Here is a 71,930-nt window from a genome sequence, read left to right on the forward strand (position 1 = left end):
CAACCCCGCCGACCCCCACCACCCCCCGCCGACCCCGACCCCCGCCGACCCCCCCACCCCCACCCCTGCCGCTGCCTTACCTCGGGGGAATAACGAAGCGGAGAACAAGGCCGTGGCGGCCCGGAACGAGGCCGAGGCGGCCGCAGCCACCCTGGCTGCCATCCCCACGCCGACCCGGACGCCGACCTGGACGCCGACCCCGACGCCGACCCCGCCCCCCGCCGACCCCGCCCCCCGCCGACCCCGCCCCCCGCCGACCCCGCCCCCCGCCGACCCCGACGCCGACCCCGACGCCGACCCGCCCCCCGCCGACCCCGCCCCCCGCCGACCCCGACGCCGACGCCGACCCCCACCCCACCAAGCCGACCACCCCCCCCCCGTGGCTTGGTGGATGGAGCCCAGGAATCATGGGCTAGGCGAGCGCTGACCCGCGCCCAGCCCCGTCCAAGTTCACGAGCATCCAGCACCTAGCACTTGCTCCTGACCACACTGCCCAGGGTCCTCGACACAGGAGCTGACCACTGTGTTGCTGTCGCTGATTTTTTTGCTTTTTCTTGGTCCTGGGATCCAGCCCAGGGCCGCGTGCACGGAGCCACGCCGGTCCCCATGCCCACTCCATCTGCTAGCCAGCCTCCTGCCCCAGGAGGGAGACCCAAGTTAACCAGCTGCAAGGACGAAGGCTAATTTGGGCTCACAGGTTCCTGGACTTGGTCCAGGGTCCCCAGGCCTCCTGTTTGAGCCTGCGGGACAGCACCATGGCAGAGCCCCCTTCTGTCACACCTCATGCTCCCGCCAGGGCCACTATGCCCTTTGAAAGCACATCCCCAAGGACAGTCCTCTCACTAGCACCAACTCCCAGTAGTGCCCCAGAACGGCCACCGAGCCCTTAGGACATGGGCCTCTGGGGGCTTCTAAGATCCATGCTGGCTGGGCACAGTGGTATGGCTTGTCATCCCAGCGGCTCTGGAGGCTGAGGCTGGAGGATCGCAAATTGGAGGCCAGCCTCAGCAACATCGAGGCCCTAAGCAACTCAGGGAGACCCTGTCTCTAAATAAAATCCAAAACAGGGCTGGGGATGGGACTCAGGGGTCGAGGGCCCCTGGGTTCAATTCAGACCCCGTTTTCCCGAGTCTCCGCAGCGCCTTCCTCGCTCTCAGTGAAGACTGAAACGCTCCTTTCGCTCAGTGACAGCGGCCTCCCGATGAGGCTGCTAATGAGTCCTCAGGGAAGCTGCGCGTGCTAATCACACACGGCATACAGCTTAGCGGGCGGGAGCCCGTCCCCAGCCCACGGCTGAAGCCTGGTCCCCCCCTTTCCCTCTCTCATTAACTAATAAACTGTTTGCTTTATCTGATGTCAAAACCGCCTCCTGAGAACCAGTCATTGGGAAAAACACTCAGAGACGTGTGCATCCAGCAGGCACAGCTGTGGACCTGCAGGGTCCGGAGGAGCAAGGACGGGGGGTTCACTCAGCCATGCCTTCCTGACCCTGGGCCTCAGTTTCCCCATCTATGCAATGGGAGGGTTGGACGGGGTCATGGAGTAGTAAAGTTTTACTTAGGGGGCTGGGGTGGAGGTCAGCAGTAGAGGCTCGCCTAGCACGTGTGAGGCCCTGGGTTCGATTCTCAGCACCGCGTGTAAATAAACAAGTAAGATAAAGGTTTGTGTCCATCGACAACTAAACATAAATTATTTAAAATAATTAGAATATATAAAGGCTCATCAGCAACTAACTCTATATAAAAACATCAAATAGTAGCCTCCATCAGTTTGCTCTGTGGGTGTAATAAGCTCCAGCACAGTCATGAGCAAACATGGTGCTCAATCATTGTCAAATCTTCTACCATCCTTTCCCAGAGGGGTCCAACACAGTCCACAAATCCATATCAATCAGGAGACGGGCATGTCGGCTCATGGCTGTCATCCCAGCAGCTCGGGAGGATGAGACAGGAGGATCAAAAGTTGGAGGCCAGCCTCAGCAACTGATTGAGGCCCTGAGCAACTCAGCGAGACCCTGTCTGTAAATAAAATGCAAAATAGGGCTGGGGACGGGGCTCCGTGGTCCAGGGCCCCTGAGTTCAATCCCTGGTGCCAATATATATATAAATCCATGAACCAGGAAGAGATGCCAACCCACGAGAGCCCTGACCTTGAGTCTTCACCCACCTTCAGCACCATCTACCTGTGACACTATAGCTCCTCACAGGTGGCCTCTGTCCCTCCAACCTTTGGTTCTGGATTCAGACGCATGGCTCCCATTGTCCAGTTGAATGAGGACAACATGCCCCTCCCGGCCTCACCCTCCAGAGGTGACCAGTGTTTCCACACATTCTCTGGCACCTTGGTCGTCACCATGGGAGACAGGAGGAGGAGGGACACATGGGCAAGGTGCTCTCAGCTGAAACTCGGCCTGAATGTCAGCTGACACCAGATATTGATTTGGGGGAGACATTTGTTACACGGCGATAGTTAACTGATACATCGAATGCTAAGCCGGGCACGTGAAGCTGTTTTAGATCTCTCTTTGGCTCTGACAAAGAAATAGCTTAAAAAAATAAACATTTGGATGGAGAGCAGATAGCGCTCAGAGGGAAACAGGAATGATCAATAAACAAATAAAAGCTTATCCTTTTTTGTACCATCAAGGAATTTAAATCACTCATAAAATTCTAATTTCCATCTACCAAACCAGTAAAGATAAACACACACATATGGTGATATTGTGTGTTGGCAAGAGTGGTAGAAACAAAATCTCGTCCCCAGCTGGTGGGTGTGCAGACTGATACAATGCTTTGCAAATGTGGTAGCATCTACCAAATTGGTAATGGGCATGTGCCATGACCCAGTAATTCTACTTCTAGAGAAACTCCCGCCTCTGCACCTCTATTAGTCAGCTTTGCATTACTGTAATGGATTACCTGAGAAAATTGACTTATAAAGAAAAAAGGTTTATTTGGGCCCATGGTTCTGGAGGGCCCAGGCCAAGATGGAATGGCTTCCTGGTTACATCATGAGTTCAAAAGCAAAGAGAGAGGATAGACAGGGTCCCACAGTCCCTTTTTAAAAAATTATTTTCTTTTAATTGTAGTTGGATGCAATACCTTTAATTAATTAATCTATTTTTATGTGGTGCTGAGGATTGAACCCAGGGCCTCACATGGGCTAGGCGAGCACTCTACCACTGAGCCCCAGCCCCAACCCTATAAAATAACTTTATGGGAAAATTCTCTTAGAAATTATTTTCTTGCTGGGCACGGGGGGTGCACACCTGTCACCCCAGCAACTCGGGAGGCTGAGGCAGGAGGATTGAAAGCTCAGCGACTTAGCGAGGCTCTGTCTCAAAATTGAAAAAAATAAATTAAAAGGGGCTGGGGAGGTGGCCGTGACGTGAGAGCATTTTTTCTTAGGAAAATAATTTTTCTTTTTCTTTTATTTCTTGGTACCAGGGATTGAACCCAGGGGTGCTTAAGCACGGAGCCCCATCCCCAGCCCTTTTTAGATTTTATTTAGAGACAGGGTCTCGCTGAGTTGCCTCAGCGCCTCACTAAGTGGCTGAGGCTGGCTTTGAACTTGGGATCCTCCTGCCTCAGCCTCCGGGCCACTGGGATGACAGGTGAGCGTCACCTGATGAAATATTTTTTTTCTTATAAAAACTTTGGGGCTGGGGCTGTGACTCAGAGGCAGAGTGCTTGCCTCACAGGTGTGAGGCACTTGGCCTGGCCTCGAGGCTGGGCTGCTGACCAGGCCTCCCTGCCTCCTCAGGCACGAGGCACGTCCTGGGCCGGCCCTGTGCCAGGTCACAGAGGGAACCTCCCGCCTGGAGGGGACGTGGGATGGCGAGTGCAGGCGGGTGGAGGGGCAGCCCTGCTGCCCAGGAGTCTGAGCGGGGCCCCTTCCCTGGGAGGCCCCTGTGACCCCAGCAGTTCCGCTCCCCACCCCCATCCGGGAGTGGGCAGGAGGCAGGGCTGGTCCCTCAGACCCTCCAGCCTGGCTGCTTGGCCTGGGCGCTTGCCCACTCTGACCCTCAGTCTTCTCCTCTGTGAAATGGGCCAGGGGAGGCGGTAGGGCAGCACTCAGCCCGGGGACAGACCCAGCCCAGGAGGAGGACGGTGGCACCCCAGCTGCTGTTCTGAAGGAGGCCGTGGGGAAGCCAGAGAGGGCTCCCGGGACTGGCTGCCAGGTGGGCGCCAGGTGAGGACACCATCTTTCCGCCAGATGTCCATGGTCACTTCTGCTCACCGTGACCACCACGTGGTCACCTGTTGACGTCTAGCGGCAAAGAGGGTGGGGAACCAGGTGGCCTGGGGATCTTGGCTCAGCTCCAAGGCAGGTGGAGCTCAGACCCTTGGGAAGAAATGGGGATGGACCTCAGGGACAGTGGGCAGCAGAGGCCCCTTGGCCAGGCGGGGAGCAGGAGGGCCCAGGAGCTGCCGAGGGTCGGGGGCGAGGAGGGCAGCGTGGCCGGGGGTGTCCAGGCCATGGAGATCAGCAGGGGCCAAGCAGGCAGGGGCCATGGCAAGGGGACATGCTCAGTTGACATTGGATGACGTGGTGGCAGAAGGGCAGGCCCGTCCCCCCGCACAGAGCCGCTGGCTCCTGTCCCCAGCTGGGTTCCCTAAGGAAGGGTACCCTGGCCACAGTGGCCTGGGCTCGCCTGGGCTCCGGCGACAGGACGCGGGCAGCCCCGCAGTGACCACAGCCCTCGTGAGAACAACCACAGAACTTTATTGACCACACCAGGAGCCGGGCTCCGCGACATCCAGGTCGTCAGTGTGAGCTCAAGTAACAGGCAAGGCACAAAGGTCTCCGTCCCCAGCTGCAGAGCAGTCAGTGCTGTTCCCAGCCCCACGGTGGGCCTCAGAGGCTGAGCACTCAGCAGACACGTGGCGTGCAGGTGTGGCTGGCTCCAGGCGCACGGTGCACAGCCTGGATCCAGGGCCTGCCCTCCCTGGCCCCAGACCTGGAGGGGGCACTGGGCACAGCAGGGTCTGAGCTGTCCTCTGGTGGAGTCCCCTCCTGGAGGGCAGGTCCTGGGTGGCCGCCCAGCCTCCTCGAGGCCAGGGTGGGCTCGGGGCCTCCAGGAGGCTGCCCGGCAGCAGTGCGGGGCAGGGGAGGGGATCTCAGGCAGGAGGGGACACCGTGGCGGGGGGACACTGCAGCTGGGGGACACTGCAGCTGGGGGACACCGCAGCTGTGTCTGGCTCGGGTGGGCCGAGGTATTGAGCGTGGCACAGGAGCGGCAGGGACGCTGGGTCTCTGTGCTAAAGGGACAGCAGAAGGCCCCATGGGGGCTCAAGGACACTCCAGGGACAGGCTCAGGCTGTCCTGGGGGGCAGAGGTCACGCGGAACCAGGAGTTTCTACAAAGACGCAGAGCCACTGTCACAGTGGCCCCCGGAGGGGACGGAGCCGCCCTGGGTGCTTGGCTCTGGGCTCAGGCGTCCAACTGGCTCGGCTCCTGGTCGTGGCTGGGGACAGTTCCTGAGGTAGGCGGGGCTGGCCCAGGACACTGCTGTCCCCGGCCTGTCGTAGCAGCAGCCACAGGGAGAGTCTTCACGGGGAGGAGACACACAGGCCAGGCGCCCCACAAGCCCCAGCGTCACCAGAGAGCCCTTCCCTGAGACCACGAGGGTGACACACGGGTGACTCGCCTTGCCACGGCCCAAGGTTCTGAGGACGCAGCGCTTTTTAGCGGCAAGGAATACAAACACGAGGGTGTACGGGCTCCTGGTGGCCGCACGGAGTGGGCCGCGGGGCTCGAAGGAGGAGGGACACAGCACACTGACCGCGGGCTCCTACCCACGGGGCGCTCAGGAGCTAGTGGGAGGCGTAGGCTGGGCTCCAGAGCCCCAAGCGGGGGCTGCCTCTGCGACCAGGAGGCAAGGCATGGAAGGAGGCCGGAGAGGAGGCCGCTGGATCTAGGGAGGAGGGAGAGAGAGAGTGAGCAAGGGACCCTCTGGGGGAGTAGACGTGTCTTCAACCCTCTTAAGCCAAAAGAAGCATTTATGAAGTGCCTGCTGCATGCCTAGGACACTTTCCTGATGAGGCCTGAGGCCTCCAGGAGGCAGCAAAGGGAGATCCTCAGGGGTATGATGTGGAGAGGGCGGTCATTGAGATTGTGCAGTGCCCAACCTGTGCAGCTGTGCAGGGTGCCCCTGTGTCTCCTGTTCCTACTCAGGGGGCTCACCCCCTGTAAAGGGAGCCCCTGGGTTATTTCCCCACTAACCCTCTGGGGTGTGGACAGGCTTCCAGGGGTCCCTGGGTTTTTGGAAGAGGATGTACTTCTGTAGACAGAAGCACTCTTCCAGGTGGGAAGAGGTGAGAGCCTACCGCAGGTATGGCTGTAAGGGAAGTGTGTCATCGAGAGCTCGGTGGCTCTCCTAGGTCCCGCGTCACAGGTGAGAGGCGTGGCAGGGCAGGGGCTGTGATTCCAGGGGCCAGGACATGTGTGGCATCTTACTTCCAAGGAAAATGCTTCTCTCTATGAAACTCTGCCCTCGTTCAAAAAGTCCAGTCCCCAGCCTCCACCCGCGGCTGCCCAGGGCCAAGCCTGGATGGGGGCCCCTGGGCGGCCAAGGGGAGCCTGGACCCAGAAAGGGGTGCCGTGAACAGCTGCACAGGATGGGCACTGCAACCCCGTTAGATGGTGCTCCCAAAAGGATGTGCCTCTGGAGGCCTGTGGGGTCACCAGGCCTGTAGGGCCACCAGGTCTCAGGTCCCTCGGAGACGGAGGGGTTTTCAAAGGAATAGGCTTTGCCCTTTCTCCCTCTGGGGGACCCCTCAGGACTGCCCGGACCCCCCGCCTGACTTGGGTCCCACGAGGCAGTCCCAGAGTGGACACCTGGGCCAGCATGGGCAGGAGCCCGGGGCTGTCCCCCCACACCCCCACAGCCCGGCCCCGGGGCTCAGGGACCCCCCAGTCTGCCCATGGCGGGGACTACTCACAGTGGGGACTGTGCCCAGGGCTGGCTCGGGGCGTGAGGACCACGGGGCCAGTGAGCTCCCGGGGCCCATAGACCGTGTGGTAGGCTGCGAGGGCAGGCGGGTCAGCGTGGTCAGTACGGTCAGCAAGGGTAGGGCAGGCGGCACCCCCGCGACACCCCACGGCACCCCCCGGCTCACCTATGACGGTGACGGCCGTCCCGGCCAGCAGGGTGAAGAGCGAGAAGAACAGGGCCTGGTAGGAGTCCAGGAGGTGCTGGAAGAGACCGGCCCCGTCTGCGCGGGGACACCGTCAGCAAGGCCAGGCCAGGGCCACCCCAGGCCCCCGCCAGCCCCGCCCATCTGGAGGGTGGCCTGCCAGTGTCTGCCGGCCCCAGGATGCCCAGCAGGGCCACCAGGGCAGGGGACCCGCTCAGAGTCCACCCTGCGTCCCCTCTAGGTGGGAGGTTTCCCGTGGTGACCTGGCCCAGGGCCGGCCCAGGACGCACCTCGTGGCTGAGGAGGCAGGGAGGCAAGGAGGCCAGGAGTCCAGCCTCGAGGCCCGGCCAGCTGGGGAGACCCGTGGGAAGCCGAGCCATCGTCACGCTGCCCATGACAGGCGGCTCTGGCAATGGTGTCCGGGGACAAGAGGGTCGAGGGGTTTGGGAGCCAGAAATGGCTCAGGAGGGCGGGTCCCAGGAGGGGAGGACGCTGGCCAGGGCCCCCCGGGAGGAGGATGCTGTGGCCGGAGTGGGGGCCGTGGGGGGTCACAGGTGGACAAGAAGCCAGGGCCTGTGGGGTCCCATGGCCACTGACCCCGACTCTGGATAAAACACTGGGGGGGGGGGGTCGCAGGGGCCGGAGTTCAGTCCTCGGTACCCAAAAAAGGTGACTGTCACCTCGAGGGACACCCTGCACTTAGGACCCTCCAAGTCTGCATCTGACCACAGGTTTCCACTGACCCCCGAGACCACGCTGGCCGTCCCTGCCCCTGCCCCCCAGGTCCCTCCCGTGACGTCCCGTCCCGACACTCACAAGGACCAGCCCCACAGCGATCCAGCACCAGGGCCACCGTCACCGGGATGGTGAGGGCCTGGTTAGTGGCAGGGCTGGAGAAGGTCAGGGCGGTGGACAGAGGGCCCTGGCTGCCCGCCCTGGGGTCCGAGACGCCGACCGTGTAGGTGATGAAACTGGGCAGCCCTGGTGGCACCGCACAGGACGGACTCCCAGGAGGGCCCTGGGCCAGGCTGGACAGTGGTGAGCCAGGCCATGACCACCGGGCAGCCCAAGGCGGTGGGCAGAGCCCCTCAGCCCTGGCTCACCCAGTGTGACGTCGAAGTCCGGCTCGGCCGAGAACACGTCTGTCACTGGGAGGTCGAAGACGTCTTGCTGGAACCGAAGATGGCAGCTGAGGAGGGCCTCGGGCCCCAGAGCCGGGATGGCCGCCCTCTGGGCCGCGGAGCACTCGCCTGCAGACGAGCGGAGTCAGGAGGCCTGGCCAGCGGCCACCACACCCGGCCACCCAAGGCCAGGGACAGGTGGGCCCCAGGGAGGCGAAGGTGTCGGCCAGGAGCAGAGTGTCCCCTGGGTGGGAACAGCTGGCCAGGCGCAGCTTGGAGGCAGAGCACCTGCCCAGCCGTGGGGTCCTAGGCTCTGGGTGGCCTCTGGGTTCAGGGACACTGGGAGCCACCTCCCCACGGCATGTACCTCTCAGGTTAGAGCTTCTGTCTCCCACGGTGACGGTCACTCTGGAGGCTGTGGCCTCCTGGAAGCTGGCCTGGGCCGTGTGGACACGCCGGGCCACGCTCCTCTGGGGGACACTGACCACGATCTGTGGAGGGCGAGGCAGCTGGTGAAGAGCCGCCCGCTGGCCATCCATGCTGGGCCCCCCGTGACCCCTCCTGAGCCTGCGGCCTGAGGACACCTGGCCCCAGGTGACAACAGGACCAAGGCCTGTCCACCCGGCCAGCACAGTGTACACTCAGTCCGCTGGACCTCATGACCCGGCCTGCGCCCCTCTCGACCTCATGGCACCTGTGACACCCAGATGACACACCAGTCAGGAGCTCCTGACCTGACCTCGCAGCCAAGAGGACCCACGTTAGTCTCCTGTCCTTTACTTGGAGTCATCAACCCCCACTGAAGGCCACAGGCAGAGGCCACACTGACCCCAGAGCCCAGGCACTGCCTCCTTCCAGGTCCCCAGGGGCCAGCTGGACAGGGCTGACCACCACAGCCCCGGACAGCACTCCTGGCCCTGGCTCCGCCCCAGTCCGTGTCCCACTTGATGCCTGTGGCTGGGCCTCGTCCCCAGCCCTGCGCCCAGCCCGTGCCCACCCACCCTCGGGGACACAGGAGGCCCCAGGTTTCCTGGCAGCCCCACATGGAGGTGCGACCCCACCTGGACCCCCTGTGACCCCCACTGTGGTGCCCACCCCCTGCCCCGGCTCCCCTCAGGAAGGGCCGTGGGCGCCTGGTCAGCCACGTGGACGGGGTCACCCCAGCCCTGCTCCCTGAGGCCACCTGCGCTCAGCCGCGGGACCAGATGCCCAGACCTCACACCTCCAGGATCTGACCAGAGACCGGCCAGGCCCAGGACGTGCAGCCCTCCTTCCAGCAGCCACCCAGGGCCCTGCGCCCCGGGACCTGCCTGCTGGGCCCTTCCAGGAGGCAGGACACGCCCAGTCCTTGGCCACCCAGGCGTGGCACTAATGTGCCACCGGGGTCCACGCTGACCTGTCCTCAGCCGGACAGAAACACGGAGCCAAAGGGTTGCTGCCTCTAGAAGGCTCTGAAGGTGACCTTGTGGCTTCACTCTGTTGGTGACGTCACATCATTGAGCTTCCCTTGGTGGCCTCAGGTGGCCTCGGTGGCCTCAGGCAGCTCAGGTGGCCTCGGTGACTCAGGCGGCCTCGGTGGCCTGCGTGTCTTTCTAAGATTCCCCTGAGAGGAGCGGCCTCTGGGGAGGAGGCCCGGGGGTCTTGTCCCCCCTGAACAGCACAGCATGGTCACAGGGCACACAGTGCTTCCCTGCTGTCACCAGCCACCCGGGGACGACTCAGAGCGGACGCAGGGCTGCACAGGCCACAGGTCACACTGTGCCGTAGCACGTGAGGGACCTGACTGAGCACCTGCAGGTTTGGGGACCCAGGTCCTGGCCGACCCCTGGACACACGGTACTGGTTTAAAGGACAGGCGTTCCCAGCCACAGGCCGGGGCGCCGCTGCCCGCGGAGGGTGGGCCAGGCCCGGCGCCCACTGCCCTACCTCCTTTTAGGTCCTCAGGTGCCCGGAGACCTCGTAGTGCACCGTCACGGACCCCGCGTCCCGGGCCACGGCCACCCCCGTCTTGGGGTCGACCTGGAGGATGCTGTCGGCTGAAGAGCTCCAGGTTCCTGGGGCACCTGGGAGGAGAGGCCCCATGTCACCCGTCCCCCCCCCCCACAGAGGACCGGCCGCCCATGACCTCTTCCTGACCCCTGCCCACGAGGGGCCTTGTGGTTCAGCCTCCCTGCCCGCCTCCGTGGCCACGTCCTGGTGGCCCCTTCTGGCACACCTGCTCTATGGACTGTGGCTGCCCAGCAGACCGTCCCCAGGGGTGCCGTCACCAGGGGAACTGTCCCCAGGGCCACCCTCCCCAGGCGCCCACTAGGGAGTGGCCCTGCTACCAGGCAGGTACATCTCCAAAGCCAACATGGCCTATGTGGCCCTCTGGTGGCCTTCCTGACCCCTTCAGGGCACCCCAGGGTCCCCCTCCCACCCTGGCAGGCGCGGTGACCCCGAGACCGCCCTGGTTGGCTCTCTCACCCTTGGGGCCCATGAGCGCAGTGGCCAGGCAGAGGACATCCCCGACCACCACGGTGCCGGGCAGCTCTGGAGCGATGGCCGGCAGGACGGGCAGCGGCACGTAGTCGGAGAGGCCAGGGTGCTTGGGGTCCCACACGCGCAGCAGCGTCAGGCCCACGCTGACCGTGCGCAGTACGCAGATGTTGGTGGTGCCCTTGGTGACCTGCACGAAGTCCTCTCTGGGGACAGGGAGGCGCTCAGCTGGAGGGAGTCCCAGGGCTTCGCAGGCCTCCTCACGCCTTGCAGGACAGAGGCCACAGCCCCTGGCCACCCAGGGCCAGCACCGCCACCCCACACCCAGAAGGGAAGCCGCGGCCAGGAGGAGAGTGACCCCCAGAGAAGGCCTCTGCTGTGGGACAGCCTCGCCACGTCCCCTCTGTGCACCGGTGACACTGTGCCTGCCACGTGGCGTGACGGGCGCGCTAAACGGCTGGCGCTTAGAGAGCAGCTGGTGCCCGTGTCTCCTAAGGCCCCACTCTGCCAGCTCGGCCACCGGCCGTGGGAAGCCCAGGCTGCAGTGGTCACCACCGGCAGGATGCTCCCTCTGCTCCCCCAGACCCTGGAGACGGTCTGCTCCCTCCGCCAGGCAAGGTGGCCCCTCCCTGGGAAACCACGAGTGACCCCAAAATAAAAACAGATTTGAATTGGACAGCACTGGGTCCTGTTGGTGGCTGAGCCCAAGTCCCCACCTGTCGCCACACCGGGTGGAACCAGGGGCACCCCGGGTGGGGCTGTGACAACAGTGTCACCCACACCCTACCTGTTGGTGGCAAAGCTGAGGACCGAAGTGTGCGCGTGGAAGACGTCTCCAAAGTGGTCGTGGAAGTGGACGGTGAAGGTCACGGTCATCCCCAGAGGCAGGGCCGCCAGGGCCTCCTTGTCCTGGGTGTGCAGGACCAGGCTCATGGACATCCTCAGGTAGGAGATGGGGGACACCTGGAGGACAGGGGCAATACGATGACACCCTTGAGCCGGGGACGGGCCTCCAGAGCGCCAGGCCTATGACCCAGTTCCCGCCTCCAACCGTGCAGGCCAAGTCCCCCGGGTGCCACCCAGGACACCCACATCAGGACCTGGAGAGACCAGAGTGCTGTGCTCGTTGCTTAAGCACCACCGGCTGTCACCTGGCTCTTGGGGCACGTGAGGCGGGAACAATGCCCCTTGGGTCAGAGAGGAGCCCCAGGTGACGGAGGAACCCGAGTCCCATAAATCGCAACTCAACAAATCTCTCTGGATCCCAGGCAGAAACCTCCTGGTCACAAAGCCACCCCTCCCCAGTCCAAAGTCACCGCAAAGTCCCGGGAGGCAGTGGCTGGTATAGTTAGCGCTCAGCACGTGCGTGCTGAAACAGGATGAGCACTTAGCCACTTTCATGAGCTTGAAAGTATCGTGGGGGGTCCCTGGCAAGTGCACCGTGTTTGGTCAAGGATTGACCTCGCTCTTCCCTGGGTGGCCCCCGCAGGGGCTCCACTCCCAGGGGTGGCCACGTTAGGGATCAGGCACGTCAGGCAGTGTACCCTTGGGCCGGGGGGACGGGGCACCAGCCCTGGGCCCCCGGGCTGATCCAGGCCCTCATTGGACTTGTTTCCCATCTATGAAACAAGGTGGGTGGAATCGGTGACCTCTTGGGGTCTTTGGCTCCAACGGCCACACACCTGCCCAGGATTTGTCCCTGGGTGACTCTTACGTAAATCCCTACCCACGGTTTACAGCTGGAGAGTGAACACATACTTTTTTTTTTTTGGGTACTGGGAAACTGAACCCAGAGGTGCTTAACCCCTGAGCTCCATCCCCAGCCCTTTTTGTATTTTATTTAGAGATAGGATCTCCCTGAGTCGCTCAGGGCCTTGCTAAGTTGCTGAGGCTGGCCTCCAACTGGCGATCCTCCTGCCTCAGCCTCCTGAGCTCCCGGGATCACAGATGTGCACCGCAGGCCCCCGGCTGGGTGAACCAGTTTTACACCAGAAAGAGGAAAAACGTGCCTCTGAGCTTTAGATTTTGTTATCCCAAACAGGGCCAAGTGCCACCCACCTTCACGGCAATGATGATGGTCTGGTTGGCCCCGAAAGGCTCCTGAGCGGTCACTTTGACAGTGGACGTCCCGATCACAGAGCCGGACACCAGGAAGCCCCTCTCATCGGCATGCACGACGGGAACCTTCTCAGGCCCCTCCAGGACACGGTAGCAAAGAGCCGCAGCACCGTCCCTTGGGGAAGAAGACATCTGTTTCTGCAGATGGCTGCGGGGGTGGGGGACGGCCCTGGTCGATGCCTCGAGATCGACCATCTGCCTGCAGTGCAGCGTGTGCTGTCGCCGTCTGCAGCCTCGTCAGCCACCCCCAGGAGACCTAAGCCAGAAAGCCTGTGGCTCTGAAGACAACGTGGCCACGCACTCCTCAGAGTGGCCGTGGGGTCAGCGGGCAGCGGGCGACAGACCCTGAGGACGGTTGCATCAGCGACACGGTCATTTATGGGTAAAGATGGCTTCTGCAGCTAACGGTCACTGAGGTCAGGCCGCCTGGTGCGGTGGAGAGTGCGGGGCGGGGGCAGGACTGGGGCGGGGACAGGACCCTGGTGGGGACAGGATCCAGGTGGGGACAGGTCCGAGGTGGTCTAGAGCTTCCTCCGCCTTCTCTCTGGCCTCGGTTTCGTCAGCTCTGAAAGGGGAGGCCGAGTGCCCCGTCCTATTTCTGGGGCTGCTCACTGGACCCTGAGAGGGGTCACGGACAGCGTCAGCAGGCACTGAGCCAGGGGACGTCCTGTGGTGTCCTGTGCCCTCTCCTCTGCGGCCAGCCCTCCAGGTGATCTGGGCCGCGGCTCCCCTAAATCTGGGGGCCAGCAGCTCTTACTTGAGCCCTGGCTTGGCCGTGTGGCCCCTTTCTTGGTGGGCTCCTGCAGGACGCCTGCTGTCACCTGATGTCACCTCGTGCCATCCACCTCTGCCTGCATTCCTGGGGCCTAGCACAGTGCTGGGCACTGAGTTACTTCCGGCTGAACACTCCCTGGGTGTGCGTTCATAAAACATGGAACTCGGCCCCCGGGCCCTTAGCAACTGCCACTTAAGCGCAAATGCTCCTTAGGAAAAGTGTCCCTGTCCCTGTGAGGGTCAGGTGGGAATAATCACATCTGCTCAGAACCTTTAAAGATGCACTTTTCGGACGTTAATGTGCATGGCCACCGCCCAGGGACCTCATTACAGGGCAGCTTTGTCCTTGCGGGTCTGGGCAGGGCTGCGAGGCGCACTTGACCTGGTCCCAGGTGAGGCCGCTCTGGTTAATTCATGGGCCCCGCTTCTGAGTCATTTGAAATATTTAACAGTCCAAGTTGGAACTTGTTCCCCTTTTCAACCCCGAGCTTCCCCCGTGAGTGGGAGATGTTTCTAGGCTGCGGTAGGAGGGCGGCCCCGGAGGAGGCCAGAGATGGGCAGTGGCCGCCCAGACCCAGCCCAGTGCCCAGAAGGCCCCGTGGTGTCCAGATGGGCATGGGGGGGCAGCTCCCAGCCCTGCTGTGAACAGGAGCCGGGACACGTACCTGTTTGTCTGGAGCTTGATAAACGAGTTGGGGGACATTAATATTTGTTCTGCTTCTATCTCGGGGTTCAGCAGCCGCAGCTTCTCGAAAACCTGGGAAAGAGGGTGAGCTGGGTCTCCCACGGCACGCCTGAATCCCCTTATCCACAAGTGGGGGCTGGGGGCCAGGACGAGACCAACGGCAGACTATCTGCCCCATGGCTGGGGACACGATGGGGCTGGTGGCCCAGCCCAGGAGCAGCAGCTGTCTGCACCCCGTGGGAGCTGGGCCACCCGGCTTCACCCTCGGCCTCGGCCTCGGCCCCCATCACAGGAGACTCCACAGCAGGGAGATCAGGCCCGGCGTCCTGCTCGGGGGACCCCCGCCACTGAGACATCCTGTCCCTGTCACCATCTCAGAACAAGCCTCTCTCTCTGCTGTGGCCCATCCGGCTCCGTCCCCTCTGCCATGCTCGAGGGCTCCCGGAGGACACAGGGGCAGCAGGACTCCTAGGGAGCCCACCGCCTACATTCCCTCTCCAGACCACATAGGGCAGCTGGCTCCCTGCCCTCCAGGCAGCTGGTCCTGTGTCATGAGGCCCCACCCAAGGCCTGACCCCTGACCACAAGCAGGGCCCCTGACCACCTAAGCAGGCTCCGCCTTCCCCTGAGTAGGCTCCACCCTCCCCTGAGCAGGCCCCACCCTCCCCTGAACCAGGCCCCACCCTCCCCTGAGCAGACTCCACCCTCCCCCTGAGCAGGCCCTGCCCTCCCCTGAGCAGGCCTCACCTTCCCATGGGCAGGCTCCGCCCTCCCCTGAGCAGGCTCCACCCTCCCCTGAGCAGGCTCCACCCTCCCCTGAGCAGACTCCACCCTCCCCTGAGCAGGCTCCCCCCTCCCCTGAGCAGACTCCACCCTCCCCTGAGCAGGCCCCACCCTCCCCTGAGCAGGCTCCGCCCTCCCCTGAGCAGACTCCACCCTCCCCTGAGCAGGCTCCGCCCTCCCCTGAGCAGGCTCCACCCTCCCCTGAGCAGGCTCCACCCTCCCCTGAGCAGGCCCCGCCCTCTCCTGAACTAGGCCCAGCTGCTGTTCCTGGAACCCACAGGCTGTTCCCGGTCACCAGGCCTTTGCTGCTCAGATCTGCAGCCAACCCTGCCACCGGCAGAGTCCCTCCATGCAGTCTGGCGACACCACCCTTGGGCTCCCCCCAGGGTGACACACACCCCCTCTGCCCGTCCTCCCCAGGCAGGCGCAGCCCCTCAGTGCAGCGAGGGTCCCCCACACCAGGGGCCCAGGAGCTCTGGGCCAGGCCCCTGCGCTGTCTGCTGCCCTCACGGCTGTGTCCCGTCAGTACCTGGACCTGGATCTCGTCCGAGAGCTCCTTGGCAAGGCCGTGCAGCTGTCCCGCCGAGGGGTCCAGGGCCTTGACCACCACCCTCAGCCCCGTGCGGCCCTTGGCCCGGCCCAGCAGGCTCATGGCGAAGTTGTACTGCGAGGGCAGCTGGACGGACGCCTGAAGGCAGAGAGCGGGCTCAGGGACGGGCCTGGGGGCACCCTCTTCCCCAAGGCCACTGCCCTCGGCCGGGGTCAGATCTGCTGACCCAGGGCCACACAGACGGCAGTCACCCACACAAGGCCACCGGCCACTCTGCATGGTGCCTGGGACGCGGGGTCACTGAGCGGGGCCTGGAGCCCTGTGTGTGCGTGGGAGTGTTATGTGGGGGCTGCTGGGTTTTGTGGGGTCCCCCACAGGGCCCACTGCAGGACGTCTGTGATAAGCCACAGTGTGTCCTGCAGCGGGCCCTGTGTCCCCTGCCCTGGGACAGGCCCCCGGGGCGATGAGGCCGCCCGCCCTCCGGGAGGCAGGCTGGGCCCTACCTCGTGGTGCCGTCCGCAGAGCTCCAAGATGTCGCGCTTGGTGACCGACCAGTGGAAGGTCAGGCCTGGCACGGCGTTTGCAAAGGAGAAAGGGCTCTGGTTGTTGGTGACCCCAGTGACATAGACGGGCATCTGGGGGTGAGAGAGCCGGGCCTGTGAGCACCCACGCACCCAGGCTGGGGACCCTCCTCCTGGAGCTCTGCCTATCTGCCCATGTCCACCCCAGGCCGGACATAGGTTCTGGGAGCCATGACCAAACACCAGATAGTCCAACCACCGGGCACCGGCCTGTCCCTCCCTGCCAGGGGCTGTGCATGGCCAGGTCCATTTCTGGAAAGACCCCTGGGGCTGCAGGAGGCCTGCGGACACCCCTGGCCACTCAGCCCATGCTGCCGAGGTCCGCACCCTCCTGCTGACCCTCCCAGGCCTTGTGGGGCGTGGACACCGGCAGCCCGGCTCCTTCAGCCTGTGGGCAGGCGTAGGTGAGCCGGCCACCAGCTGGCCCCCAGCCCGACTCCAGGTGGCAGACTGGGGACACGCAGTGCTAGCCACACCCGCAACCAGCTGCACAGGCCTGAGAACTGTCTGACTCGCCCTGGGGATGCTGGGGACATTGGGGTCAACCCCAGGTGCATGGGAGGACACACAGGCCCCTGCACCCACAGGGCGCTTCACACGAAGGACGAGGGCACTCTTAGGTCTTGGTATTGGCAGGGGCTCTGGGAAGCAGGCCTCCTGGGTGCCAAGGACAGCAGCCCTGGCTGTGCACAGGACTCGGGGTATCCACGTCCATCGCTCACCGGCCAACCTCACAGGTGCACGGGGTAGGGGCTCCTGCTCTCCAGGTGCTACCCAAGGTGGGGGATGGGCAGCCTCGCCCTCAGGGAGGAGGCCAGGTGGACCCCAAGGGGAGACGCTATGCTTGTGTTGCACGCCCACCCCACCTCAGGCCCAGAACCGAGCCTAAGCTGGGCACCATGGACACGTGGCTCTGGCCCAGGGAAGTGCCCTCACAATGGCTTCGTCAGAACCAGAACACGGAGCCCCATCCCGACTGGTCCTCACCTGGGTGCCCGTCCTCATGCGCGTGATGGGTGCACGGATCCTCACCGCCCGCAGCTGCACCACCTCTAGCTCCACCAGGTCCTGGGAAGAGACTGGGCTCAGGCTGCGGGCCCTTCAAAGTCCCCATCTGGCCCCTGAGCCTCGAGGCCTAGCGGCCCAGCTGACCCATGTTAGCATGGCAGGCTTGCTGGGGCCTGTTCTCTCAGCGGGTGGCCCTCGCAGGACAGGTCTCTAGGTCCACTCAACCCCAAATCCAGCTCGTCCTTCTCCCTGACTCAGGACACAGGCAGGCACACAGGAGCCACAGGGTGCGGTGAGAACAGACTGCACATACTCCCACATTCTCATCTCCATGCTTCTGTTGATCTGACCAAATGCCCACTTCAGTGGCCTGACCTGCGCAGCTGACCTGGGCTGTGCTCAGGCTACTAACCCCTCCAGGCCTGCTGACAGGCTCAAGGGGACCCTGTGCCTCCTGACTGCTGTCAATCCTTGGCACTCAGCTGGTCCTGAAAAGCACTCACTCTCCCACCGGCCCCGGGTCCTCCTTCTCTGGTCCATTTCCACTAAGAGGCCTGGGCCACCCAGCAGGACCACCCAGCAGGTTGGGGTGCTGATTCTGAGCTGGGGTTGGACAGCTGGTCCTGGACGCTTTGACCAGATACAGCTCGACATGGACGTGGGTCCAGGGAGCAAGGGGGCCAGCAAGGCCAGGCCACAGGGAAGAAGGGCAGAGGGGAGGGGACAGGGCTGTCGTCCTCTGCCTGGCCCCAGAGAGGAGGAGCCGGGTCCCCCCCAGAGAGAGAAGCCAGCAAGGCACCCGGGGCCTCTGGACCCCGTGGAAGTTTCCGGGCGCTCAGGGCTGCCCTGCGTCTGCTGGCACGGAAGAGGGTCAGGGCGTCCCCTGGTGCTCACAAAGCCTCTGTGGTCACCCGGATGCTTGGAAGCCCGCACTGAAGCTGCGGGCAGAGGAGTCCATCCGTGGACTCATGGTTGGATCAAAGTCCGCCTGGGAAGCAGGATCACACGCCCTGAGCTCAGAGGGCTCAGAGGGCTCGGGCTGCTCGGAGGGGACCCGCTTCTGGGCGAGGGACGCCGGCTGAGATCTGAAGAGGCCCTCCTCCCTGGTGGCCCTGCGTGCCCACGGGGCTGTCTTCAGCCCCCAGCGCTCAGTGTGGCCGGCAGCGGGACCCCAACCTGCACCTGAGGGCCTGGGTCACCACTGCCGAAGGATGCCAGGGGCACCCAAGGCCTCTGGGGTACCCCTGAGCCTCTCACAGCCGTGGAGATGACCCGGCCTCCACTCCAGGAGATGGAGGTGCCCGACCCCTGGGAAAGGCAGCGGACCTCGGATGCTGACCCCCGGCCTGGAGCCCCCCATGCAGGCGGGGCAGGAGGCCCGCCCAGCAGGGACAGCTGTCTGGTGACCAGGAGGAGCAATCAGGCCTGTCCCCCCAGCAGAGGCTTGGGGGACACCTGACTGTGGCAGGTGGCTCACGGTCCCTCCTGGAGGTGCCACCCCTGACTGATTCTCAATCTGCCACACTCGGGGCACGACCCTGGGGCCCACATGGGCAGTTTGTCCCAGGAGGGGACACATAGGGGCAGCAGGTTCAGGGGCAGGTCCCCAGGAGTGCCTGGCACTGCTGGCCACACGGGGCTGCCTGGACCCAGGGCACCAACCCGCAGGGCTCCCCACCCCAGGCGTGGCCGGTGCCGGCCACCACGGGCTCAGGGATACCTGGGAGCCCACGATGACCTTGCCGGTGTCCGCGTCCGCCGCTGGCACGACGCCCGACACGGTGCCGCTGCCCACGGCCAGGCCACGGACCAGCCCTGTGCTGCCCACGGTGGCCACGCTGGCGTTGCTGACGGAGAAGAGGATGTGGGACTGCGGCTGGGGACCGCCCTCAGAGATGACCTGCGGGGCAGACGCGTGGCTTCGTGGGCACCTGCACACGCGTCAGGAACGTCCACCCTCGGGCCAGCAGAGGCCACAGGCGGGCTTGTCCTGAGGCGGGGTGGTGGCCTCCTCGCTGGGACCCGCTGGGGACATGAGTGGGAAGGACAGGCCTCGGCTCCTACCTGCATCGTGGCCCCGATGATCAGCATCACCCTCCTGGGAATCAGCCTGAATGGGGGGAAGACCCGAGGGGACGGGAGAGGACGGGTGAGCCTCGGTCACGTGGGTCACATGGGGCACAGCGCCCACGCCTCAGGAGCTGGTGGGCAGAGGTCGGGCGGCGATGATGGACAGTGGACCGGTAGCCATGGGTGACCGTGGGGGCCTTGGTAGGACACGCATCCTCTGGCCCAGGACAGACCCACAGAGCCCAAGGCGGGTCCTGTGATGGGGACACAGCCCTTGGGGGCTCACACACGTCACCGTCTGCCACCTCTGGCTCCCAAGGTCCCTCCAGATCCCTGAGGACGTGAGGAGCCCAGCGGCCATCTACTCCAGCATCCTCAGGATTTCTGAGGCGCAAAGAGGGGCCGAGGGGCAGGCAGAAGGGACACGGCGCCCCCCCACACACGGCAGGTCCCCACCCCCTGGGCAGCCCCACAAGTCCCCGCGGCCATGGGAGCCGCCAGGATGCTGCCCATGGTAGGAGGATCAGCCTCCCAGGGCTGCGCCAGGGGGAGGAAGGTGACCGTGCCCTGGAGGCCAGCACCATCCCCTGGAAGCCTACTCTGTCCCCTGGAGTTCTGCACTGTCCCCTGGAGGCAGGCATGGCCCCTGCCAGCTTTGGACGCAGGTCAACAAAGCCCACTGGCCCCTGCGGGGCCAAGTCCCTTGGAGGGTCCAAACAACAGGGTGCCCTGGCCCCGGTGGCCTTGGCAGTAAGACTCTAAGGACCCGACAGAGCCCAGCGTCACACGGAGACAGGGGCTTCAGGGCTGCCTTCCCCAGAGCGGCCGGCCCTGGGTGGCTCTGGGTGGCTCAGTGACCCCTCTGCCCGCACAGCCCCATGGCAGGAGCTCAGCCCCCAGGCGCCTGGGCGGAGGCTCAGGTCAGGTCTACACAGTGCATCTGCCACTTCCCTACGGGCCACTCTCTGGGAACAGTTCTTGCTCGTTCCCTTGCCATGTGACTAGGCATGCCTCTCCTTAGGGCCACACAGACCCCCTGTGTCACAGAGGGAGATTAGAAACACTGAGGCTGGGCTCAGGGGCCCACGCCTGTCATCCCAGCGGTTTGGGAGGCTGAGGCAGGAGGATCGCCAGTTGGAGGCCAGCCTCAGCAAAAGTGAGGCCCTGAGCAACTCAGTGAGACCCTGTCTCTAAATAAAATGCAAAACAGGGCTGGGGACAGGACTCAGTGGTCGAGGGCCCCTGGGTTTAAGCCCTGGTACCAAAAAGCAAAACCCCCAGCCACCTCCCTCCAGCACTGAGACCTGCCTCCCGGCCCCGGGGCCGGGTGGAGACCCTCTCCTCAGAAGCCAGGACGGGCACACATTTTAACAGGGCCTCTCCGTGGTGACTTCCTGGGCTGTTGCTGGACCGTCCAGCCTGTCACCAAGAAGACACCCTCCCCCAGCAGGGGCAGACCCCAGAGGGCGTGAGAAGGGCCGGTTTACTTCAATCTGCTGCCGGGTCGAGCTGATCCTCTGTCCGGCGGTATCGGTCACGCTTGCGGTCAGGCTGGTCTGGCCGATGGCCGTGCCAAGCACCAGGAACGCAGCCGTGTAGCTGTCCAGGGCTTTGTCCAGGGCCCTGAAACAGACGGGGCGCTGGGTTCCACCTCCGGGTCAGACCTGCCAAGGAGGGCGCAGTCTGTCCAGCACTGTCCCTGAGAAGCCCGCCTGACCCCCGGGAGGACTCACACCAGGGTGATGATCTGGGAGGCCACCCGCAGCTTGAGGTCCATGAAGGCAAAGTACTTGGCCAGGAAAGGCTTCTTGTAAAAGTCCAGCACTCGGACGTGGGCCTTGACCGTCTTCCCAATCTCCACCTGTGTTGGGGGGACAGAGGCTTGAAGGACCAGTTCCCTCAGGTGGGGACAGTGACCTCAAAACCAATGCCCTAGGAGCTGGCGATGAGTCGCCCAGGATGACCTCTCTCTGGACTAGGTCAATCAACAAACGAACACCAATTAAGTACTTATTGTATACAACAGGGCTTGGGGACACTAAGAGACAAAAATTCCACTCCCTACTCTTAATGGATGAACCACAGAACCCCGAAAATAAGGTATAGCTTAGGCCAGGCGAGGTGGCCCACGCCTGTCATCCCAGCAGCTCGGGAGGCTGAGGCAGGAGGATCGTGAGTTCAAAGCCAGCCTCAGCAACAGTGAGGCCCTAAGCAAATCAGTGAGGCCCTGTCTCTAAATAAAATGCAAAATAGGGCTGGGGATGTGGCTAAGGGGCTGAGTTTCCCTGAGTCCAATCCCTGGTACCCTCATCCAAAAAAAAAAAAAAGAAAGAAAAAAATATATATAGCTTATAACTCCATCATGCATTCAACAGGAGCTCAATAAGTGCTCACCAACTGAACAGTTCACATCTGGCAGTGCATAATAGCAAGTGGGGGCTGGAAATGCTTAGCAAAAAAAAGGAATCTAGTAAGGAAATGAGCAGAGAAATCACATTATGGGAGGAATATTTAAGACCCGGTCGGGAATGTTAGCACTTTAGCTAATGATACTTTGTAGGTAAGTAGCCTAAGCTGCCTGAATATTTGCCTTTTAATTACCAACCGTTACACCCACTGGGTCAAACAAGAGGCTGACAGCACCCCCCTGGAAGCCTGGTGTGGGTTACCTCTGATATTGGGAGTCATAAAAATTTCCTGATGAGCTGGGTGCCTGTAATCCCAGTGGCACGGGAGGCTGAGGCAGGAGGATTGTGAGCCTCAGCAACAGCGAGGCCCTAAGCAACTCAGTGAGGCCCTGTCTCTCAATAAAATACCAAAAGGGCTGGGGACGGGGCTCAGGGGTCGAGTGCCCCTGGGATCAGTCCTGGTACCAAAAAAATATAATAATAATAATAAAAAGAAAAAATTTCCTGATGAGGCCAAAGAAAACCCAGATCTATTATTTACCATTTTGCAAGAGCAATTGGAGGCCCTGAGCTCTCCCCAGGGTGGTGAAACTCCAGAGGAGCACAGCTGCACCCGGGATGGGGGGCCCGGCTGCTGTGTGACCTGCGGGCGCTGGAGGACACGGGTCCCAGGCCAGGCTGGCTTAGCTGACCTCGCCAGGGTCTATGGCTGAGCCTCGCGGATGTCGGCTGGATGAGGAAACCGGACAGCAGTGGAGATGCTGCCCCTCCCCACCCAGCCAGGGAGCTCAGAGCAGCCCAAGGGCAGTGGGAAGGCCAGCTTTGAGGGGACATGTCCACTGACCTTGTCAACCACGCGGACATACAGCTCGTGGATGTCTGAGATGTAGACGGTGGCCTCGGCTGGGGCCAGGAAGGGCAGGCACAGGTCATGGATCAGGACAGTGGCCGAACCTGGCAGTAAAGGGTGCACCTGCAAGATGTGGGGTGGGTGGGGTCAGGCCCCCATCTCTGGGGTGCCGCTGCCTGAGACCAGTGCTTGGAGGCAGTGGGCAAGGACATCCACAACCCAAGGGGTGTTCTGTCTACTTCCGTGGGCCCCATGGCCAGCCAGCAGAGGAGCTGGGGATGTAAAATGTCCGTGCTGGGGATCTCAGAAAGAGCGTCTATCTCAACTTTGTCCATTTTACAAAGAGAAGAAAATGGAAGCTGCTCAGAGAGGTGCAGCGGGCGGCCTTGGGACACACAGCAACCTGAAGGCAGAGTCAGGATTTAATCCCAGGAGGCCAGGTCCTGTTCTGGCCGTCTGTTTCTGAGACTCCATGGGGCGAGGCTGCCAACCAGGAGCTGGCAGAATAGGAGACAGGTGCTTTCAAAAGTGAGTTCTAAGAAACCCCCATTAGAGCTCACAGCGTCACAGAACCTGGGGACCGACCCCAGAGGTCACTCAGGCAGATGCTCCTAGAGGCTCATCCATCTCTACACCCTGGCTTTGCTTGAGGTAGTGACCACAGCAAACGCACCAAGTGAAGGAGCAAACCTGAGCTGGTGTTTTCTGGACTTTTACTTGCCAATGTCCCCATTTTAACTCTTCTCTCCCAACCCCTTCCAGGGACCCCACTTTCTACAGAATCTCCCCCCTAACAAATGGCACCCCAGTCTCTCTCTTGTGCTGCCAGATGATGGCCATCCCCACACTGGACGTTTCTCAGCTGAACATGGACCAGCTGCAACATGTCATAGTGCTTAGGTGAGTATTTCACCTGGGGGTTTTCGGTTGGGGCGGGCAGGGCCAAGGGGGGTTGCGGCCCGTCTCTAGCTCACTTTGCTTCCTGCTCTTTGGGATCCCCTACTCAGGGGAAGGGCGATGTGCACAGCGACAGGTCAGTATCTGCTAAGAGGACTTTCAGTACTAAGAATCTGGAGGGGGAAAAATCAGGCTTTGGACTCAAAAGGAGACAAGCAGCCAAGATCATATCGCACCCTGGTTAAAACACGTCCACGGCTTTCCAGTGCTCTGAGGTTGAGCCCGAATCCTCAATGTGTCCTACTGGAGACTGCGGTGGCCAAGGCCGCAACCCCCCTTGGCCCTGCCTGCCCTGGCTGAAAACCACTCAGTTGAAATACACGCCTAAGCAATACGACACTCGCAGGGCCACAGTCTCACTGCACCATCCCTCATAACCATCAAGCCCCAGCCACATCAACCTTCTCTCCTGTCCTCACGGTCAGCAGGCTCCTGCCCGCCTACCTGCCGTGTGACCTTATAGTCCACCTTGAAGGTCTGGGATACAGCCAGGATGGTGGTGCATGCCTGTAATCCCAGCAGCTTGGGAGGCTGAGGAAGGAGGATGGTGAGTGGGAGGCTGGCCTCAGCCAAAGCGAGGCCCTAAGCTCTTCTCCCTTGAGCTGTGCCTTCTGACTCCAACTCAGCCTCCACCCCATACAGGGGAGGCCCCTCCATTACTTTGCTGACTTCTCCCAGGGGCTCCTGTCACCATCTCTAACACAGCCTTAATGGAGAGCACCACTCAGCACCTCCTTCCCCTCCTGGCCTCTCCACCCTATGCTGGGCCTGGTGCCTGGCACAGCCTGGACCCTGGGCACCTCCCTCATCAGACAGAGGCACCGAGGGATTCTCCAGATGCACAGACACCTGGTCCTGGAGCCAGCCTGGCTGTCCAAAGTCTGAACCTGCCTAGTGAAGACATGGAACTTCCGGAAAAATACCCGTGCACCCCCATTCATGCGGGAAGTACTCCCCGTCGGGGCTCCTGGTGCCAGAAGAGTCGGGGGATGCCTGTGGCAGCCAGGACGGAGGTGTCGGGGGGAAGGATGGGCAGCCAGTGGGAAAGGCCAGTGGGTACCTCTGCCCCCCAAGGAGAGCCCATTGGGAACCGCAGAGAAGAACGAGAAACTTCAATTTTTGCACATTTTAAACAGAGGCAGAAAAGGACAGTGGGAAGGTCACTGTCCCTTCCACTCAGCTGTCAGAGGGTGGACGTGTGGCCACCTTCTGGAGGCTGGCCTGCCCCGTGTCTGGGGTGCCCTGGCTCCCTTCACCTCTGTGATGACGCTGGGGCCTCACAGGCCACGCTGGGGACAAACTGGTGGCTGTGGGGACCTGCGCCTGACCCTACCAGGACCACAGCCCCTGCCTCTCATGGCCTGGGTCCCGGGCTCCTCGGCCAAGCTGGAAGGACAGAGCTGGGGACAAGCCAGGCCTGGAGTGAGCCCTGGATTCCAAGAGCTGGAGTGTCACCCGAGGACATTGGCAGACGGAGCCCAGGGCAAAGTTGTGTCACCTATTTGCAGGTGACGAATGCAGTGCTGCCCTAAAGAACCAGTTGCCATCCCAGCCCCAGCCTCCTCCCCAGGCCCCCACCCTGCTTTAAAGTCCCGCGACAGGTGGCCTTCGCAGAGACCAAGGACACGGGGATATCTCTGCCTCTCCGCGGCCGCGGGCTCCTGTTCCCTGAAAACCTGTGCAGGCTCCATGGTGGGCCAAGCATGTGGGACAGAGGGGACTGTGTCTCTTCCTGTGCCCCAGGAGTCACCCTCAGCCCAGAGGACGACCTCGGCTCGCGTGACAATCTCAGGCTCTGAGGGGAGTCCTGGCCTGGGTGCTGGGCATGTGCCCCTCTGTCCACAGACCAGTGTCACAGAAAAGTAGGGCCACCTGAGCTCAGGCCCAGCTGCTGCCACTGCTCCCTGCCTGCTCCCCAGCCTGTGTCCCCAGCAGCAGTGGCACCAGGCCCCGCACTGCTTCCCAGGGCCTAGGAGACACCAAGAGGCACCACTGTGTCCTCTGCTGCCCTGTCAACGTCATCGCACACCCAGCAGAGCCCTTGGCCTGACAGGAACGCCAGCCCTGCAGAAGGGACAGAGCAGTGAGAAGTGGCAGTCGCTCAGGTGGCAGGGGACGCTTGGCCCTGCTCCTGTGACCACGCAACCTCAGCTGGAGGGCTCATCTTGACCCACCAGGATATGTCAGCTGGAGAGGGACCCGAGCTCACGTCAGGGAAGTGCCCCTCTGTGCGCCCGCTGGACACGGGGCCGAGTGGCTGAGCTGGCCGTGGCCTGCACAGCCTGGCTGCCCCGAGCACAGGACAACAGGCCCTACGCCTCCCTTCCAGGGCCCAGGGCTGTCCCTGAATCCTCAGTGTCCAGGAGGAAGAGGAAGTGTCCCAGCAGGGGTGAGACCCAGCAGGTCCCCGAACTAGCAGCTGAAGACCAAGGAAATGTGTGAAGTGTCCTCTGGAGGAGGCTGGGAGGACCTGCAGACGGTCAGCACTGAAGGGGACATCCCTCCCAGGGCCACAGAGGCCCACAGGGCAGGGCCCAGTTTCCCTCTAGAGCCTCGAGAGTCCCTGCAGGAGGAGGAGGAGGAGGAGGAGAGGACGAAGAGGAGGAGGAGGCGGAGGGGGAGGAGGAGTAGGAGGAGGGGGGAGCAGGAGGAGGAGGAGGAGGAGCAGGAGGAGGAGGAGGGGGGAGCAGGAGGAGGAGGAGGAGGGGGAGCAGGAGGAGGAGGAGGAGGAGGAGGAGGAGCAGGAGGAGGAGGAGGAGCAGGAGGAAGAGGAGGAAGAGGACGATGAAGAGGAGGAGGAGGCGGAGGGGGAGGAGGAGGAGGAGCAGGAGGAGGGGGGAGCAGGAGGAGGAGGAGGAGCAGGAGGAAGAGGAGGAAGAGGACGATGAAGAGGAGGAGGAGGGGGAGGGGGAGGAGGAGCAGGAGGAGGAGGAGGAGGAGCAGGAGGAGGAGGAGGAGGGGGAGAAGAAGGAGCAGGAGGAAGAGAAGGAGGAGGAGGAGGAGGAGCAGGAGGTTGTTCCAGAGAACTTCTGGGGACAAAGCTGTTCTCAGGGGGCCTGCCTCACAGGTTATTCTGCCAGAGGGCTGGGTGGGCCCACCCTGGGGTCCTGCCTGCAAGGGGACACTGTTCCCCTCAAGATCCCACAGAAGGGAAGACACAGGGACGGCCCAGTGACCAGTGCATGTTCCAGGGAGAGGCGGCTAGGGCTCTGCAGTGGCCTCTCCCCTCAGCCTCCCAACGTAACGGAGACAGGCACCAGCTGCCTACATCTTCAGGCTGACTGGGAGGGGTTTTTCCTTTCTTTTTTAAAAATTTTAAAAATACTTAATTATTTTTTTTAAATGACGATGTGGCCCAGTGGCAGAGTGCTTGCCTAGCATGCCTGCGGCCCTGGGTTCCATCCCTGGTACCAAAAAAAAAGAGAGAAAGAAATAAAATGGAGTCCTACCTCACCCCACAAACCCAGCATATTGTTTCAAAGACTGAAGTGCAAGAGCTGGAATTTTAAGTCTAGAAGAAAACATGGATCTTCACGACCTCGATTTTTAACAGATTCTCAGATCTCACATCAAACACAGGAGCAAGGACACAAGGAAACAGAGACACCGCACCCCTCAAAATGAAAGCCGTGAGCGCAAGACGATGCTACCAAAAAATCAAAAGATGACCTAAGGAACAGGAGACAGAGGGCTGGTGTCATCAAGAAAGCGTGACAGTAAACCTGGGGCTGGGGCTGGGGCTGAGCCGCAGGGCCTGGCCCAGTATGTGGGAGGCACTGGCTCGATTCCCAGCACGGCCCCTGAATAAGTAAAGATCCATCAACAACTAATAAAAATATTTTTTAAAAAGATAAAATATGGGCCCAGGATCTGAGCAGACATTTGTCTAACAAAGCCACAGAAACACACGGGTGACAAGCACAGGAACAGTCACCACACCATCAGCCATCAGGCAGATGCCAACGGTCACCGCAGTGCAAAACCGCTGTCCAAAGATGGCTAGAACTTAAGTCTGATAAGTACAAGTGTTGACAAGGATGTGGGGCAGCCAGGGCCCTCACGCAGGTAGGGGACATGAGGAGCCGGGGCCCTCCCTAGGCTCCACCGCAGGAACGGGGTTGCTGAGCCACTTGGGAAATCTGCCAGGAAGTTCCTGGATAGTTTCCACAGTCCCTGCAGACTCGGGGACTGCATTCCTGGGTATAAGGACGACAGAAGTGAGAATGGTCACTGAAGTGGGCCGCGTGAGAGAGCGGGTGAGGACAGGAAGGTGGTGGCCACAGGGCCCCGGTTTCTTTTGGAGATAATGACAACACTCTCGACACTGACCATCGTGGTGGCCGGGCCTGGGTGTGGACACCAAAATCCACCAAGTCCTACCTTCAGGGGGCGACGCCCACGGTATCCGAGTCGCACTGTGGTCTAGACGTCACCAAGTGATAGGAACCAGCCAGGGGCACGGTGCAGCCCCCAGGCCCTCCCTGCTCCTCGACTTGCCTCCGTCCCATCACCTAGCACCAAGGTCACACCCAGGTCCCCTTAGCTGACACTTCCAAGTGTGTCCCTGACAGTGGCTTGTGCCCCTCACTTTGTACCTGTCCCAGCCCACAGGCCGTGACTTGGGTACCCCCACATTGAGACAGTCAGGAGGTGAACGGACTGCGGGGCTCACTGCACACCGCTCATGGTGACACGTGATCACTGGTGACACCATGGACTCTCTGCGGCAGTGGGTGAGGCCACCTCGCGGGCAGACGGCTCAGGCCCTGGAAGCAGGCTGGGTCTGGACGTCTGCTGGCCTAGGAGGGCCGCCTGCTTCCCCAGGCCAGGCCCAGGGCAGGGACCGGCGGGGGGACTGCAGGTGGCCCCCAGGCAGGTGCCACCGCTGGGCCAGGGCCCTGGGAGTTGCACCAGCACCCACGCCAGGCGACCACCCTGGCCTCCTTGAGGTCCATGGCCTGGTCCTGATGGTGGCCGCCTTGTGGGAACCGTCCCTTAAAACAGGGAGAGCAGTGCCTGGGCTCCGAGTGGCCCAGAGGCAACCGGCCAGCTGTCCCTCAGCGGTGCTGCCTGGCTGGACACCCCTGCTGTGTCCCCTTGGGCCGCCCTGTGCCTGACTCACTCAGCAGGAAACGGGCTCCTTCTAGAGAAGGTTTGGGCCCAGGTGACGCCTGCCTGTTACCTCAGGACTTGGGAGGCCTGGGACGGAGGATGGAAAGTTCGAGGCCAGCTGGGAAACTCAGGAGGACCCTGTCTCAAAATAAGGACCACGAAGGGCTGGGGATGTGGCCCGTGGCAGGGACCCCAGAGACGTGGGGACAGGGAGCAGCAGGTGTGTCCTGGGTCCGAGAGGCACGATGGCTGCTAAGGTGCTGCCTGTGTGAGGATGTGTTACTCTCAGCAGGACACTGAGGGACACCACTGCTGACAGACAGGACACGCAGCTGTGGACACGGACTAGAGATCCCCAGGTGGCCCTGCAGTGACAAAGGTCCCAGAGTGACCCAGACGCACTGGCGCTGCTCAGTCCCAGCTTTGGAAACGATCGGCCATGGAGCCCAGGGGACGGCCCACTGAGGAAGCCACCCCGTGCCGGCCGAGGCCCCACTCACCGTGGCGATGCCCCTGGCCTCCTGGTAGGCCACCCTGACCACGTTGGCAGCGCTCGTGTTGAGGAAGAAGTAGCTGGAGCCCTCCTTGACGTGCAACTCTGCCTGGGGACGAGAGGCCAGGGGCAGCGGTCAGGCAGGGCCAGGGCCCAGGGTCTCCCGGGCGGGGCGGGGCTGGCGGGGGACCCACCTGGACATCAGGGTGGTTGTAGAGGGTCACCACGTCCGGATCCACACGCACGTCCTCCACCAGGACCAGCTCCACCAAGGCAGACACGGGCGCAGGTGGGCCAGGCTGCAGGGACAGGGCAGCGCCATCAGACCCATAGGCCACCCCTGGGACAGGGGCGGGATCCCAGTCCTGGCCTTGCCCCAGGCCCCCGTGATGTCCAGGACACACACTGGGCCCAGGGCAGCCACCTTCCCATGAGGCCCCAGACCCCAGAGCTGGGAGGAGCCGTTCCCGGTGCCCAGCGGGCAGCTATCCACCCCCACGGGTGGCTCTGGACATACCAGTGGCTTCACTGTGGCTGCACTGAGGTGGGACAGCTGGTAGCCGGTCACCGTGGCAGAGATGGAGGTGGTCCCTGATGCCTCATGGACAGCAATGGCTTGCAATCCTGGGTCCAGAGGAGGACACCGACGTTGGGCCTCTGTGGTCACCCACCCCTCCATCATGGGCAAGCCCCAGTGTGAAAGTCGAGGGGAGTCGGGAGTTGCCAGACCCTGAGTGGGGCCCAGGGAGCAGGGCTGGAGGGGACGGGCCAGCTTTGGCTGCTGAGGGGCCTGGGGACACACAGGGGCCACCGGGGACTCCCCACTTGGGACCTCTAGCTCCAGTGCAAGACTGCAGCCCAGGGAGCTGCACGAGCTTCGGTGCTGGACGAGGGGACCCCAGCTGGCCAAGGGGCGCCCCAGCTGGCAGAGGCTCTGACAGGTGCCACGCTGCTTGGGACACTCATCTGTTGGGGTTTCCCTGGTCCCCAGCCTCCTGTCCAGGGCTCCAGGCCCACAGCCGCAGCTCACCGTGAAACTTCCTCTGGCCACTCCCGTCGTCCCGGGACACCAGCTGCATGGGCAGATCCAGCTCGATGCTGGCCAGCAAGGGCCGGGTGGATTCCCACTGGACGCCCAGGGAGCTGAAGTTGTCGAATTGGCGGCCCTGCTGGTCATAGGCGGCGAGGTCCAGCAGGGGGTTGCGGTGGCTGGAGACGGGAACCTACAGGAAACAGAGGTCAGGACATCCAGGCCTGGGCACAGCCACGGCTGACCACATGGTGTATCCTGAAGCTGGCGGGCTGCCTGTGGGTTCCTGATGGGGGAAGGGATGAGCTGAACACCAAACTCTACAGCTGCTGGCCACCAAGGCACCCTGCACTCAGGAGACTGAGGCAGGAGGATCGCAAGTTGGAGGCCAGCCTCACCAACTCAGCAAGGCCCTGAGCACCTCAGTGAGACCCTGTCTCTAAATAAAATACAAAGAGGGCTGGAGATGGGGTTCAGGGGTTAGTACCCCTGGGTTTGATCTCCAGAGCCAAAAAAAGTTGGTACTAAGGAATTAAGGAGCAGAATAGTGGTCAGTAGAGGCCAGGGAGGCAGAGGAGGATGAAGAGCAGAGGCCAAAACAGTCAGCCAGGAACAGGGACTTCCCTGTCCCCCATGGCAACACCACAGTCCAAAGGCTCCTGGCCGGGGCCACATCCCGGGGATCCAGGTGAGCTCAGGGGATGACAGGCAGGCAGTCCAACCTGCCCACCACCTGGACTGTGCTCTGCTAGTCCCTGGCCACCTCTCCAGGCCTGCCTCCTCCCTCAGCCCCTCCCCCACGCACCACCTGCTTGTCGTGCTGCAGCCGTGGACACGACGGGTCCAGCGGGGGACCGGCGTGGACAGGCGTGAGGCTGATCCTGGATGGCGGGGCGCAGACGACCTTCACCACGGCAGGCTCCACGGCGGGGAAAGGGTTGGTGAGGCTGGGCTGGTTCCCCACGGAGAGGGCGATGACCTGGGGGTGGGGGGATGGCAGTCAGGGCACGTCCCCCAGGGCGCGTCCCCTCCTGTGCTCTGCTCTGCAGGACGGCTGTGATGTAGACACCCACGCCTGGTGGCTGCCAAGGGCCGGGGACCCAGGGGGCACGGCTGCACCTTCTCAGTGCAGGGCGCTGTGGATGCTGTGGATCCCAGGGCCTCTGTAGGGGACCTGGGGAGATCGGGGCACTGTGGCCTCCGGGACCCAGGAGCCCCCAGGATGCCCCAGCACATGCAGATGTCCCCAACATGTGAGGAGGGGACACGCTCACTGCTCACAGACCCTGTCCTCAGGGTGGACGGGAGGTACTGCTCAGGACACAGGAGGGTGCAGAGGGTCACCCTGCAGAGCCCTGGCTGCCTGCTCACTGGCCAAGAGGGATCTCGGGGGTGGGGTCTGGCCCTGTGTATACGCCCTACGGGATGGGTGCCTAGGCCAGTGCAATGCCACACCCCTCTGCAGACGGCCCGGATCTGGTCCAGGTGCCCCGTAGGGCCACCAGGCAGGAGAGGGCGGGTCCCCTGGGCTTCCTTCTCTGTGCACTAATCTGGTCACACAAGCGTAGTCCTGGGCATCCTGGGAGCTGCCCGTGGGACTCTGGACTCCACTGGTGCCCTCTGTACTATTAAATGTGCAGGGGACACCCCCCGCCTCTCCGGGTCCACTCTGACCTCCTGCTCACTTTCCATGCCCTCTTTGGGGAACCCTGGCAACAGAGCGGTGGACCTCACAGGAAGACAAAGGGCGCAGAGCCCGCCCGTAGCTTCTGCCTGGCTGGAGGGCGCGGGTACCAGGCACCAGAGGACCTGCACCTCGCCACCCGCCAGGCCAGCCCAGGGGCTCAGGCCACACCATCCACTCAGTCTTCTCATATTTCTCGATTTTCACATTTAAAAAAAAAAATATATGAAGAGCCAGGCACCCACGTGACCCACGCCTGCCATCCCAGCTACTCAGGAGGCTGAGGCAGGAGGATCACAAGGTAGAGGCCAGCCTCAGCAACAGCGAGCCCCTGAGCAGCGCAGTGAGACCCTGACTCTAAATAAAATACAAGACAAGGCTGGGACAGGGCTCAGTGGGTGAGGGCCCCTGGGGTCACTCCCTGGTATCCCCCCACCCAACAGGGATCCCAGGGGCAGGAACACAGGCTGTGCCACGTGCTGAGCCCCAGGTGACCCCCCTGGTCTACAGCCTCCTCACTCATGAGGCCCAACTCTGGCCCTGACCCCGACTCCGGCTGGGTGGGGGATTCTGCGGCCCTGAGAGGGACCCCTGGGGGCTGTCTCTGGGACAGCTGGTGGCCTCGGTCCCCGCTCAGCCTGCCCGTCGTCCCCTCACCTGGCCTTCACTTCCCTCCTGTTTTGTGGGCACAGCAGGACAGCATCCCCAGGGTCACCCAATCTCTGCGAGGTCCCCCACCTGGAGGCCCTGAGCAGCAGCCACTCACCTGCTCGCCCAGGGCCCGGCAGGTGGCGCAGATGCTGTGCTGCTGGTGACTCCGGGAGGCGGGCGGGCCCAGGAGGGCCAGGCTGATGCTGCCCCCGTCCTCAGAGGTGAGGTTCCGGAAGAACCTGGCAGGCTCCAGGACCCAGGGCCGGGGGCCTCCTTCAAACAGCATGTCCTTTGAGGAGCCCAGGGTGACCACAGCTACGGAGGACGGGTCCACGGTCTGGGAGGGAGAGCAGGGCCTCAGCCTTCCCCAGGCAGGGCAGGGGACAGGCGGGGCAGGGCCTCGGGGCCACGTCTTTGCCCTCTCTGTGGGGACAGCCCAGTGCCTGAATCCCCCGTGCAACCCTCCTGGGAGACCCCAGGACGCAGCGGGCTCTGGAGGGAACCCAGCCTCGCTCCCCCCTGGCCTCTGAGGGACCCTTGGCTTGGCCTCCATTGGGACATCCGCGGGAAGAGCCCCAGGGAGCTGTGGGCACAGTGGCCCAGGGCAGCCGGCTCACCCTGAGGGGCAGGTAGGCGGCGATGGTGAGGCTGGCGCTCAGGTGGACGTGGCCATGCGTGTAGCTCACCAGGAGTGTGGTGGAGCCCCGGGCCTCGGCCTTCACCCGGACGCCACCACAGTGCTCAGGCCCCGGGGGCAGCCGCCCTGTGCCAAGGAGAGAACTGCGGTCACCATGGGAAGCTGGAGGGGCGCATGGCTAGCTCAGGGCCCCTCCACCTGGCTGGACACACAGCTGATGCCAACTTAAGAGCCTTGGGGCTGGGGTGTAACTCAGTGCCTGACACCCGACCCCGAAAACAGACAAAGAATCAAACAAGTCACCCACCAAGATGTCCTAAGGGAATGACTCACGGTCTTGTCTTTACCCCACAGACCTAAGATGGCCTGTAGCTAAGACTCAGGTCAAGAAGCATAAGATAGCATGGTGGTGGCCCACGCCTGTCATCCCAGGGGCTGGGGAGGCTGAGGCAGGAGGATCGCAAGTTGGAGGCCAGCCTTAGCCACTCAGCGAGGCCCTAAGCAGCTCAGTGAGGCCCCGTCTCTAAATAAACAAGAAATGCAAAGGAGCTACAAGCACAAAATGAAGTCTCTGACCCTGACTTGGTTCTAGATTTCCTTGCTGGTTCAATCTGATCCTTGCACACACCCAGGCAAGCTATTGTATTCAGGAACTGAATCTCTGGACAGGGTCCTCCACCTGACTGATGGACTCCCACACTCATTTTAAGACTGAACTCAACAATCACCTTTTTTGCAAAGCTTCACTCAACTACCAAGCAGTAACCCTGGAAAACTTTGTCAGAAAAATGACTCCATCACAGAAAAAAATTCCTGATTTATGAGATTTTATACCACAAACATTAAATTAGACGTCTTAATAGAAATAAGAGAGTTGATTTTCTAAGTAACAACTTCATTAAGCATTTCTTTAAAGATGTGTTTCTATTCAAATTGCTATGTTCTAAAGACACACATGATAGTTTACAAAAAAAACTATAATCAAGTTGCTGTTTTTTTTTTTTTTTTTTTAAATTAAGAAAGTACCCAAATGCATATTAGGTGATGGGAAGAGTTCATTTCTTGAGGCTAGAATTTACTAAACTTCTGAGGAGGAAATAAAATCCTTCAACCAGATATGAGAAGACGACCTGTTGTCTTGAATACTTCAAAATAAAAATTGCTCTCAAAGTCATTTAAATCATAGTGTGATTACAAGCAACATAATACATCATCTTATGTTCAATCACATTTACTTGAAAAATCATTTACCTTCCACATGAATAAAGCAAGAATGTACAGATTGCTTAGTCATAAAAAGCTGTTTGCTAATAGATTCCCAAATTTAAGATTAAAGGGAACCAATAATAATAATAGGGGAGTAAAAATAAGACAATAAAGAAGAATAAAAGTAAAACTTAAAGGAAAAGGTACACATAGAACAATGATTTGAACATAAGAACACATAAAGGTAATCACAATATGTTGATTTAGTATTGATTTTAGGTAGACACAAGTATTTCCTCTGCAGAATCTCAAAATTAGGTAAAGAAGACATACAAATTAGAAGCCCATGAATTAGCACAAAGACTGTTGTTTAAAAACATTTTCATTTGAAAATAAGCATTTTCATCTGTAATATATGCATTAAGTAAGACATAATGTTTATAGACCAGCTATTTGCTTGAGAAAAAAAAAAGCTCCATAAAATAGCAACTTATTCTTCATTGAATCAAACTACATATAATCTTTTTCCAGTACCAATTTTAGTTAAGTACTTATTCATGTTATTACATATTAATAACTGTTACTAACTTTCTTGGGGGTCTAAGTTACGTAACCTTGTCTCATCCTGTAAAACAAAACAAACCTACCCACCTTATCAGTCTCCTCCACACTTGTGGATTTCACCACACAAGAAGCTAGCCTCTCCTGTATGTTTGTAAGGTCCTGAGGGGCACTCTGAGATGCTGGCATTGGAGGCAATGGAGCACGCCTCTTCTTGGGTGCATCCGATGGCAGGATGTTTGAAACATATGGTTTGGAAATAGTATTGGACCTCGAAAAAGTTGGGCGGTGCTTATTTATTAGAGGGGTTTCAGGAGCACTTGCAGTCTAATAAGAAAAAGACAGTGTCTATATGCAATTTCAAGATAAAAACCACTTATTTTATACAAGATTTGAAGACTCTTCTAAGATATTGCATAAGAAAATACTTACTTGCTCCCACTTTTTCTTACTACATTGAAAAAAACTAAAAAAAACCTTTATTTTCTTTTTCCTTCATAATGTCCAGGTTTTGTGATATTTGGCAGGATTGAAAAAAAGAAGAAAGTCATCTTACTTTGGTACAGAGAGTTGAATATTCACTTCCAAGTTTTTCTTCTCTTACTTTCCCTCTAAAACCCTATCTAATACGCTAGGCATGGAGGTATATGCCTAGAATCCCAGTAACTCAGGAGGCTGAGACAAAAGGATCACAAATTTAAGGCCAGTTTCAGCAACTAAGCAAAATCATCTCAAAAATTTGTTTTAAAAAGAGGGGGTAATAGGGAAGGTAACTCAGTGGTAAAGCACTCCTAGGTTCAATCCCTAGTACCAAAAACTTTAAAAATAAATAAAAACAAAAACTTAAGCAGTAATAAAAGTTGTCATTATAATCTGAAATGAATCACTCAGGACTACTTTTATCAAATTCTCAAAGAAACAAATATTCCTGTTTCACAACATAAGAAACTTAAACTAAGATATACTCAGGATCAATAATCACAACTAAGACATACACTCAATTCTTTATGACTCAGCCAGTGTTGCATAATTACCAACATTTCAGAAGTATAATGAAAGCAGTACTAAGATGGAATTTTATAACTATGAGTACATACATTAAAAAAATCACCACAGCAAACACAAATAATCTAATGATATTTCTCAGGGCATTAGAAAAACAGGAGCAAACCAAATCCAAAATCAGTAGCAGGAAATAAATCATAAATATCAGAACAGGAAATAAATGAATAGAAAGGATCAATTAAACTAAAAGGTGGTTCTTTGAAAAGATAAACAAAATTGACAAATACTTAGCTAAACAAACCAAAAAAAAAAGAAAAAGAAAACCCAAAGAAATAAAGAGATGAAAAAAGGATAATATGACACATATCACTGAAATTCATAGGATCATTAGCAATATTGAGTAAAACTATATACCAATACACTGGAAATTCTAGAAGAAATTAACAAATTTCTGGGCCCAGATGACCTACCACAATAGAACCAATAGGACATAAAAAAATCTAAATAGATCAATAATAAGCAATGAGATTGAAGCAGTAATAAAGAGTTTCCCAACAAAAAAGTATAAGAACCAGACAGATTCATTGATGAATTTTTACCAGATTTTTAAAGAACTACCACCAATGCTCCTCAAACTATTCCATGAATTAAAATGGAAAGAAACCCTTTCAAACTCATTCTGCAATGTATCACCCTGTTACCAAAACTTGATGAGGATACAACAACAACAAAAAACTATAGACCAATGTCCCTGATGAATATAGATGATATATATCTTCAATAAAATACTTTCAAATGGAATTCAACAGCACATTAAAAAGAGCATATATCATGATCAAGTTGGTTTCATTCCTAGGATGCAATGATGGCTCAATATATATGAATCAATAAATGTAATACAGCATACAGCACATAAATAGAATCAAGAATAAACATCACATGATCATCTCAATAGATGCAGAAAAAGTCCTTGGTAAAATTCAACAGTCATTCATGATTAAGTTCTGAATAATTAGATATAGAAAGAAGATACCTTATTACAATAAAAGCTATATATGATAAACCTATATCCATCATCATTCTGAATGGGGAAAAACTGAAAGCATTTCCTCTAAAATCAGGAAAAAGAGTATCTATTCTCAACCTTTTCATTCAGTACATTGCTTGAAATTTTAGCCAGAGCAATTAGGTAAGAAAAATATATAAAGTGATATAAATATGAGAGGAGGAAGTTGAATTATCCCTATTTGCAGATAATACAATTATATTCTGAGAAAATCCTAAAGATTCCACCAAAGGACTCAAAACTGATAAATTCAGCAAAGTAGTAGGGATACAATATCAATATACAAAAATCAATAGCTTTTCTATATATCAGTAATGAATGGACTGAGAAAGAAATCAGTGTTTCTTGAACAAGGAGGCGAAAGATTGCTACAGTGAAAATTGGAAAGTAGTGAAGAAAGAGATTAGAGAGTAGAAGATGTAAAGATCTTCCATGTTCATGGATTGGAAGAATTAATATTGTTAAGACAGCCATAGTACTGAAAGTGATCTATGGGTTCAATGCAATCACAATCAAAATACCAATGACATCTTTCACAGTTCTTCACAGAAATAGAAAAAAAAATCCTAAAATTCATCTGGAATGAACAAAGACCACAAATAATCAAAATCATTCTGAGCAAAAGGACTAAGGATATAGGCATTGTAATCCTTTATTTTAAAATATACTATAGAGACCCTCATCAGTATACAAAATATGAAGATGTGAATTTGGTGTCAACATACCTTATATACAATCAAAGATATGATAAATTGTGGTATGAAGGTGTATTAAGAATTGTAATGCAAAAAATAAATACACAAATGACTAAACAAGCAAATAAATAAAGTATACTACAGAGCTATTTTAATTAAAAAAAACCTGGTATAGACATAAAAACAGATATACATGGATACAACAAAAAAGAATATAAAGGGGCTGGAGTTATGGCTTAGCAGCAGAGTACTTGCCTAGCACATGTGAGGCCCTGGGTTCGATCCTCACTACCACATTAAAATAAAGGTATTGTGTCCAACTACAACTAAAAAAATAAATATTAAAAAAAGAGAATATAAACATAAATAAGATATGTCTCCCTATTTACAGATAATACAATTATCATTACAATTTCTCTCTCTCTCTCTCGCGCGCGCGCGCTCTCTCTCTCTCTCTCTCTCTCTCTATATATATATATATATATGAATATATGAATTGAGGACCCAGAAATAAACCCATGTATCTTCAGACAGCTGATCTCAATAAAGTGCCAAAAATCATATACTGGAGAAAAGCCTTTTCAACAAATGGTACTAAGACAACTGGATATCCACATGCAGATGACTGAAACTAGATTTCAATCACCCTGAAGAAAAATCAACTCAAAATGGATCAAAATCTTAATTTAAGACATAAAACTTTGAAACTACTGGAAGAAAACATATAGGAAACACTTCAAAATACTGGAACAGGCAATGATTTCCTGAATAGTACTCTGATATCTCAGGAAACAAAAGCAACAATTGACAAATAGGATTACAATAAATCAAAACTCTGCTGCATAGCAAAGGAAACCACCAAGAGAGTGAAAAGAAAATCTATAGAATGGGGGAAAATCTTTGCCAGCTATTCATCTGACAGAGGATTAATCTTCAGAAAGAACAAATATTCCAATCAGTAACTGGACCAATGATCTGAACAGACATTTCTCAAAAGAATACAAATACAAGACAACAAATATATGTAAAAATAATATCTTTAGCCTTAATAAATCACAAAAAACTACATGGAGATTCCTGTCACCCTATTCAGAATGGCTCTTGTCATATAAATAAACAAACCAAAGCAAAAGCAAAAGCAAAAAATAAAATAACAAATGCTAGTTGAAATGTGGAAAAAATATGAATCTGTATAAACTGTTGATGAAAATGTAAATTAGTATAGCTGGTATGGAAAACCCTTTACAGATTCTTCAAAAAACTAAAAATAGATTTACCATAAAATCCAACTAGAGCTGGGCATAGTAGTGCATACCTGTAATCCCAGCAGTTTGGGAGGCTGAAGTATGAGCATCGAAAGTTCAAAGCCAGCCTCAGCAACTAAGCAAGGCCCTAGCAACTTAGTGAGACCCTGACTCAAAGTAAAAATAAATAGACAGGGGATGTCAATGGCTACGTACCCCTGGCTTCAATCCCTAGTTCCCCCCTCCCCACCACCACCACCAAAAAAAAAAAAAAAAAAGCCAAATAGACCATTCCTTAGTGTTCTTTCAAAGGGTAAAAAGTGGGAAGGAGATGAAATGAAAAGGAATTATTGGGAAGGGGGAAGGATACTGTGGGGTGGGCAAAGAGCAAGAGAAAGTAGAATGGAGGGTAGACATGATCAAAATATGATACATGTTTATATGGAAATGTCAGAGTAAAACCCATTACTTTGTATAATATATATTGATAATAATAATAGTAATAAAAAATGCACAAGATGATCTTGAAACAATTAAGAAAACTGTGAAAATATATTGGAGTTCATGTTAGAGGGACTCAGGATGGTTTCTAATGCAAAAATCTGAACAAATTTGGTGTCATGATTCCATAATTGAAACAATCACATACGTTTCATTCTGTGCTTTCATAATGATACTAAGAAAAGAACTCTTCATCATGTTCATGCTAGAGAACAAGTCCATTATTTAAAAAAACATCCAGTAAAGAGAAAGAAATTATCCCATTTTCATATGACCTTTTCTGACTGAATTTGATCTAGGGAGCCAAATTGCTGATATGAGTGAGTCTGTTTTATAGAAATATCTCAACAAACAGTTAAAAGTAATGTTTACATTCACTCTTGTCCTTTATCAATTACTGTTTAAGATGCAGACAATAATTGTTGATGGTTAACATTAGAAAAGATGATAACATGTTACTGTCAGTTAATAGTAACACAAAAATAATACCTATGAAGTTTTCTTTCTTTTTTTCTCTATTTTTTGGAGGCAGAGTCTCCCTATGTTGTACAGGCTAACTCCTGGGCTCAACCAATCCTCTTACCTCAGCCTCCGGTGTAGCTGAAACTACAGGCGAGTGCCACCATGCCAGAGATGTGTCACTAAAACCTGATTAAGGCTCTAGATTTAATAGTCAAATTTCAGGAAATAGAGGGGACAAAGAAACATGTGACAAGGATACATCACCAAAATTTTGAGTAAGACAAACTATAAAACAAATGACCTGGTTTTGTCAACAAACCAATTGCAAATAAAAAAAAATTAGGACAGGAATACATTTCAAAAGCATTATTTTACAAAAAACAAGGGTTTTATAGCAAATCACAATGTAATTTCAATGACATTGAAAACAAAGCACTGTGTGTCAAAATTTGATATAGCTAAAGCAGAGCACAGTAAATATACATTCTTAAATGTTTATTTAAAATAAACGTTCAATAAATGAAATAAACCATGATAATGTAGGGACTTCTCTAGGAAGGCAAAGATAGTACCAATAAATATTAATGCAATTTGTCTTGATAACATTAAAGAAAAACTATATTCCACAAATTAAAACTCATATCTGATAATCCAAATATTAATTAAGTAGCATGCATTCTGCATGAAAAGCCTAACAATAGTAACAATTAATAATGATGAACAGGTGGATAGGACTTCATGTTCAAAGAATTTTTCATAGGCCCATTTTACTTCTTAGAACATCTTTTTGAAGGAGTTATCATTAGTTATAATTCTAAGCCCTTCTTATTTGAGTAATGCCAGCATTTACCCTATAGATATAAAGAAATATAAGCAATGTTATCACTCGAATTCACATCCAAGGAGCCAGGTGATCAGAGATTTGAATAACTTGCACAAAAATACACAGGTTATACATGGTAAAACTAAAACCAATATCTATTTAAAGACTTTCTGTAATACTTGTGGTTTTTCTTTTTTATGCCGCTATTTCATTTTAAGATAGAATCCCCTAATAAATAAATATATATACACACACAATTAAGTTTAGTTAAAAGAACAGGTTGAAAATTCATATGGCGGCACAATATATAATATAACCAGAGTGCCAAGCATGGTGGCACATGCCTGCAATCCTAGCTATGGAGGAGGCTGAGGCAGGAGGATCACAAGTTCAAGGCCAACTTGGGCAATGTAGTGAGACCATGCCTCAAAATAAAGCAATTCTTACAAGGGCTGGGGATGTAGCTCAGTGAAGAGCACCCTTAAGTTCAATCCCTAATACTGGGAGAATATTTATTTATTTATCTGGAGAGTATTTCAAATAATGATTTTTCCAGACATCTTGTCATCCTCTGCACTAGTTAACCCATCTTCCCTAAAGTTCTAAGTAGGGATCACTACAAGTCAAAGTGAAACACTAAAACAAGTGAAAATTTCAGCCTATTTTTTAAAAAACTCGATACTATAGTTTCCAATGATACCAAACAACCTAAGAGCTGAGGACACTTAACAGCACTTTGGACTGACCTGTAGACACTGTAAAAAAAAAAAAAAAAAAAAGCTTTCTTAATCTTATTCAGAGCATTCAGTCATCTGTAAAATCACAGACTTCCACTGCTGGAAGAGATAGTAGCAATCTATATATTCAACACCTTTAAAATGAGGTACAAAGGATTATGAAATTTGCTTAGGGTTAAATACATACAGAGTGGCAAAGTTAGGAGCAGAAGCCAAGTGCAAGTAACAGTGCTGTTTCTGGAAGGAACACAGAAACCATTTTTTTCCAATTTTTGTGCATAAAGGCAGACGGGGGGAGGGGGCGCTTACCTCCAGCGCTTCAAAAGGGACAAAGCTGGTCCTGGCAAACCCATCGATGATGTCCTCTTTGGCCAAGGTGGACTCGCTCCGCTTCCTCCGCGGGGGTCTGGGCAGGACCGGGGCTTCCCATTGTCTTCCTTGTCGGAGCCGGACGACGAAGCGAGGGAGGGCGCCCGAGTCCAGCCGGCCCCGCCGCCCGCCGAGCCGACCCCCAGACCGACCCGGGAGCGCATCTCCCGGTCTCGCTGCGACCTTGACCGCAGCTTTTTGCGGAGTCCAGGGCCCCGATCCGGTCCATCCATGGCTCTGCCACGCCGGGGTCCCCGCGCTCGCCGCCCGCGCGCCACAGGCTCCGGCCGCGGTTGGTCGGTCGCACAAAAAAACTGACTCGGAGCCCTCCCTCCCGGGCACGGCGTCCCTCCGCCCCGCGCAGACGCTCGCCGCCCGCAGCCGCCGGCGAGCCCGCAAAGGTCGCAGCAAAGTGGGGGCGCAGAACTTCGCCCGTCCGGCGCGGGAGAACGCCCCCGCCGCTGCTCACGCAGGAAACTCACCGCCGGGCCGCAAGAGGTCCAAGCCGCGCAGCCAGTGGCGGCCAGGACCGGACCGCAGCCAACAGGATCACGTGGGCAGCTGGGGACCAGCAGCGCTCCGGAGCCCAGGGCATGCGCGCTGGGGCGGCCGCGCCTGCGCACTGGGGATAGCGGGACGCCGCGCGCGGGGGCTACCCTCCGGCGCCCCGGTCGGGCGCCCCCGTCGGGCGCCCCCGACCCTCCGCGCGCACCGTGCGTCCTCCCGGGACACTTGCTCCTCGACCCGCCCGAGGAGCCCCAAGGCGTTTCCCCCGGGCGACCCTTGGGGTCGGAGGAGGAGGCTCCGGGCGGGGACGCTGCGGGGCGCTCGGGGCCTGGGCGTGACCAGGCGCCGCAGAGGGAGCGGGCGTCAGGTCGCGCGAGGCCCCGCAGCTTCCTGCAAACTTTTCCCCACGTGGCGCCACCGCGCGAGGCCGAGCCTCCCCGCGCCGGGCGGCCGCGAACTTGACCCACGGGAGCCGCCGCCGCCACGGGCTTTCGCCGCGTCCCTGCGCCGGGAAGCAGCTGATGCTTGTGGAGAGTTGTCCTGAGGAGCTGAGGGAGGCAGGGCCACCTCCCTCCAATGGGTTGGGATCCCGCGGGCCATCACCAGCCCCTTGGCACCTCATTGTCCATGCGAGCAGAACCCCACCGCCCGTCACCCTATCGCCCTGGACAGCCCACTCGGGGAGGAAGGGAAGGGAAGTGACCGGGTCTCCAGGCTCTGTGTGGGACCCTTCTTAATTTAGAATTCCGGCTCACACATTCATTAGTTCTATGGGAAAGAGGTGGAAGGAAACAGCGGAGGACCGAGTTTTCTCGGATACACCCCAGACTGACTGGCTGCTTTTCTTTTTCCTGTATCCCCCACGCTGCCCCTCCTTTCCCATTTCAGTTTTACTCACCATAACACACTTTGATTTGTAAACATATCACATGCCTGAGAGAGAGCTGATGCAAATAGCATGCTACGTTTCTTCAGAGAATTTATTTAAAATAGCTTCATAGATAAAGAAATTTGGAAATTTAATGATCACAAAGTTAACACTAATACTTATATTTAAATTAAGAGCTAAGAACGTTTGTGTTTATTATAAACTGAACATTTAATGGCACATAGAAAATGTAATATTCGATTAAAACCTACGTTGTCCTGGTTGGACATATTTATTTCGAAGTCCAACACTGAATGGCTGTTCACTTTTCTCTATTGCCGATTTGTCTGCTTCAGTAGGTTCTGGATCTGGAATTTCAAATCTAAGAAGAAAACCAAAAGGAAAGGAATTTGTTGATACATAAATTAAAAAAAAAAACATTTTAAATACAACGGAGAAAATTAATCAACTGAAGATTCCAGTTTCCTATCATTTTATAGAACATACAAATTCTATAAAACCTTTTCTACAGTACTGCATACATAGAACTACAAAAAAGTTGCCTTCAGCTATATGATCCTTAATTAAGAGAAGCAAGGGCGGCCATCCAATTATTTTTCTCTTCTTCAGACTTAGCAGCAAATATGATACTGTTGTCATTTGGGGGTACTAGTGCAAAGGCATGTCTGCCCCACAAGTATCTTCCTTATCACAGATTTCTACTCTCCACATAAAAGAAAACTTTTCTTTTAATCTATAGTCTGCACTACTGTAACCTGGAAGCTGGTCTGGCCATGATTAAATTTACTTCTGATCATTAAGCCATCAAAGAAAAAAATATGTCTTTCTTCTTAGCACCAATTCTTGTCATTTGTCCTTCCATTATGAATTCATTGCAGCACTGTGCAATATCTTTGCTTATCCATCCATCTATTTTTCCCAATTTCTGTCATTTTTCTGTTGGTCCAGTTCTTTCTAATTAATTGATGATTATAAAAAGGGCAAACTGGATCCCTAATTTTTTTAAAAAAAAAGATAAGAATTTAAGTTTAGTCAATAATTGCACAATCCCAATTCCTAATTGCCTCAAGGGCAAACTTTCAAATCAAGTTGCAAAAATATTGCATTGGGCTAATGGTGTTATTCAGTGGTACAGAACAAGTTATCAGTATAAATAAAACCATGGGTATAATCCACAGAATTTTAAAAGAAAAAAATAAATAACAAAATACTAAATTTTATAAACAAAATTTATGTTCTTTTAACTTTGTCACTAATACATATATGCCCTGTTTCATTGCTGTGAAAAAGAACTATTACAGACTCTATATTTCAAAATTCCTATTACCCTAAGTAGTAAAATTACAAAGAAACTTAAACTCTTGTATTGATTATAAAAATAATTAAACACATTTTAGGTGTCTTATCTGTGAAAGAGCTAATAAAAAGTAAAACAAACAGAAAATTGAAAGAAAAGCACAACTTTTAAAATTGCAACTTTCATTATAATTTATATTTTTGAGAAAACCAAGCACCAAATACAATGAAGCATGAAGAAATATTCATTGTTTCATCAGTTTGGAATTAAGAAGATTGGTGTCTAGATGAATACAGTTTTTACATTATGTCCATTCTACGTTGAAGATTCATGAGAGAAGTAACAGCTTGGTTCAAATCTTACTCTGTCTTCTGGCTCCTCACCACATGCTTCCAATTGCTAAGAATATCCAAAAAGATAAATTAAAACTGCATTGTTTAATTCTTGCCTCAATTTTTTGTTACTAGAGAAAGCATCATCAAGCATTTAAATCTTTAAATACAGTTTAAATACATTTAATAAAACAGTTATTTTACACTACTCTGTTTACTTTATTATCCCTTAAACCAAGCCTCTTTCTACAAATACAATATACATGTAAATTATTACTAGCAAAACAAACAGTAAAAAAACTGAATATCATTTAAACATCTTCTAGATTTACAAAAATAATTTAAAATATCTAAAACAAGAAAACTATGTTACTTTTATTTATTAGTAACTGTGACTGCATGAAACAGGATAAACTCCTACAAATGATTTCATATTCTTTTAAGGATAACATACTTGAGTTTCAGCAACTTCAAAAAATTTACATATCTTTGTTTTACAACAAAATAAAGTAGAAAACCTTTACCACTTCAAATCTTCAGAAACTTTTCTGCATACAGAGTCCATAAAGGATTCTCCTAAAATTTTTATAAGAAAAAATAAAACCAGTATAGTCAGTATCAAGAAACCATGAAAATAAATATTCTGTTATAATCCTGAGAAATCATAGTTAAAAATCAGTTTGTTAGTCTGCAAATCTCCGGTTTTATTTCATTTTCCAAAACTTCTCTTGTATCTCCCTCTCAGAAAGAAAGAAAGTTTATTTTTTCTAAATAAATTACATTGGACTATGCTTCTGTATTTCAGCTCTTTTGACAGAAAAATTCAAAGTGGAATAATGCATAGATATCATATAAAATTATATAAAGGTATGTTTATGCAAGAACAAATGTAACAAATTATTATCACTTCTTTCAGAAAAAAAATAAAACTTAAATCTATTTAATGATTTTAGTGTCTAGAAAATGTGTGCAAAGTTTATATTTTCCCCATATTTCAATCAATATCTCAAAAGCATCCAGGGATATTTTTTTTCTCAGTAAGGAAATGGTGAAATATTATTTGAGAACTTGGTCCATTAACTTTAATTCATCTCCTAATAATTATTCTATGTATGAAACACAGAGGCACTTACCTGGAGAAGTTTTGCTATTAAGAGATTAGCAATAAAAATATTTTAAGTGACTATCATTTGAAGTAATATCTTAATCTCTAGACTAAGAAATAAAACATTAAAGTATTAGGAAAAATAGGTGAAATCACCATATAAAGTTTCCAAAAATATAACACTTGCTTATTCTGTACTTTTAAAGGTGAAATTTACTAGCATAATCACTTATTTTGCTGCTTTAAAATTTCTGATGTTTCTTCTCAACTCCACTTTAAAATGTTCTTAATAAAGATGGATATTGATTTTAGAAATGGTTAAAGCATTTTATTCTGTTTTTGTTGACAGCAATTTCTAAATTGCCACTAATGTTCAACATAACTCTTATGCGTTAACTTATTTAATCTTTATTGGATTCTAGGGCTACAATGATACTAATTTTTTACTGTCTACTTAGCTTAAGCCCACCCAAACGGTTACATATGTCTTTTTTTAGAGAGAGAGAGAGAGAGAGAGAGAGAGAGAGAGAGAGAATATTTTTAATATTTATTTTTTAGTATTTGGCGGACACAACATCTTTGTTTGTATGTGGTACTGAGGATCGAACGCATGCCAGGCGAGCGTACTACTGCTTGAGCCACATCTCCAGCCCCAACATATGTCTTTTTAATAGAGTTCTGTAATAATTACAGGTTGTCAAGCAGGAAAAAAATTCAGATATTTAGAATTTGAGATTTTCTATATTTATTGGTATATAAATCATGATTCTGGCATAAACTTCATCCAATAATTTGCAAAATATTTCTTAAATTTTCAGCTTAAGAATATCTAAGCTAGTTTCTGTATAGACATGTGAAGGCCTATATTCTAAATTTTCCACACTGACATGCAAATTATCATCCTGAACTACTTACAAATTAATCATACTCTTTCATGGGCTCCAGATCCTTCCTACATGTTGGCTTTGCTAAATACCCAATGAACTTAGCCTTCAGGATATTTACAATGGCTCTTAATGAACTTGTCTTCCAAGTAAGCCTTTTCTCTCTTTATTTTTTTTCTTTTGAAGTGACAGCACATTCACAGAAAAGTTGCATAAATAACACATACACTCCTATATATTTTGGTCAGTAATTTGTTTTAACATTTTGCCACAAGCTTCATCATTCTGTCTTCACCATTTTACTCCTTTTTAAGAGTAGTTTTTGATACTTTCCAGTTCCTTGGAGAAGAACAGGAAATATTTATGAATGCTTTTGAGATCATTTTTGGAATATATGAAAAAATCAAATGAATCACAAATTATCAAATATTATTCTTCCCATTGACTCCTTTAATATTTCAGTGGTACATTTTATTTATTTATTTTTTTTGGTATTGATCATTTGTTTTTATTTTCGAAGCATAACAGCTTTAACATAATTATATTCATTAGTCTGACACCTAGAAAGCAATGAGCATTGATTTGTACAATGAACAAATGAGCAAGTTTTCTTGTGTTCTTGAATTATAATTCCTTCATTTGAGTATATTCAATTTATTCACATAATATTAGGTTCATTTTACATGACTGGGACACTTAGAATTTAGTTAACAAGGGGTAGGAAATCTCCAACATTGTAATAATAGACAAGTGATGCCCACCTACAGCCAAAACCGTCCGATGGGGAAATATATAATTCTTTGCTTTCAGAGATGATAAAGAGGCACATGATCATTGTATGGGTGTTTAGGAGAAAGGAGAAAAGGACTCCCCTCACTGCAATAAAAATAGATATTTCAAAAATTTCTAATGTTTCTTCCAACTAATGTTTCTTCCGTATTAGCTCTAAAGAGACTCTAGGTTTTGAGTTCATCCTTTTCGCAGGTGGCCCATTCTATCCTTGGATTACTTTAATTCCTACAGAAATCATTTTCCTGAGCCAGAATTCGCCTCCCCCAACTTCATTCTGTAGGCCTCACTTGTCTGCTCTGGAGACCTCTAGGCCAGTTACCACCTCCTTCTTCAGCCAGTCAGGACCGCACCAGTCCACGGGGCAGTGCCAGATCCACTTCTCCTCCTCCTCCAGGACTCACAGTACCACCAACAGTCTGCAGCTCTGAGACACCGGGCACCTCGAAGCCATACAGCCGCCGGGTCCCAATCCACGAGGCGTGGAGCCCTCAGTTTGTGTGGCTTTTAAATTTTATTTTAGCTAAGGAATCGCTGCATAACACCGTATCATAACAAACGTGAAAACACTTTCGGGGAGATGTTGGGAACACTGGTGAGTACATTTCACGAGGGACAAAATGTTTGACATTTCTGGAGGCCAAGGGTGCAGCGCCGCTCCGTGTCTGTGAACCGGGGCTGCGTCCGCGTCCTTCGGTGCCCAGGAGACGCCGACGCAGGGGTCTGACAGGGCGTCAGGTTCCGGGACCCACTGGCCGGCCCCAGCGTCCCAGGCCGGGAGCCCACGCGGGCCGGGCGCCGGGGGCGGGCGGATGACGGCGTGGGGGCGTGGGTCTGCGAGGCGGCGGGTCCGAGCGTCGCTGGCCCGGGGCGGGCTCCCTCGCTGGCCGGCAGGCGCGGCGCGCGGAGCAGGGGGCTGGCGCGGGGATGGCGCACCCGGGGGTAAGCGGCGCGGGCGGCGTCACAGGCACTCGCAGCCCGCCGCGCAGCAGCCCGGCAGGCACACGCACACGTGCACGCGCGCCCCGCACCCGACCCCCTCGCGGCCCCGGGCTCGGGGCGGCGGCGGCGGCGGCAGGGGTCGGGGGCGCGCGGGCCGGCGCCGGGCGGGGCCCCGGGGACCCCGCGGGCGGGGAAGGCGCTCGGGGGCCGGTCCGCGCGGCACCCATTCTCGGGAAAGGCCTCACGGTCTGCGGTGCGGCGCGGGGCGCCCGCGGGCTCCAGACGCCGCGGGCGGGACGCTGGCGCGGGGCGCTGGGCGCAGGCGGGCTCCTCCGGCGGGCGCTGAGCGCGGCCTGTCCCACAGGTCTGGATGCTTGTGGCTGGCTTCCTGTGGGCGCTGTCACCAGGCCGGGCGGCGGGCGCGCTGAGGACGGGCAGGCGCCCGGCGCGGCCGCGGGGCTGTGCGGACCGGCCCGAGGAGCTCCTGGAGCAGCTGTATGGGCGGCTGGCAGCGGGCGTGCTCAGCGCCTTTCACCACACGCTGCAGCACTCAGTGGTACATTTTAGAATAAGTATTTTCTTTCTTTCTTTCTTCCTTCCTTCCTTTCTTTTTATTTACAGAAGCTCAGTACAGTGACATATTTCAGGAAATTAGATGGTGATAAAGATCTATTACCTAGTCTACATTTCATATTCCAGTTCTGTCAGTATTCCCAGTAACATTTTTAGCATATTTTTCCCCAGTATAAGATCAAGTCAGAATTTTACTACATTCTCCCATTTCTATTTGCAATATAAATAGTTCTTCAGTATTTATCTTTCATGACTTATTCAAATAACTACGGTCAAACACACTTACTAGGTAAATCATTATTCACCCAACAAATTCACATGAATTTTTAATCTGATTGCTCTATGCAGATTTAGTGAGTTCTACCATGGTGGTCTCATAATATTACTTGTATTAACCACTTATATTATAATTCAGTGTTCTTCTTCATTAAAATGTAAACACCTTAAAATATAGTTTTTCTATTCATTTTTACTAGAGTTCCTACACATGGTAAGTACCCCCCCCAAAAAACTGGCAGAATTTACTAAAATGAATGACTTATTTTATAAACACTTAAAAATTAGATATTAAACCAAAGAAAGATGACTATTTTTGTATTTCTCTGTCCATGCTCTCTTACGCATTAGCTTATTAATCTTTATTACATCCCTGTAAGATAAGCCTTTTTATCATAAACATGGCACAAATAAAGGAAGTGAAGCACAGAGAAGTGAAGTCATGTGCCTAAAAGGTTTAGGAGGTGTAACAATACACCTTCCCCTGAACCTTTAAACTAGAGACATCCTAAAAAAGGAAACAGTACTTACTCTAAATTTGCTGAAGTCAGAGAGTACATATGTCTTTAGCAATGAAGGACAGACTTGATATTTTCATGTGAATATAAAATTATATCATAAAGAATTTGTAAATTGGGAAATGAGATTATTTTCTTCTTCCTATTAAATAATGATTGAAGAATGTTTTAAAAACTAAAATTCATCTTTATAAAGAGGAGTTTATATGAATTAATATGAGGAAAAAAAATGAAAAACAAGATTTATAATCAACCATGAGAGGGACCAATTTGTAAAGAACAAAAAAGAAAAGTGTTTTCTACAAAAAGAACTTTAAAATATTGCTATCAGTAACAGCAATTCAGCAATGTATTTGAAAATAAATTTTAGGCAACTGTGTATGTACAATCTCTAACAATTTCTCATTATATAAATGTTTTTTCCATCTGACCATATAATGTATGTGCTTTGGGGAAATAAAATTCAAAAACTATTTAAATACTAAGTTCACAAATAGATTTTTCTTGTCACTGAAGTGGATAGCCACTTTAAATTAAAACAGTGGCTTAAATCTGGTCTGATATTGTGTTTTATATTCCTAAAGAAAGTGATAACCTTAAGTCACACTAGTCCAGCCTTATTTCTTATGATTCTCATTCCAAAGTAACAGGAAATTGAACTTATTTTGAATTAGTACTAATTAGTACTAAAATACTAAATAGTATCATGAAAATCATGTCTCCAATACATGTCCTGAATGTATAAAGAATTTCTATTTATAAATTATTTTAAAATTCTGGTTAGAGAATGGGCAAAGGACTTACATAGATATTTTTCAAAAAAAGGGCCAAAAAGGTACACAACACCACTAATCCTTACGGAATGAGATGTGCATGGTAGCCAAAAGGTGGAAGGAATCCCAAGAATTCGTCAGTAGATGAGCAGATAAACAAAATGTGGAACATACATACAAAAGAATATTGTCATCTCTCATATGTAAGCATCACAGATAATGGTGTTTGTTGTACTAAATTTTCTTCCAGTTTTCTGCATAAGATGTAATTTATTGTTTTATGGTTGATAATTTTTATGCTTTTATTATATTTTATTTTTATGTGGTGCTGAGGATCAAACCCAGCGCCTCACACTTGCTAGGTGAGAACTCTACAAGTGAGCCACAACCCCAGCCCAACAATGTTTTTCTATTACTGATAAAACTTGCTATTATGAACATTCTTTTGTGTAAATTATTTTAACAATATTTGTTGAACACCTACTATGTGCCAGGTACTGTGATTTTTTTGTCCTAACTGGTTTTACATGACAGTAAAGCAGAATTCATTTTGACACAATGTACACAAATGGAGCATAAATTCTCATTCCTCTGGGTGTACATGGTGCTGAGTCACACCAGTACTGTAATTATATATATATATATATATATATATATATACACATTATATATATATATATATAATATATTATATATATTATATATATATTATATATATAATATATATATATAATATACATATATATATATATATATATAATATATAATATATATATATGCTAATAGTGTCTGTTTAATTGTAATGTCCTTCCCATTCCCAATGCCTCACCCCTCCCTTCACTCTCCTTTGCACTATCCAAAGGTCCTTCATTCTTCCCTACCCCAACTCCCACTGTGGATCAGCATTCATTTATCAGAGAATACATTCAGCTTTTGGTTTCTTGGAATTGGCTTATATCATTTAGCATGATGTTTTCTAGTTCCACCATTACACCTGCAAATGACATAATTTTATTCTTGTGCATGTCTCTTGGTGCACTTATGCAGTTAATTACTCTGTAGTACATATTCAGGGATAGAAATGTTTTGTCATCAAGTATGTATATCTTCAAGTTTAAGAAATAATACTAAGCAGTTTTCCAAACTTGTACAGATTTCACTGCTATTAGAATACATAAAAGATCATGTTGTTCTTTATACATATTTTCAATTATTAAGTTCTGTCATATGTGTGTATGTAATGGTATCTTGTGGTTTTAGTTTGTATTTCCTTGAGTAGTAATAATGAGCTTGAATATATGTTCACTGGCCATTTGGATAATCTTTTGTGGAGTTATTAAAATTTTTTCCCGTTTTAAGTATCTTCTCTTGGCTTATCCTTCCATTTTACACTTCCACTTGTTTTTCAAATCTGCCATGCTTGAATTAAAACTAATGATATTCCATATTTATGCCAAGGATTATAGTTTTGTTGATTACACATGGGTGGATTCCTTGTAAAAATTATTTAAAACTTTAAAGTACCTAGTAAGAGAGAGTAACTGCTGTCCTTAAATAAGAATCAAAACTAATCAATGAGTTTCTTTTCTCACTTCAAGTGCCCACGCACTTTCCTTTAATCTTTTAAAAGCAGGAGGGACTACCAAAGAGGCATGTGGGAGAAGGAGATTTTCTGGAACCATCCAATCTCATTCTCCTCCACAAGTGCTACTAATTTCCACTGATTTCAGCTATCATATGAGCACTTTCATCTACTTACAGATTGCTTTTGATTTTTTCAGGTGTGATTCCAACAAATATTGTTCACTGAAATTTTCTTCTCAAACATTTTTAAGAAGCAAATGAATTTTCTGCTTGACTATTTTGTACTTGCTTTCTTTTGGGGGAGTTCTGGGGATTAAACTCAGTGGCAATCAATTAATGAGCCACATCTCCAGCCCTATTTTGACTTTTACTTACAAAAAGAGTCTCACTAATTTGCTTAGTGCCTCACCATTGTGGAGGCTGGGTTTGAACTTGTAATCATCCTGCCTCAGCCTTTTGAGCTGCTAGGATTACAGGCACACCTGGCCTAATTTAGTTCTTTGATTGTGTTGCTTCAGACAGCCTGTTTACACTTTTTCCATCTAATTGTTTTAGTAAAAATATTAAATAAATGTCAGAATAATTATTGTACATACATTTTAGGCACATAGGCAAGAAATTTATTTGGTGATTTTTTCTTTTTTGTATAGTTTGATTTTGCTGTCAGCACTGAAAACTGAACCCAAGAGTGCTCTACCTCTGACCTGCATCCCCAGTTTTTTGTTGTTGTTGTTTGATATTGAGATAGTTGCCCATCCTGGCTTCCAACTTTCAATCCTTATGCCACAAGCCTCCTGTGTTTCTGGAATTAAAAGGATATATCACCCTGCATAGCTCATTAGGGGATGTCTACTGAATACTTACCTATCCCAAGAATTCTCTACTTGGTATGGTGGGTCATACCTGTAGTAATACCAGCTACTTGGGAGGATGGAAGATCACAACTTTGAGGCCAGCTTCAACAAATAAAAACAAAAAATAAAAATAAAAATAAAAAAGGTCTGGGGATATGGCTTCAATCCTCACTACTTCCAAACAAAAAGAAAAAAAAAATCATTGAGAAATATTACACATATTGAGGAAATAATACTTATATAATTTGATTGCACATATCTTCATAAAAGCTAATCACTTCATAAAGAATACATAAATATAGTGCAGTCTTAATATGAATAATACATACATTACCCCAGATATCTACTTAGTTTCTTAAAACATGTCTAGATTATGTACAGTTCTTCTTAGAAGTCCTATCATTGGACTTATACTTGTCTTCTATATTTATCAACATTGGAATCATCCTTATTTTACTATATAGTACAAATATTTTCCCTATGTGGATAATTACACTGTTGTTCGTATAGCCACTTAAGTCTACATATAAGATTAAGATATTTGACTATGGTGGCTTGACTCAGCCTAAATCCACAGCTACTTTTGTCACCAATCACTCACTAGATCTCTTGACACTTGACAAATGTGATTAAGACTAATATGTATATTCTAAATACATATAAAGTCTTAGTCCTAATTGTGAAAGAAATAATACTATACTGCACAGTAAAAAAAAAAAAAAACACTCAACTTAAAAGTTACTTTCTTTTAAAGATATTTTTTAGTTCTTGATTGACATTTATTTTATTCATTTAAATGTGGTGCTGAGAATCAAAGCCAGTGCCTCATACAAGCAGGGTAATTGCACTTACTTGCCCACAAAAATTATTTTCTTAAGAAGTTAAAATAACATGAAACTTTAGAGCAATATCATACATAAAATTATTACATAAATAAATCAACAATTAAAAGACTAATATTGTGTGTCTCTAAAAGTTCATTTCAAAAAGTAAGCTCTTATCACATTGGTAACTCAAGATTTCACTGTGAAATAACAGATAAATTTTCCTGTCTATCTACTCAATGGAAATTACCTGAACATAAGAAAGATATTTATCCAAATTTTCTGGAAAGTTTATTACACACACACACACACACACACACACACACACACACACATTTAGCCGTAAGATATTTTATTTTTGTGAATAAAATGTATATAAAATACTATGACCAGTTCAAAAACTAGATTTCAGACTTCATAAATTTATTTCCTGTAAGGCTCAGGAAGTTTTTGCCTTACCTTTAATAATTCAAAATAATGAAAACTGTCACCAGCATAAGATGAGGAAGGACATAACGAACTGCTTCCTTAAACTCATCAGCAATGGACTGCAAAGCAAAAAAAAAAATGTAACAATGTTCCTCTGACATCAAAGATACATAATCACCATTCCTAACAAATAGTTTTTAAACTATATAATACAAGATTGTCAAAACTATAATGAAAAAAATAAGCTACACTGAAACTCAAGTACCATAAATTAAGTTTTGCCTCTCCTTTTCCCACTTTATTAGAGATAACTTCTTTTCCCACTTTATTAGAGATATACTGCCACAGTCTGGCTGGGCACAAATGCCGCAGTCTGGCTGGGCACACAATCACGAGCCACCACACAGCTTGTAGATTCAGACAGCAACTCTTTATTCCCGAACTCACACCAGCCGTCTACAATCACGTTCTGGGGAAATCCACGTTCTCTGCCCAAATCCACCTTCTCTGCCCAAATCCACCTTCTCTGCCCAAATCCACCTCCACTGGGCTTCTATCTCCAAAATATACTGTCTAAATCCTGTGAGAACTCAAGGGGAACTCAGGCAGCAGGATACGCCCTATTCCCAGCAGGAATAATCTTAAACCTTAAACCTGGAACTTAAACTGGGAACGCCCTAAACAGGATTATCTTAAAACCGGGAACACCCTAATCTGCCTTGGTCCTTGAGCAAGGTCACCTACATTCAATGTCGCTGCAACATGTCAGCAACATGGGGTACGCTGGCAAGGAAATTGTCATACCTACTTGGCTAATGGCTCCCAGCATCTCCCCCCTTCTGATTAATTAAACAACAAGCAATGTGGCTTAAGGACCGTGCCTGGTAGGTTGTCCAATTCAACATATGGTTCTTACCCGTCATCGGAAAACTGACCTTTAGGCGTCAGCCTCCTGTCTTAGGTTGATACCACTGCAATTGAATCATACCCGTCACTGACTACCGGTCCAGCATAAGCCATTGGCCCCCAAATTTTAGACCATCACTAGCAGAAGGGAGGAGGATACAGAAATGCCATGACACCAAGCCAATTGACGGCTCCTTGGGAAAAAATTGCATCACTGGTGACACCATACATTTTATCCTCTTGGGCAGGGCTAATAACTCTCACAAAAGACTTCTGAAGGTTTTCTTTAAACATTTGAGCTTCCATATACCCTAAAGGAATTCTAAAATGCTGCATACTCTCTTGCACATTTTCATGTTGTAATTAGAAATGTATGAAGTTTAAATACCAATAAAGGGTGTATGTGAAGAGATGATGTTTAATATAAATGTGACTTAAGTATATTTTACCAATGACTGAATAAATTTCAGACTAAAGCCATTTAACTTATGAAATATTTGTTATATAATTTAATTGATAAAGCCAATCTTCAATTGATATAACAAGTAGACAGGTCAGATATTTGTCAGAAAGCCTGAGTTGATTAGATTTTTTTAAAAAAACATATTAATACCCTGGTCTCAAGGAGTAAAAGCATAAGGAAGGATCTAAAATTGTTTCTACCATAGTACATCCAGGTATGAGAATTGTACATGCTTACCCTCTTAAATATAGTCAATAAATAATGAAGCACTCTTTTTAAAAAGTTAATAATCATCTTTGAAATCAAATCTTTTTCTTTATTTTTTAGTTATAGATGGATGCAGTATCTTTATTTTGTATATTTACTTTTATGTGGTGTGGAGGATAAAATCCAGTGCCTCACATGTGGGAGGGAATTGGTCTACCACTGAGTCACACCCAAGCCACCCATATATTGTTTCTTTTTTTTTTTTTTTTAATTGTTGGCTGTTCAAAACATTACATAGTTCTTGATATATCATATTTCACAATTTGATTCAAGTGGGTTATGAGCTCCCATTTTTACCCCATATACAGATTGCAGAATCACATCAGTTACACATCCATTGATTTACATATTGCCATACTAGTGTCTGTTGTATTCTGCTGTCTTTCCTATCCTCTACTATCCCCCCTCCCCTCCCCTCCCCTCCCCTCCCCTCCCCTCTTCTCTCTCTGCCCCCTTTACTGACATTCGTTTGTCCCCCTTGTATTATTTTTCCCCTTCCCCTCACTTCCTCTTGTATGTACTTATTGTTTCTTAATTCATAGGTAGTCAGATAAACGTGACAAGGCAGAGGCACATATGGCATTTAAATACCAAGATCTTTTACCATTATCACCCCAAATCTTTCTTTTGGGTATTCTTAGTTTGTACTCAATGAATTATTAGTAGAAATCCTTTTTGTCTCATTTTCATTGGAGCCCTGGGGATTTTCACATGTTGGATCAGTGTCTAAAAGGAAATTAGATATGGCAAGGTATAATGCATAAGAGAAGTTGGAAAGAACAATGTAAAATATACAGGCAAGATCTCAGACAAACTAGGAACTGATTCCCTTAAAGATCTTATTATCTTTAAAGATTTTATTATCTTTTGAAGAACTTTCAGGTATACCTAGGTATAGGTATACCCAGGTGTTAAACACTACTACTCTGTAGAATACATGATTTTCTAAATGTTGTAAGAGATATAATATTAATTTATGTTGACTTTTTTAAAAGTTGACTTACTGATGTTTCTCCCCACAAGACAAATAATGACAAAAACAATGTTTAGTGTGAGAAAGAGTAGGATATAATTCTATTAAAATTTTTCCTTAATATCACTCCTGAAATTAATATTTATACTATGAACAACAGTATGAAATGAAAACATCCACTGTATTTGGCAAATTAGGTTAATTTTTACAGGTAGATTTTCATATTATATCCTGATTACAAGAGAGATGATAGTGTTTTGAGGGGAAGGGTGAAAAATAATATAAAGATTACTGATTGTAGAGGGAGCAAATGGAAGGATGGAGTAACTAGAGTAAAGAAAGGTTGGATTGTTTGCTTTTTTGAAGACAATACAGAGTTGATCATCATATTCTGAGAAGAAGGAGCTAGTCTAGATGGAGAATTTGCTATAGCTAATAAGTAGTCAAGTATCACTTATGTCAATGAAACATCCAGGTGTTAACAGAATAAAATTTTTTTCTCTCTTCACCTATTTCCATTTTATCTAAATGCTTTATTAAACCAAGAAATCTGTGTCTTCCAACTAACTTCAATATTTATCTCCTTTAAATTGTAGACCTGATAGGGAAACTGATGTGAGAATGCAAGAGGCTATTCTCATTTCTTTACGATTTCTCCAAGTCATCCTACTGGGAATATAATACTTAAATTAGCTCGCAGATCCATCTCTATACTCTCATCCAGAATATATCAGATTCTTCTGGGTATTCCCACCATCATATGCAAACTAAATAGTTTTTCTTGCACCTGTTGTCACCTCTGACTCTTTACTGCATGCTGAATATTTTTCCAGGTATCCTATGTTGATTTAGGTAGAGTCACAATTTTACAATTGAATTTTTGTTCACATATTCTAATTAAACTTATTTTTTTTACATTTGCCAGGTCCTTGTATGTTTTATAATATAAAGAAAAAAATATATTTGTAGAGCTGTCTACATTATGCTAGTGCAGAAATATTTTGAAAATACAAATAAGTTTCTAAATATTTGTGGTATTTACTCAAAATTATTTAATTCATTGTCTGATTAAATAATGTATTGATATGTTAAAACTATCAATTTTGAATGATCAGAAATAAATAACTAAATAATATACTTGTTATTTTTGGAGATTAAGTTCGGTATAGTCACCTCAAATGTTCAATTTATGAACATGGAACTACTGTTCTTGTGGGAAATAAAAGGTTGATTTTCTGAGGACTGATATCACCATTTTCATCAACATATAAAAACATAACCTTGTTTTATGAGTGTTTTTATTCTAGAATTTACCTCAGGTAATAGGAACAATTTTGGCAGACAAGTTAGCTTCTCCAGGTGTATATAACTGCAAACCAATGAGTAACTGAAACTGGGCATACATGATCACCCCAATACTTCATGACAATGTGAAATTGTGTCAAACCACTCATGCTCCAGAGACTACACCCTTTCTCAGTTTTCTTTTTCCCTATTCTATTTCACCATCTTCTTTAAAGGTTAGTACTCAATTTTACTTGCAGAACATTTTCTCAAAATTTATTAATGCACAAAACAACAACAATAACAAAAGAAAACTGCATCTAGGTACCCAACCTAAGATAGCCATCAACACTTCATTGAATCACAGTGCATTGTTTCCTTCTTCATGTGAATTTTCACCTTGGCTAAATACCACTGATTTAGGTGTTTTTGTTGTTGTTGTTGTTGTACATGCTCTAAATTCCTCACTCTCTGTGGCATCTTGATGCTCTTTTTAAATTAATTTTGATTGCTGCCTTTTTTCAGGGGAGGGAGATGCTCTTGGAAAATATGTTTTTTCATGACTTGTAATTTTCCTTTATGAAACAGGTTACATAAAAACATCTTGTAGTCCTTGATTCTTGCCAGTTTATCTACAAAATTTAGACGATGTCATGTCACACAATAGATGTTCAATAAAAGTTTTGAACAGTTGACTGTAAAAGGCAACGAAAGTGTGTCCATAGATTCCATGGAAAGGGTTTTTTACTCTAATATTTTTTTTTTGCAAAACCTGTCCCTAATGGTTCTAGAAAAATCACATACTCATAATTCCCTCCTAACGTCTTAGATGCTGTTTTCAGTCTAATTTATGCAGGCAAATAAATCTGGAACCATGGTGAAGAATCTGTATACTGATTTTACAAACAGCTCTTACTGTTGTTTCCTTACATAGTACTTCCCTACCTTCTCATTGTATTTCAGTTTAAAAAGGTTTTAGGGGAAGTGTGACATGGGCCATGAATAATTCACATGATGATTGAAGTCTGCATATTCCTTTCCTCATTTGGAAAATTTTAGGAGACTTAAAACTTCTTCAAAATCTCATTCTGGTTGAATAAATTATATGGTAAGTTTACTGGTATCTGATTTCCATAGTGAGATAGTCAGGATTATTTACAGAAATAGAAAAAATAAAAAACATTGTATCCACACACCACACATTCATTCTTGTACAGACATAAATGTGACTTATGTTAAGAAATTGGCTTATGCAGCACAATTCACAATAGCAAGACTGTGGAACCAACCTAGATGCCCTTCAATAGATGAATGGATAAAAAAATTTGGCATTTATACACAATGGAGTATTACTCTGCATTAAAAAATGACAAAATCATAGAATTTACAGGGAAATGGATGGCATTAGAGCAGATTATGCTAAGTGAAGCTAGCCAATCCCTAAAAAACAAATGCCAAATGTCTTCTTTGATATAAGGAGAGTAACTAAGAACAGAGTAGGGACGAAGAGCAGGAGAAGAAGATTAACATTAAACAGGGATGAGAGGTGGGAGGGAAAGGGAGAGAAAAGGGAAATTGCATGGAAATGGAAGGAGACCCTCAGAGTTATACAAAAGTACATACAAGAGGAAGTGAGGGGAAAGGGAAAAATAATACAAGGGGGACAAATGAATGCCTGTAGAGGGGGCAGAGAGAGAAGAGGGGAGGGGAGGGGAGGGGAGGGGGGATAGTAGAGGATAGGAAAGGCAGCAGAACACAACAGACACTAGTATGGCAATATGTAAATCAATGGATGTGTAACTGATGTAATTCTGCAATCTGTATATGGGGTAAAAATGGGAGCTCATAACCCACTTGAATCAAAGTGTGAAATATGATATATCAAGAACTATGTAATGTTTTGAACAGCCAACAATAAAAAATTAAAAAAAAAAGAAATTTATATGAAAACCATGGTAAAAAAAAAAAAAAAGAAAGAAATTGGCTTATGCAATTATAAAGGCTGAGGAGTTGTAGGATCTGCAGTAGGCAAGCTGGGGATATAGAAGAGGAAGAGGGAAGATAAGTTCCAGTCTAAACGTCAGACAATTCAAGATCAAAGAAGAACTGATGTTTCAGTTTTTGTCCAACGGCAGAAACAAAGCAGAAAAAGATGTTTCTGTTCAGGTAATCAGGTGTGAGGAGCTCCTTATTACTTACTCAGTTAATCATAATATTTTGTTCTATTCAAATATTCAAATTGGGTAAGAGCTACCACAGTAAAAATGGTAATCTGCTTTCACACTCTGATTCAAATCAGTCTCATTAAAAATCACCTTCATGTGCATCATCTGAATAATATTTGACCAAACATCTGGGGACAAGTGGTCCAGAGAAATCCATGCATAAACTTAATCACTAGAAATGCACGTGCATGCTTATTCACAAATAAATTTTATTATATTTTCATTTCCTGAATGCCACTGATTGAAAGAAAAGTGAGATCATTTTAAAATTATGTTAGCCACTGATTTAAAGACAAACGAGATCATTTTACAATTATGTTAGCCATAATATACTTAGATATTTTTTATTTATATATACACACAAGTCTCACTCTGATTATTGTATCTTCATCTCTTAGCTATAGCAAAAAAAAAATACCAAATTTCAAGGCTTTGAACATAAAACTGTGTAACCAAAATCTGGTATTTTCTCTCCAAGTAAGAAATTTAGATATTTTAATGATCAAATCTCATCATTCTGTGTACAGCTTATATTAATTTCTTCATTATTGTCTTTATTTTATGTTTTTTTATCATTTGATTTTGAGTCATAAGTATTTTTCATCCCGTTTAATTAGAAAATGATAGACTAAAATCTTATTAGAAATGAGACAATTTAGTAACATGTTGTTTTAATTTTAAAACAAAATGAATCTTTTAATTTGCCTTAGGATCCATGTTTCTTATTTAGAGATATGAAGCATAATATTTTATGGAATATTATACATTATATTATGAATTGTGTACATTGTTGTATCTTTTTATTGCACTCTTTTATATAAAAAAGACATTCACGCTACAGTTTATTTCCTAATATAAGAAAGATATTTTGATTTCTCTGTGAAGCTATGCATTTCATCATTGCACCCTCTGTATACAATCTTGTTTACATTCTATATAAAAACACAATTTTATATACAAAAGTCACAGTGCAATTAGGCTCCTATGTGAAAACAACCAGTGTCACCAAACCAGTGAGCTATATCCCCATTTCTTTTAATTTTATTTTTTAAATTTTTAGACAAGTTCTAAGTTGCTGAGACTGTCCTTGAACTTGTAATCCTCCTGCCTCAGGCTTCTGAGTTGTTGGGATTGCAGGCATGCATCACTATGCCTAACTGAATTTACATTTTACAAATAAATTGGCATGAATATTTACATGTACCTATATTTTTGTATTGAAGGATTTTGGTAAAATTACTGAATGATAGAAGATGTGCATTTAAAATATTACGTGTTTCACAGTTGTTAGCAGGTATTTGCATTGTGTTTCTGATTTCAAAGAAATTCTTCTGAAGATTGAACATTATGAACAATCTCACTTTAGATTAATTTGTTTTTTAAACAAAGGTACCAATATTTTATATCTGAGGAAAATTTTCCAACTTTTTGTTAGTAATATTTTTAGACATGAGTAGGTTTTGAACTACTTCACAATTTTGTATAAAATTGTTTTTTACATGATTCTGACAGACCCTATTTAATGTTCTTCCAAAACTTTCCTGATTCTATTAAATGAAATTTGGAGCAAGTACAGATATAAGATGTCCGATTTTTGAGTAAAATCAAGATTTTGTCAGAAAAAAAGAAAGAATATAGTCACTAGGAGGAATGAGCAGAAGATGCCAAATTGAGCAGAACTTTTATTCAAAATGTGATGAAATAAATACAGACATGTAATGAGTCCTCTGAAGGATATATAAGCAACTTGTAACTGGAGGATCAAAATCTATCCAGGAAAAGACTATCAGAAAATTGACAAAAGTGACAGCTTTGGCAATGGATCAATAGGAGACGTCATTCTCTTGAGGCTAATTCTAAAATGATCAAAAAGTTGCAATACCAGATTTGGAAATAAAGATGTGGTTAATAATAGAAGCCAAAAACAGCAGACCCAGAAAAAAATTTTGCAGAATTTCTCAGTGAAGATGGAAGTGGGGAGCAAGATGATGGATACGGAACCTTTAAAATTATGTTATATTCAGTTTTTCATAAAGTTATCAATGTAACAACAATAACAACAAAACAACACAGGTTTTCCAAATAACTCTCATTGGATTAGAACTGAATTTATTAATTTAAGGTAATTAGCATATTAAACATTAATTGACAGATAAAAACGTCAAATTTAGTATGTTGATCTTATAGCCAGATACTTTTCAAGCTGTCTTAATAATTATAAAAGTTTTTTTCTGTAGATTCTTTGGATTCATATGAAGACAATAAACATCCATTTTCTCAAAGAGTGTATTGAGTTTTACTTTTTTACTCAAATTCTTCTAAATTTTCTTATTTTAAGTATATTTTTGCCTTGTCTCACCTTCTAGCAGATATTTATGTATGGGCTCTTATACAAGCACTCCAAATCAAGATGATGTTTTGCATCAGATTTGTTGTCCTTTTGAAAAATGGAAACTAATTTTAATAGGTTAATTGATTTCTACTTCTGATTTTTTAAAATAATTTCCTAGTCACTAATAGACATTGAATATTATTATATATGTTTCATCTGCCTATTAATACTCATCAGTTTCTGTTCATTATGTGACAAATTACATTGGTAGATACAACAAATTCTGGCCATCATTGAAAAAGCCCTTGTCTGAGATATATATATATATATATATATAAATAATATTGTTAAATATACAACTGAAACAGATGGTTGAATTACTTATGCTTCATATTTCATAGGGTGCTATAACTATTGATCCCTGCAATGTTTTGTTAATTAATTAATTCATCTTTATTTATGTTTGCTGGCATATAATTTTCTTTCCATATGACACCTAAGATCAAGGTTATAATAATTTCATAAAATTGGGTTCCTTTGCTTCTGTTAAGCTGTGTATATAAGATAAGGAATATTTATTTCATTAAATTATAAAAGAAATCTCTGCAAAATATATAGAAGTTGGTAACTGTTTTTATACTTTGGTTAGTTTTGTTACTTTATATATTTCTGTGTGTTTACATAATTATATGGAAATATTAACTTATATTTTAAAATCATAAATTAAAAAGTATAGAAATTTTATTTTTTATATTATGTGCAGTTGTATGAGAAGCTCCTTACTACTTACTCATGGGAGAGTTTGCTATTTTGTTCTATTCAAGCATTCAATTTAGGTAAGAGCTACCACAATAAAGATGTTGATCTTATACCCAGCTACTTTACAGTTAACATTTTTTTCTATTTTTTTTCTTTTTTATTATTTTAATTGACAGATAAAATTGTATTTCTTTCTTTCTTTACAACAAGTTTTGAAGTATGTATGCATTATGGAATAATAAAATCTTATTAATTAACATATGTATTATCTCTCATATTTATCATTTTTGTTGTGAAAACACATACTATCCACTGTCCCAGAATTTTTCAAGTTAAGCTATATGATTATTGACTATTGCTAACATGAAGTACAACAGAACTTTTAAAATTGTTACTCTTAACTGAGATTTTGTCTCCTTTGACCAAAATCTCTCCATCAACCCTCCCACAACCACCTCAGACCCAGGTAAGCACCATTCTGCAGTTCAATGGGAAATAATTTTAGATTGTACTTACAAGTAAAATCATGGTGTTTGTCTTTCTGTGCATGGTTTTAATTTAATAACATCATGCCTTCCATGTTTATGTATCTTCTCACAAAGACCAGGATTCTCTTTAGTTTAATGATTGAATATTATTCTATTGTGTGTATGTACCATTTCTTTATCCATTCATCTATTAATGGATCCTAAGGTTGATTCTTTACCTTGGCTATTTTAAATAATGCTGCAATGAAAATTAGAGTGCAGATGTCTCTTAGACATACTTATTTCATTCCTTTGGGATATATAGCCAATAGAGATTGCTGGATATGTGGTATTTCTAATTTTAATTTTTTGAAGAACCTCCATACTGCTTGTTATAATGGCTGTACTAATTTAAATAGTCACTAACAGCGTGCAATTTTCCCTTTTCTCTACATCCTCACCAAAACTGTTATCTTTTCCTTTCTCCAGAGTAGGTATTCTATCAGATATAACTAATATATATTGTGGTTCTAATTTGTATTTTTTTTTGTGTATGTATTGGCCATTTATTTGCCCTCTCTTGAGAACTATCGTATAATACCTTAACTTGTTTTACAAGTAGTGTTGTTTTCTTGCTCCTATGTTTTCTCTATATTTTGGATATTAACCCCTTATCAGATGAATTGTTTACAAATATTTTCTCCAATTTTGCAGGTTTTTTATTCCCTCTATTGACTGTTTTCTTTCCTGTGCAGAAGCTTCCTCCTTTTACTTAATCTCTTTCTGTATACAGAATGGGTGTCAGTGGAGAGGTCAATACAAGGCATTTGGGAGTTGTAAACCCACAGGTGGCAGTAAAACTATGCAAGGATGATCAAACAGGATGTTCATGGAGTAGCATTTGGCATATAATAAGTTCTAAAAATTACTTATTTAAAAATAGCCCTAAAGACAAGAATAGCACCATATATAGAGGAAAAGAAAATACCAACAGAGAAGGGAGGTACATGCTACATGGTGTCCTTTATGTAATGTTTTCTGTGGACCTACACATATATAGTAAAAGTATAATAGAATACAAGGCAGGTGAGTATCAAAATAGTTTAATCAGTGATTAACTATTGCTAGCAAGGAGGATAAAGCATAGCTATACCAAAAACATCAACAATATCAATAATTATTTATTTGTATTCTTAAATACAACCTTGAAACAACAGGAAATATATTTTAATATTGTATAGACTTGGTTAGTGAGTCCATAAATATATAGTTGAAATTTTTCCGTCTGAATTTTATTAAAGAGTAACTGGAATATGAAGAATTGATTAAGAAAGTGTGGACTGCACTTTCTAAACTTTGGCTATAAAGAAAAAAGAAGAGTAAGAGTTAGACAACAAGTTTTTCTTTTTAAAAGACAAGAGATATTTTGGCATTTTGTGGATTTAAGAAAAGAGAAGATAAAGAGTTTTGAAACATGAACATTAAGAGATACCTCAGCAATACAGATGTGAAATAAAAAACATGAGAAAAAAATTAACTTATCTGATGTTTTCCCTTCAAATTTTATTACAATGGAGGTACAACTTTTTATTTTTAATATATTCCTTCTGCTACTAAAAGCATAAACTCATTTTGTCTAGTTCCACATTATAAAAAAGAGCTAAGAGGATAATATTATATTTATTAGATGACATCATTCAAGAAATTATAATAAGACAAAGTCAAATAATCATTTTTTCTCAGAGGAAATCAGTGACCATGAGACTTCTTTTTATTTCACAAACTGAAGTGCATTTATATATTTTGAAGCATCACCACATAGTTGAAGTATCCACTTATACTCTATCATTACCAAAACACACTGGAAAGAGAACACCTGTAGGGGAAAAAAGGAAAGGAAATGGCATTACACAACATATAATTTTATACTTTTGAATACTGAAGACCATTGAAAAGATGATATAATTGAAATAATGAAAGCATGCCAGAATGGCGAAAGAGAAGTCTCCATTTATAATATTGACTTTCTGAAGGACTTCAAGCATTGTTATCTCAGGTAAAATATAATGGCCTTTCATCTGCTCTGTATGATAGCACATATTGCAATTCTGTGAGATGAAAATTCTTTTAAACTTTTTGGCAACTTATTTGGAAGTAACTGCATTTTATTTGTTGGACTTGTCCCTCAGGTCTCTCCATTTGATTGTAGAGGACATGAAATATTTTACTGAGATGCCTTTTCAGTTTTAAGGTCATCATTAATGTGCATGAACAATTAATGGAATCGAGGGAATGATGAACATAATAAAAAATAATATTTAAAAAAATTAGGATCATTGGTGAAAGCAGACATACATCCCTCTCTTGATAATAGAAAGTCTCTTTTAAAAGTGCAGAATTTATTGAAATCATAAATCAGAGATCACATATTGTTAGGGCAAACTTCCCAAATATGGAGTATACAGCTGCCATTATGATTAATTCCCCTACCACAAACTACTTGCTATTTATTTATTTATTGCAAATGCTCTCCCCTTGATACTTCTCTAATTCCCTCCTTCAATCCTAGCACTGATCATCCACCTATGTAAGTGCTAAGCTGCTCTAGAATCCTTTTGAACTTCTGAATCCCAGGGATTGATCCCATTGCTTGTTTCCAATGAGTTATATGCTTTGGCATTAGCTAAAATCTTAAATGTGGGCAAGACAGTGTTCCTAGTCAGATAATTGTAGTCACAATGTGTTGGCTGCACTTACAACAGCATTGGGATTTAAATAACGCCTTTCTTCTTTAAAGAAGCAAAGCTGGAGCTTAATTGGCAGAATTATGAACTAGACAAAAATAATCCATGACACCTCCCATCTTGCATATACTGACTCCCTTTAACTCTCCTATTAGCTCCTGCCTTCAGTCTCTTTTTCATTCCATCTCTCAGGCAACAAATTTCAGTTTCAGTCAAGTCTTTTTTTTTTTTTTTTGCATTGAAAAATCATCTCATTGTTTTCAAATGCAATATTTACTAGTCTATGTGAGCTACCAGAAATGTCTGTCACACTTTCAATAAAGAATTTTAAACTCCATTGAGAAAGAAATTTCTATTTGGCAAACTTTTAGATACTTCTGAAATGATACAGAGAGTTGGTAATTATATGAATTGATAAGAAGATATTGACCTCTAAAGTATAATCCCTAGGATTAGTAGCATTCACTAACTATTAATAAGAATTGTAATGACATATGTTGGACATTTGTCATGTTGTAGATCTGATCTCAGTCTGCAGATCAAATATCAGTATCTTCTTCTTATTGATGAGAAAGTTAAGATGTTAAGCAGTTTATAAACTTGTCCACTGTCACCTGAATAAAGTAGCAGATGCAATTTTTTTATATAATGAAGCTACCATTATAAAGAATGACACTTAGACTTGGTTGACTAAGAGAAAATTAGATCTGTGGTGAATTCATATTACTGTTTCTGTTTTTGGATATTCAAGCAAGCATCATACACACTCCAATTAATGACAAGACTTGCTGAGGGTACAGGTTTGCAGATTCTACCAGCAGCCCAGCAGGCTTTACAAATGAGTGGCTCTTTGGCATTTGGTGCTATGGCAGATTTGCAAACACGACTTTCCCAACAGACTGAAGCTTCAGCTTTAGCTGCAGCTGCCTCTGTTCAGCCACTTGCAATACAGTGTTTCCAACATTCCAACATGTTTAACCCTCAAACAGAAGAACAAGTTGGATGGGATACAGAGATTAAGGATGATGTGATTAAAGAATGTAATAAACATTGTGGAGTCATTCATATTTATATTGACAAGAATTCTGCTCAGGGCAATGTGTATGCGAAGTGCCCCTCAATTGCTGCAGCTATTGCTGCTGTCAATGCATTGCATGGCAGGTGGTTTGCTGGTAAAATGATAACAGCAGCCTATGTACCTCTTCCAACTTACCACAACCTCTTCCCTGATTCTATGACAGCAACACAACTACTGGTTCCAAGTACATGATGAAGGAAGATATAGTCCCTTATTTACATAGCTTTTTTTCTTGAGAATTCATCTTGAGTCATCTTTTATTTAGATAAAAATAAAGAGGACAGGGTCTACTGTCATTTGTATGCAATTCCTGTTACCTTGAAAAAATGAAAATGTTAACAGGAATGCAGTGTGTTCATTCTCCCTAACTAGCAAATCCCACTGTATACAAAGCTGTTCTCATTCTGCCTTTTAAAATGTTCATGTAGAAAATTACATTAAGGATCTTTAGGAATAGCTCTAGGGGAACAAGTGTGTGCTTTCTGTATAAAGGCAGACAGGTCTGTAATGATGTTTTTAATGTTTCAGAAGCCTAACTTCTTACCCAGGTTACATTTCACATTTCACTAATGTTGATATTTTACTCATGGTTTATCAGAGGTTTCTGGAATACACATTTAGTGTATGGGGATTCAAGCCAGGTAAAGGGCTGTTTGGCTAGCATCTCATCTTGCATTTTGATCATTTGGCAAGAAAGGGAGATTTCAAAATTATATTTCTTGATGGTTTCTTTTCAATTAATGTATCTGTAAAAGTTTCTTTGTAAATATTATGTGTTTTGGTGTATATTAAGATTCCAAACAAAATGATCACTGCATTTCCTGAATATGCTTAGTCAAGAGTCTGGTAAGGCAAAGAAGTCTCAGCAAGAAATAGGAAATGCAGAAATAGGTTTTGTCTGGTTGCATATATTTTTTGCTCTTTTTAAGCTCTGTGAGCTCTGAAATATATTTTTGGGTTACTTCAGTGTGTTTGACAAGACAGCTTGATATTTATATCAAACAAATGACTTTCATATTGCAACAATCTTTGTAAGAACCACTCAAATAAAATTCTCTTAAAAAGGCAAAAAAAAAAAGCATTCAAATGTAATGCCAATTAAAATAGCAAACATAGAAATATAACTAACTTGCTCAGGGCCTCGTTAAATTGCTGAGGCTGGCCTTGAACTTGTTATACTCCTGCCTCGGGCTCCCAAGTTGCTGGTATTAGAGATGTGCCCCGCCATAGCAACCCCTTACCTTTTCTTCTCAAGCTTTCTGTTATCCTATAGTTGGCTTCATCTGCTATCCATCTTAGGTAGCTATAGCATTCAACAATTGCCTGTGGTTGTTTTTGAGAAATGCCACCATTGTAATGGGGGTTTGCAATGAGCAACTGCTGAGTCCAGTTAAATAAACAATCTTGTGAGTGGGGTGTGACAGTCAGTCACCAGGAACAATGATGGCAATTCCCTAGGAATTGGGGCCTGGGAGCCGTGGAAGAGCTCCAAGCCCTTTCTGCCCCCTCCAGTGGCTGGCAGGCTTCAGGCTGGAACCTACATATGGGATGCCAGTTTTTGAGATGATTGTAGAGTTGTAGGAAAGGGAGGATAAATAAAAATGCCTTGATGCATTGCTGAGGGTCTTCAGATTTTCTAAATGCTCCAGGATTGCTGCAAGCCTTTGGTTAATTTTCAGAGTTTTGAAAAAGTAGGTACTGGCTATTTTTGGTCAGTATGTTCATTTCCTTTCTGAAAGGAATTTTTTAGAGTTTTTCATTCCACACATTAATGGGATGATATGAAATCATGGTTATTAACATACTAGACATAGAAAGAAGAGAACAGAATCAACCAACATGGAAACAGTCATTATGTGAATCAAAACATAAAGAGAAAAAAAGATGAAAAATAAAATGGAACAGGGCATGAAGATGTATAGAATAATCTCAGATGTCCAAAGTGTTCGTTTAACTGGGATTCCAGTATGAGAAGAAACAAAAGAATTCCTTAAAATTACTTAAAGCAAATCAATCACAGATCTGAGAAGCTCAGAATAATTCCAAGCAAGATTTTTTGTAGTGTTCTTAATAATTCCTGAATAGCATATTTTTGAACCCAGACATTCATAAACCTTAAAAAATGCCATTTCTACTGCAATCCTAAACAATTAACAAAAAAGCAAAAATGGAAAGCCAATAGAGGAGATCATGGAATTCTAAATATATCAATTCATCTCCTGTGTCTTCTCCAAAGCAGCCAATAATAAGCAAAGAGAAAAAATAATTGATGGGACAAACAAAATCAACATGAGAGATTTAAATCTAAAGTACTATAAATAATCATATTAAAATAAAACAATTTAAGCTCCATATTAACTTCTGACTGTTGTTATATGTAATTGTCAAAATAATAATAATGATAATAATAATAATGGCTTAAACAACATAAATGTATGCTCTTATGGCTCTAGAGATCAGAAGTTTCCAGTGCTATTAGTTGACTAAAATCACAGTGTTAGCAGGTCTCTGTCTTTACAGGGGCTCCAGAGAATCCAGTTCCTTACCTTTTTCAGCTTCTAGAGGTGGCTGCCACCCTTGCTAATAGCCTTATAGCACCTTGACCTCAGCCACACTCATCGCATCACACTTTCTGACTCTCCTGCCTCCCTCTTTCCCTTATAATGACCTGAGATAAACTGATAATAAAGGATAATATCCCCAACTGGATAATAAAGGATCATATCCCCAACTGAATCACACCTTCAAAGTCCCCCCCTGTCATATGCAATACTTATTCATAGGTCACAGGGGATTTGAAAATGAACATCCTGGGATGGGAGGGTTCAGTCTACCATATTCCTCAATGAAATGGTAAAACCCTAACTACATCATATTAATAGGAAATAAAAAGTTTGGATAAAAAGAATGAAATAATATATATTACACAAACACTAAGCATAAGAAAGTGCAGTATTTACATCAACATTGAAGAAAGGACAATTCAAGGATAAAACTTTTACCAGATATCAAAAAGGGCCATGTGTAATCATACAGGAGACAATTTTATTCCAGAAAAACAACACAATGTGTTATTCCAAATGTGTACAGAATTAATAAAACCAAACACATAAAGCAAATTTGACAAATGACAAACAGAAACAAATCCAAAATCATAGTTCAAGACTTGACTATGCTACTTTCAAAACACTGGTAGAATAAGTAGGTGAAAAATCAATAAGGATATGGAAGATTTGAACAGTATTATCATCCAATGTGACTAAATTGTCATTTATAAAACACTACATCCAAGAACTACAGAACCTGGAATAAAGTGTACCTGGAGTATTCAGTAAGATAAACTGGAATAAAAGTCTGAAAGTATAAAATCATACAAAGTATTTTCTGTGATCATAGAATTATCAAATTGGGAATTGGTAACAGTAACACACCCAGAAAATTTTTGAATATTTGGAAATTAAATACATTACTAAATAACATATAACTCCTTGAGAAGAGAAAAAAAAAACATCCTTAAATAGAAATTTGGAGGTGACAGAGTTGATGCATTTAGCAGACAAGGACTTTAAAACTGCCGTTAGAAATGCTTTTAAATATTTAAAGGAAAATATAAACATAGTGATGTTTATTGGAGAAACTCAGAAGGATAAATGGATTTTTAGGAGCTGAAAAGCATATTTGGCATCTATGGCTGAAATAGTAAATGCTACCTCAGTGACTGGGTTGACAATTTCAGTCTCAAGTGGTCTAATACTCAGGTAATTAAATTCATGCAAGGGATAGTGGCAATGGGATTGACCAAGATTATAAATACACAATCACTATAGGATTGAAGATGCCCTAGAAACTTTAGGGAAGGTAAGTCACAAACACCAATGTTTGTGGAGGAAACTTCCAGGATATGGAGACAAAATGTATTGGGACATTCAAAGATATTTTATGATGCTACGTTTGTGGAAGATAATTTCTTCTCCCTATTGAAGAAATTATCTTCCACAAACGTAGCATCATAAAAATTTATCCAGGAATTGAAATGCGACTTAAAATGCATAAACAGG

At 47.9% G+C, this 71,930-nt stretch overlaps 2 protein-coding genes across 2 annotated transcripts; both read right to left on the reverse strand.

Annotated features, from left to right (window-relative positions):
* Nucleotides 1-4,705: 4,705 nt before the first annotated feature.
* On the reverse strand, nt 4,706-34,894 carry LOC114082240 (nuclear pore membrane glycoprotein 210-like). The gene is given in 27 exon segments (XM_071619785.1): nt 4,706-5,917; nt 6,945-7,028; nt 7,122-7,217; nt 7,956-8,237; nt 8,240-8,389; nt 8,628-8,751; nt 10,187-10,323; nt 10,727-10,944; nt 11,526-11,701; nt 12,797-12,971; nt 14,296-14,387; nt 15,628-15,786; nt 16,152-16,283; nt 17,217-17,297; nt 18,958-19,137; nt 19,302-19,365; nt 20,796-20,930; nt 21,041-21,168; nt 22,560-22,688; nt 29,135-29,232; nt 29,318-29,426; nt 29,645-29,751; nt 30,158-30,350; nt 30,963-31,136; nt 32,608-32,829; nt 33,110-33,255; nt 34,870-34,894. Coding segments are annotated over 27 exon segments (3,717 nt in total). The 3' UTR covers nt 4,706-5,816.
* LOC139707882 (uncharacterized) lies at nt 34,846-42,927 on the reverse strand. Its single transcript, XM_071619787.1, has 3 exons — nt 42,714-42,927; nt 41,739-42,262; nt 34,846-35,223 (listed from the first exon to the last, which is right to left on the reverse strand). The coding sequence occupies exons 1-3, from the start codon at nt 42,925-42,927 to the stop codon at nt 34,936-34,938; spliced, it is 1,026 nt and encodes a 341-aa protein (XP_071475888.1). The 3' UTR covers nt 34,846-34,935.
* Between the last annotated feature and the right edge of the window lie 29,003 nt (nt 42,928-71,930).

The sequence above is a fragment of the Marmota flaviventris genome, chromosome 12, assembly GCF_047511675.1.
Source record: "Marmota flaviventris isolate mMarFla1 chromosome 12, mMarFla1.hap1, whole genome shotgun sequence".
NCBI lineage: Eukaryota > Metazoa > Chordata > Mammalia > Rodentia > Sciuridae > Marmota > Marmota flaviventris.

Excerpts from the sequence above, each read along its gene's own strand:
- LOC139707882 (XM_071619787.1), bottom strand. The coding sequence starts at position 42,927 with ATGAGGTGCCAAGGGGCTGGTGATGGCCCGCGGGATCCCAACCCATTG. Across the intron at positions 42,263-42,713 it reads GCCTCGCGCGGTGGCGCCAC|CAGCGGCGGGGGCGTTCTCC; the intron begins GTGGGGAAAAGT and ends TTCCTGCGTGAG. Across the intron at positions 35,224-41,738 it reads TCCCTTTTGAAGCGCTGGAG|ACTGCAAGTGCTCCTGAAAC; the intron begins GTAAGCGCCCCC and ends TTTTCTTATTAG.